Source organism: Beta vulgaris, chromosome 7 (assembly GCF_026745355.1).
Source record: "Beta vulgaris subsp. vulgaris cultivar EL10 chromosome 7, EL10.2, whole genome shotgun sequence".
NCBI lineage: Eukaryota > Viridiplantae > Streptophyta > Magnoliopsida > Caryophyllales > Amaranthaceae > Beta > Beta vulgaris.
Window position 1 is genome coordinate 37,790,035 of NC_079208.1, and position 60,948 is coordinate 37,850,982.

Genomic DNA, 60,948 nt, shown 5'->3' on the forward strand with positions numbered 1-60,948 from the left:
CTCCTTGTGCTTCTTTGCTTCATCTACTTTCTCGTGCTCAATTTCAGTTTTTGAGCTATCCTCACCTTCATTTTCATGCACTACATCATTCGGAACTGGAGGTGGCGAATCAGTTTCCCCGGTAGATGCTCTAAGTGTTTGGTATTGTTCTTCAACTCCTTGATGCTCTCATCATAACTCTGTTTCATAGAAACCATCATCTTCATTAGATCAGACAAAGAGGGTTCTTATGAGCTAGCACTCTGATAAGGTTGTTGTTGATAGCTTTGGTTTAAAGGACTATTGAAACCATGAGGGGGATTTCGAGGAGCCCCTTGATAGTATTGTTGCAAGCAGGGTTTGATGTGGTGGTGGGTAGGAGGTTTGTGGTATAGATTGAGGGTTCTGAATATTGTTGCTTTTGTAGGAAAAATTGGGGTGATCCCTCCAACCTGGGTTATATGTGTTAAAGTATGGGTTGTGTGGAGGTCTCTGCTGAAAAGCATTTGTATGATCCATCTGATTCGGGTTAAGTTAATTGTAGCAACAATCATGACCAAAGTGGCCTTGAACACCACACACTTCATAGTAAGAAGAGGTAATAGGAGCCATGAAAGACATCGCATTAATACTCGTGGGAAGAGTACTAGGCAACATATATTTTAGTGCATCCATCTTCATGCTCAACTGGGCTACTTGTGAAGACAATAGAGCATATGCATCAGCATCCAACTTTTTTCTTTATAATAGTCTTGGAAGAACTATGATCATTTGCTACTAAGTTGGCCAAAAAATCTTACCCTTCATCCACCTCCTTATCTGGAAAACACCTCCTACAGATGAATTCATTATACTCTTGATATGGGTTTGTAGACAATTGTAGAATGCTTAGGTGATGAACCACTTGTTAACATTACAGTGTGGGCATTCTGTCTGTATGTCCTTGAACCTATTCCATGCTTCCTTTAATGTCTCAGCAGGTTGTTGTTGGAAGGTATCAAGCTTGTGTCTGATTTATGCAGTCTTAGTAGAAGGATAATACTCTTTCAGGAATGCTTCATGAATAGCACTCCATTTAGTTGATGTAACATCATTAAACAATTTTTTAGCTTTGTCTTTCAAACAAAACTCAAATACTATAACCTTCAACTAATCAGGACTGACCCCTTGATGCTTAACAGTACGACAGAGTTGTTGAAATCGTTCTAAATGATTTGCAGGGTCTTGAAATGGATGCATGCCAAATTAGTTATATTGGATCATATGAATAAGGGAAGGCTTGATCACAAAGTTGGTCGCTTGTATGCCAGGCGTAGTAGGGCCTGTGGGAACATTGCCAGGACAAGGTACCCCATAATAATTCAATGACATAGGAGGCATGATTGATTTTGATGGTTCTTCTATGGATTTTCTCTTATTAGCATACTGCTTCTTCTTCTTGAGTTGCCAGAGGGTTTTCTCTAGATCAAGATCAGTTGGAACTAGAGTATCTCTTCTTTTAGACATGGGAATTAAAGAAATAAAGAAAAAATGTGTAGTGAGATTACCTCAATTGGAACTTGAACTTCCAATGAGACATAAGAAATAGTTCAAATAATCAATCAAAAAGCTATAGAAACTAGTCGTCTCCCGGCAGCGGCGCCAAAAAATTGATGGGTTTTAAAATATATACCGCAAGTGCATGGTGTCTTTTAGCAGAAACTGGCAAATACGGGTCGATCCACAAGGAAAGGAGTTCTATAGATTTGTGCTCAGTTATTTAACTACTTCGAGAGAGGAAGTTGATTGAATAATTAATAACTAAACTATAATAACTAGAAAACAAAAGGATGGAAGTTTATTAAATAATTTAAAACCTAAGGCAATCAATCGACCTGCCATGTTATACCAATTTAGTCACTACATATAGTTCATTAAATTCAGATGTTATGCCCAACTTATTATTGATATAAACTCTGGCTCTCTGACTTTAAGGGTTGGAAATTTTCTTATGTACTAGAAATATTATTAATTATGTAAAATATGCTCTTTGACTTTAAATGTTGGTGATGATACTGCTACTTTTAAGCTAATCAATGCTATTAAGTCTCTAATGCTTGAGCACACATGTTGCAAGATTGATATACTAGATGAGCATCTGATAGGTGATTTTCATCAATTTCTATCAGATGATTTATTGGACACAACTCTTGATTTGGATGACCTTAACACTGATGAGGTAGCAGATTGTAAGGTACTGGAGACTATTTGCTCTACTTTCAAACCACATGTAAGGAAGTTAGAACTTAAGCCTTTACCTTCTCACCTAAAATATGCATTTCTTGATGATAATGAGGAATGCCCTGTGATTGTCAGTACTAAACTCATAGATAGCCGTCTTTCACAACTTCTTACAGGGCTTCGCATGCGCAAAAAGGCTATTGAGTATAGTATTGATGATCTAAAGGGTATTAGTCCTAATTTTTGTATGCATAGAATCCATTTAGAAGAGAATCACCACCCTTACATACAACCCCAAAGACGTTTGACTCCTAATATGCAAGAGGTAGTGAAGAAGGAAATAATGAAACTACTTGACGCAGAGCCGCCGATAGCACAGCCGAGGCAGCGACGGGTTCTCTGCCCCTGCGGTGTGGGGTAGAGCGACAGATGTTTTGAAAGAGAAGGTCACGGCGAGACGAGCCGTTTATCATTACGATAGGTGTCAAGTGGAAGTGCAGTGATGTATGCAGCTGAGGCATCCTAACAGACCGATAGACTTGAACCTTGTTCCTACATGGCCCGATCAATTCGATCGGCATCATCAAAGTGGGTGAGCCCGGTTCAAGTTGTTCCTAAAATGGGGGGATTACTGTTGTTAAGAATGATAGGGATGAACTAATTCCTACTCGTATTGTATTGACTATCACATATTAAACACAACCAGTTTGAAAGATCACTTCCCTCTCCCTTTTATTGATCAGATGTTAGAAAGATTTGCAAAACATAGCTTATTAGTTATTTGGATGGATACTCAGGTTTCTTTCAGATTCTCATTCACGCTGAAGATCAGGAGAAGTTGATGTTCACTTGTCCCTACGACACTTTTGCATACCGTATGATGCCATTTGGCTTGTGCAACACCCCTGCTACATTTCAAAGATGTATGATGGCTATTTTTCTGATTTCATTGATAAGATCATGGAGCTATTTATGCATAATCTCTCTAAAAATTTGAAACACTACTCTGAGGTTAATTTAGTTCTTAATTGGGAAAAGTGCCACTCCTTGGTGAATGAAGGAGTGGTACTTGGACACCTCATTTCTTAACGTCGAATCCAGGTGGACAGATCAAAGATTGAGGGGATTGAGAAACTTCCTCCTTTGTGAATGTCAAGGGAGTGAGGAGTTTTCTGGGTCATGCGGGGTTCTATCACAGATTTATAGAAGACTTTTCAAAAATTGCAAAACCCCTAACTCAATAGTTGCTCAAGGATGCCACTTTTCATTTTACTGATGCTTGTGTGGAGTCTTTTGATAGGTTTAAGGAAGCATTGATCACTGCCCCTATCATACAACCTCCAGATTGGAGTCTTCCTTTCAAGATCATGTGTGATGCTAGTGATTATGCAGTTGGTGTTGTAATTGGCCAAAAGAAGAACAAGGTCCTCCATGCTATCTACTATGCCAGCAAGACATTAGATGAATCCCAGGTCAATTATGCTACTATTGAGAAAGAGTTATTGGCCATTGTTTATGCTCTTGATAAGTTTTGGACCTACCTCATAGGTTCAAAAGTGATTGTCCACACCAACCATGTTGCACTGAAATATCTATTGGCTAAGAAGGAAGTCAAGGCACGATTTATTTGATGGATACTCTTATTACAAGAGTTTGATTTGGAGATCCGTGACGAGAAGGGTGCTGAGAATGTAGTTGCAGATCATCTTTCCATATTGAGATTTAAGTCAAGTGTTGATGGTTTCATAGACAGTTCTTTTCCTGATGATCATCTTTTTGATGTGTCTACTCAATCCCCATGGTATGCGGATTTTGCTAACTATTGTGTAGGTGGTTCTCATCCTCCTTATTTGACTTATCAACAGCGCAAGAATTTTTATCTTGATGCCAACCATTACTATTGGGAAGACCCCTTCCTATACAAGAAGTTCTCAGGTGGCTTGTTCTGAAGATGTGTTGTTATTTGGGAGATAGTTGGGATTCTACAGCATTGTCATAGCATGCCTTGTAGTGGGCATCTTGGCTCACAAGCCACAGCTTATAGAGTTATCCAGAGTGGTTTCCACTGGCCTACTATTTTCAAAGATACTTGTGCCTTTTGTCTTTCCTGCAATGAGTGTCAACGAACGGGAAATATTTCAAAGAGACTGGAGATGTCACGATGGGAATTTTGGAGATTGAGCCCTTTGATGTGTGGGGCATTGATTTCATGGGACTCTTCCCTTATTCTTGTGGGAACAAGTATATATTGGTAGTTGTGAATTATGTGACTAATTGGTTTGAAGTTGTAGCTTCACAAACTAATGATTCTAAGCTGGTCATGAAGCTCTTCAAGATGATTATTTTTCCTCGATTCGAAGTCTCGGGAGTCTTAATTAGTGATGGGGGGTCTTAAATTTCATCAAAGAACCTTCAAAGCTTTACTGAAGAAATATGGAGTCACTCATAAGGTTGGCTTGGCTTATCATCTTGAGATTAGTGGTCAAGTTGAAGTCTTCAATCGTCAAATCAAGTGCATCTTAGATAAGGTAGTCAACAGGTCAAGGAAATATTGGTCCCAAAAGTTGGACGATACTTTGTGGGCATTGCGAACTGCTTTTAACACACCTCTAGGAATCACCCCATATGGGTTGGTCTATGGCAAAGCTTGTCATTTACTAGTTGAAATAGAGTATCTCTCGGCTTGGGAAGTTAAAGAAATTAACCTGGTTTTAGAGGCTTCAGGTGAGGCAAGACTTTTTCAGTTGAATGAGTTAGATGAGCTTCGATTGGAAGCATATGAGAACCACATGCTTTACAAGGAGCAGACAAAGAGATTTCATAAGAAGATGATTGCAAAGCACGAGCTTCATGTTGGTGACAAAGTTCTACTATATAATTCTAGAATAAGGCTTTTTCCTAGAAAGCTTAAGTCAAAGTGGTATGGACCTTTTGTTGTCACTGATGTGAAGGCACATGGAGCCATTCAAGTGGCTAATGCAGTGGGGACGAAGTTTAAAGTGAATGGTCAGCGTTTGAAACTCTACCATGAGGGGGCTTTCATAGGCCAAGTGGAGGTTATTTATTTTGATGCTCCCCCACTTTGAAATCTAAGGTACTACAGTTGTGTGGGGCCCTTCTAAACCAGCACTTTGTAGGAGGCAACCCATCTTTACTTTTCTTTTTCTTTATTAGTTTAAATTACTTTTTTTAGAGAGGCAAGAAAGAGAGTACTGATCTTTGGATGAGCTAAGTGTATGCAAGGGATTAATATCACAACATTGGACGATTTTGACGGTAAAATAACTGAAAATGAAGCCGACAGGTCAACCGGGCCAGGCCGCCTGACCGGGCACGCAAGCAAATTTGAGGCTTTTATTGCCCGGTCAACTTGATGAAAATACTTCAGTTGTGCATGTTTTGAATCGCCCGACGAGGCTGCTGGACTCGACTCACCAGGTGCCCTGTGCTGTGCTGCGGAAAAATCAAGGAAGAAATTTCCGCACAATCCCAATTCAGGGCCCCTCTTATTTTCGACGAGGCCTTGTTCCTCTTTTCATTTCTTTCTTTCTCCTCCACTCTTTATCCTCTCCAAATCCCTATTTGTCTCCCTCCTCAAAATCTCCATAGCCAAACTCCATCCTACCTTGTTACATTCACAAATTCCATCTTCTCCTTCAATTTTCTTCATCTCCCATCACTTTCCTTCATCTTTCTCACACCAAATTCACAAATTCTCTATCTTTTCTTCATCCCACTTCAATCCACTCTCTCACAAATTTATTTCTTTTCACCATATCAAGGCCAAACAAGAGGAGGCAAAGCACGAGAAGGGAATTAAGCAACCAAATTCCACCTGATCAAAATTACCCATATGTAATTTTTAAATCTTTAGAGCAAAACAAAAATTTCAAAAATTGAAATTTCGGAATATAATCCCCACTCGTTTTGTTAATACAAATTCTTTGCATGCTTTGGGATATATGGTGAAACTAATACTTTGATTGAGGAATTGGGATAGGGAGCCATGTTTAGCATGCTCTTCTAGATATGCACGCATCTTATACTTGAATTTTTGAGTTGACTAGAAGGAGGAAACAAAAATCAAGTACTTCATTTTCACCTTACGAATGAGGATCGAGAACTCACTTTAGGCCGATTAGATGCTATTTTTGGCCCTCCTTATTATTACTGATGACCATCACCCCCCCTCCCCATATTCGCATTAATACCTTGTCGGCAGCATTCACCGGAGAGGAGGACGTTAACACCCAGCATATGTCTGCAGACCATCTCCATTTTCCCATTCTTCGCTACTTGCAGCGATTTTTTAGATTTAAACTTTTTCGGAAAGCTAAGCCCCACTCCAGATAGTTGGAGGATTTGGTTTTGTTTTAAGAGATGAGACAGGGAATGTTCTGTTAAGTGGTGCTAGTTCTATTGCTAATAATCTTTCCATCTTGGTAGTAGAAGCGTGGGGTTTAAGGGAAGGTATCAGGGGTGCTCTTTTTTTGGGAGTTAAAAATTTGATTATTGAAGGGGATAATCTTTCGGTTATTCAAGCTATAAAAAGAATTTGGAAGATTCCTTGGTCTATCTATTCTTTGATTCATGATGCTGAGTTAGATTTACAAAAGTTTGATTCCGTCTTCATTCAGCACATTTTTAGAGAAGCTAATTTTGCTGCAGACTGGATGGCTCACTATGGCCATTCCACTACTAATCTGTGTTATCATTTTTCGTCTTTGGATACTTCTTTTTCTCAAATCATCCGTAAGGATGCTTTAGGGTGGCCCGTTTATTGGGTTCCACCCTAGTTTTCTTTCTTGCTAAAAAAAAAAATTAGATAGTTGGAGGTTTTAAGTGGGTTAATTTATTTGGTGTGGGACCTACAAAGATTAATGATTGAGCATTTTACTTTATTTAGATAAAGTAACGGTGCAACTATTAAAAAGAACGACCAAAAAAGAAAAGTGCGTAGATTAAAAAGAAACGGTTGTAATGGATGTAAAAGGGAAAGGATGGTTATAACTTATACTCCTTTCGTCCCAAAATATAGTTCATGTTTCTTTCTACACGATTTACAATACTTATCTTTGACATATGATATCTTTTATTTCGTATTGATAAAAAAAAAAAAAAGTTGATACTATGAATGTACACGTTAAGGCGAATCTAACAAAAGCTCACATGAATACTTTTTTTTGTGTACATTAGTGAAAATATTTGGTCAAAGTTTTTTAAAGTTTGATTTCTAAAATAGAAACAGGAGCTATATTTTGGGACAGAGATAGTAAGTAAATAGTACTAAATATGATGTTAAACCAAAAGGTTGATTTTTTATTATATAAGGAAAGGTAGGTTGATGTATAAAGCAAATAAATTGATAATTAATTTTAAATAATAAACTTACTTATTTTTTATTACTAGATTCAAGTACACAATGCATTTTTCAAGTTACAAAACACATGTACCATAGTCATAATATATATAAATCTTGCTTCCATCACTAGCTCCCTGTAGCAATATATAGACATATAGATATAGTTTACATTTGGGGACTTATTTTTTTGCAAGACTTTGTATTTGAAGGAATGAAAGATAATAATTGTGCCTTTTGGCTAAAGTCTTTGTAGAGAGAACCCCATAACTATTCTAAAAGAAAGTTATACATATTACATGAAATTTTAAAACCGTAAACAAAGCCTTTTAAAATATTTTATATGGACCTTAAACTTTTCAAGAGTTAGTCATCAAGTACAAAACAACAAATATATAATAGAAGTATAGAGGTTAATTGTGAAAAAACTTTAATAATATAGAGATTAAATCCGAGTTAAGCATACGTTTTCTCCCTAATGTTTGGGCTTTTTTAACGTTTGCCCATTAACGTCTAAAATATAAGCATTCCCCTCCTAATATTTGCTTGACTCAACCATAGTTAAAAATGTATTGCTTGACAACTAATTACATCATTTAAAAAATAATAATTTTAATTGTTAATTATTCAAGGAAGGGTTTTCCGTTTTTTTCACCCAAAATGACTAGCATCTTCCTCTTCCCATTTTCACACAAACTTTTACCATTAAGAACTTTTACCAAGCAGTGAGAGCAAGAGAGCACACAAACACACCATTTGCTGCTACAAAGTATGAACGACATCCTATGAAAATCCACAAATGGTGGTCAAACGAAGACCACGACAAGTCCAAAACCACCAAAGGGAGCCAAACATCCATAAGAACGCAGTATATCAACACAACAACCACAAGCAAATACGCCAATGCACAATAGAAGAGTCGGCATGTACGCCTATTATGAAAATGGATATTAGAGACAAGTAGTGGTAAATTCAATTACACACCTAATTTTTTGAATATCCATTTGAGTGTATGCAAATAACTTTTTTTGTTTTTGTTGCAGTATGCGAGTAATACTACTATCACAACAACACAAAGTAGAAGAACAAACAATCCTTTTGATCTCAATTTGTTACAGAGTATGTCGCAAACTTATCTAGAAAAAAATACAAAATTACTACACATAATAACGTGAATTTAATTGCTTTTCGAAAATAAACCCTTGATAATCAATAACTACTTATGATATTTTCTTTATAATTTTGCAGGGCTTTCAATGGTGGATTATGGTTTTTTTGGCATTGTGGATAGAAAGATTAAAAGAGCATAATGGTGGCTTTTGGATTTTGATGGATTGATTGTTGTTATGTGGAGTAGTTATTTTAATGAATGGTAATGAATTTTTATTTTATTTTTGGATGAGAACAACAGTTCGTATGTAAAGAACTTTTTGTGTGTGTGTTTGATTAAGGGATGGAAGTGATTTTATTTTGGATGAAATAATAATGCTCATAAGTACAATTATATTTTATTCACAAACGTTAGGGGACAAACGTATGTTTAACTCTCCACGTGCAAAAATATGCAAACCATTCAGATAAAACAACAAATTTAAAAAAAGATAACTAGTTTTTTGACTTGTGCATAATAATGCACGGGAAGTTTTTTTTTTAATAAGATTGTCATAGGGTATAAATTAACTTATACAAAAACTAAATCATAAATTATGATATCGTAGATAAACAATAACTCTTATTGTGCAAGTGTTAATATTGTAAGAGTACGAGTTAGCTCTTGTAGTTAATGTCGTGGTGATACCATTTTTTTTTTTAAAAGAAAATGGTGATTCAAAAAGTTATCACCCTACCTACGTACTGCTTGTACCACGATTGGCACTCAGTTGTACAACCGTTTTAGCTCCTACTTCTTGTTGTCCCACTCGTACTCCCTCTATTGTTGTCTTACACCGCTACTACTACCTTGCACTAGACCACCACTACAATATACACTTCGTGAAGGCTGAGAAACAATTAATCTGTTAATATACACTTTGATACGAAGAATGGTAACAAACAATTTCTAAAAAAGCAATTCAGATTAATATAGAAGTAATATAGTCATAATTTATTTCAAAATTTTGTTTTCTATACGTTGTTTTTACTAATATGTATTAATAATAATACTGTTAAAATTAATGCATTGGAGACAGTGAAAGCAAGATGTTGCATTAATTGTAAAGCTGACCAAGTATTATTTACATAGAAATATCTTAGTACTAAACATGTAAATCCAACTATTATTATGACAGAGAAAATTGTTGGTTATATCAAAACATGTATATATGCATATGTACCATAAGTATGTTCATTCTATTTTAGCTAGAAATTTGATTAATTTATGTTCAATATTTTTTCTCACTTGTTGTGCTTATCGAGCTAATTGAAAAAGCTAATTATGAAATTCGTACAGTCAATTTTTTACGTGTAAATGCTTTTATCTCTACTATATATAAAAAGATCAAACTTTTAATGTGTGTAGATATTCTTATAAAAGATTCCTATAAGGTTTCTTAAGTTAAAATATTTATTATTGTGCCTTTTTTTTAACATCACTAGATATGTCGAAATTGATATTTCTTTTAAATATGAGTTTCTTGAACTTTTGTAGAGAATAAGGGTTATTCGTCTCAACTTTATGATGAGATTTAAATATCATGGTAACTTTTTATCGATGAAAAAAATAGAAAATACATTTTCAGTTAGTACATAATGCTAATTGCTAAAAAAATAAGTACGTTTGAATTATGCTATCTATCTATAGCTAAAAATACATCATAAAATCATAATTTTAATTACTATTCTCAATTTACACTAATGGATAATTATATTCTGGAAGGACAAAAAATCAAGCTATATATATATATATAGGCTGAAAATCCGACTAAAATTACTTTGCGAAATCGGATTTTGCGTTATTAACTTTGATTACAATAGCATAAAGTTTGAATCATCTAACTAAAGAGGTGGTGAAAATCCTTCTAGTTTATTAGTGATTCCGATAATATTAATCTAATAAGTATTCAAATTCATTTCAGTCTAATAGTACCTCATTTCCTATTTAATCTAACACTTTTCTTTTTAGCCATGTACTTTTGAATCTACACATTCGTTGCTTTTTCAATTTTTATTGAAACTTGTCCCATTTACTTTGTTCTCTTTCTTCATCTATGTGACCCCTTTTCTAATTTATAAACCACCTTATATTTATCTCTCCACCATTTTTAATTTTTCTCTCTCACTTTTAGACTTCATCTATGATTCTCCCAAAAGTAAAGTGATTAATTAAATGGGAACAAAGATCGCGAAATAGGTGTTGTTAAAACAAGTACTCAACTTTCTTTAAACCCAAATAAATTTTTGCCTTATTGAATACACTTCATTTCATAATATTTTGTTATAAAATTAATCTTTTTGTGAGTAACATACTAAAAGATGGACCTTCGTTTAATTTTTCTTTTCATTTGAATTTGAAGTATAGATTATGCTAGCATTAGTTAGGTTTTAATTATAAATTTTGTTCATCTTGAGTAAAATTATAAGTAGCGTTCCAATTTATATTACACCCGTGACCATAATAAAAATAGTAAAAACAACTTTATTATGCCTTAATGTTCACTAAATATAGATGACTAAAACTACAAATCTAAAATATTATGTTGTTATTGAGAGGGTAAACATAGTACTTTTTAGTTTTTTTAATCATTATATATATATATATATATATATATATATATATATATATATATATATATATATGTGTGTATGTATATATATATATGTATATGTATATATATATATGTATATGTATATATATATGTATATGTATTATATATATATGTATATGTATATATATATATGTATATGTATATATATATATATATATGTATATATATATATATATATGTATATATATATATATATATATATATATATGTATATATATGTATAATATATACATACATATATGTATATATGTATATATATATATATGTATATATATATATATATATATATGTATATATATTATATATATATATGTATATATATATATATATGTAATATATATATATATGTATATATATATGTATATATGTATATATATATGTATATATGTATATATATATGTATATATGTATATATATATGTATATATGTATATATATATGTATATATGTATATATATATATATATATATGTATATATATATATATATATATATATATGGGTTGGGTTCTAATGAGAACCCTCTTATGGTGAGAACCGTGAGAACCACTTAAAATGAGCAAAAAAAAGTAACAAATGAGCATAAACATAAAATGAGTAGAAAACATTAAATTATCAAAAACGTAAAATGAACAAAATGTAAAAGAAGAAAATGTAAAATGAGCATAAAAAAGCTCAATGAGAAAAAAAGTGAAATGAACAAAACGTAAAATGAGCAAAAACGTTTGATAAATGAGCATAAAATTGTAAAATGTGCAAAATCATAAAATAAGTGAAACAAAAAAATAAACAAAAATATTATGAAATGATTAAAATCATCGTAAAATGAGGAAAAATGAATGGTTCTCACGGTTCTCACCATTTCGGTGGTTCTCATATGAACTTAAACCTATATATATATCAATAAAGCTTAAAAATCCGGTCAAAATTATAAGGACATTTAATAATTGATTTCAGATTTATGAAGCAAGAGGAATCAATGGGATGGATTCACCTAATTTATACCTCAGTATATTTAATATAATATATTAATCTTGATAATTCAAAGGAAAATGACATGTCTACAAAATTGTGGAGGCTTAACATGTGGCTAAAAGTTGATTGCTTTATAGTATTATATAGAACTAGTCTTGTATGCACGCAATACGTGCAAAAATAAGCAAAATGTCAAATGCGTAATAATATATACGAATTTTTTTTCATAAAGTTCATTATATATATATATATATATATATATATATATTATTATATATATTATTATATATATATATATATAATATATATATATATATATATATATATTATATATATATATATATATTTGAAAATCAATAAATCAAGGATGATGTAAATATTTTGTTAATTGAGGGTATAATGGTAAAACATGATAAATTTTTATTTTATAATTACCTAAAAGTATAAAAGGGTTTACCATTTTTAGTATCCCCTCCTCTTTTATTATATAACTAGTTTATAGGCCCGGACTATGCCCGGGTACTTTCTTTTCATCTATTAATAATTTAATTTTCAAATAATTACACCATATACCACTTGGTGTAGTGGTAAATGTATCTTAATCCTTATTAAGAGGTCATGAGGCCGGTCGATTCAAGATATATCATTAAATATATTTTTTCCAAAAAATATGATGACCAATTTACTGTTGGTTCATTGCACACGCGATAAAATTCTAGTGCAAGAGGAAAGGTTCCACATGGCACATAAAAGCACACCTGAAATAGATTATATATATACGCAATCGAAGAATTTGTGCTATGATTAACCATTTCACTGACCTTCTTTATGAGAGTTTCCCTCTGACCTTTAAACTCCATCTCCTGATTCGTATTCTCGAACAACAACAATAAGATTCGATTAGCTAGCATCAAGAATAATTTGTAAAACTACCCCATTAGTTATGAAGTAGAGGACTCTCACATTTATAGTGAATTTTGAAAGGGAAGATGGAGCAAGGGGATGACTGCAAAAAAGAAATCAAATAAGAAAATAAACATTATGGCTGGAAGTAGGAATTTACTGACACATTACTAAATTACAACAAATATCTAGAATTTTGTGGAAATATAAATCACGAAAAGATGTTGGATGAGATATGGTGAGTTTTTGGAAATCCATACATGAGGTGAGGAGTTCGAGACCAAGTTTTAGCATGTATATTTTTTAAAATAATGATCACCTGATTTATTGTTGATTAATAGACACGTGGCAAAATTCTAATGGCAAAAGAAGGGTGTCACGTGGCTCATAGATGCGGTTATGCACGCCTTTAAATATATTTGTATAGATAGATATATAGATAACATGACGAAGATTTAGGAGAAAGTATAGTCCGATACCCGGTATGGGACAACTTTTCCCATATCAGTTACTTGATATGATTAGATGTAGCTCAGATACGATTTAATAGCTAACTGATATGATTTGATGTAGCCGAAATATGATTTAAGATTTCAATTAATAAGCCCCCCAAACATAAAATATGAAAAAAAAAATTATAATTTTTTTATATTACTTTTGTCATAAAAATTACATAAATACTATGGTATTGGCACATACCCGGTATCGGGATATCATTGCTCGAAGATTTAGACGCGGGAAAAAGGACTTCCGCGGGTGACTGATGAGCAATTGTCATTACAGTTCCTTGGTCCTGCGGGCCATACATGAAATTTACTTCTTCTGCCATTTCTCCATTTCTTGTCCCGGCTAAAATATGTAAATAAATGTATGAAGATGAAAGCATGTCACGTGGACATGTGGATGTAACTTGTGATTATGACATGAGATTCTAAGTGATAGACAATCAATTTACAATTTGATTATCTCGCACAATAGTTTTTTTTTTTAATACTTACTCCGTTTTTCAGTAAATGTTATTTTGAGTAAATTGACGTAATTATTCAACTAAGGGCATGTTCTTTTTGCCATAAAACTACTGAAACTGAATTGAATTGAACTTAATTGAACTGGATTGAATTGAACTGAATAGAATTGAACTAAAATGAATAGGGATGTGTGAGAGTAAAAGTATTTTCCAGAGTTGAACTGAACTGAATTGAACTAAATTAAACTGAAATAAATTGAACTGAACTGAACTGAACTTAATTGAACTGAATTGTACTGAACTGAACTAAATGTTAGATGTGATCGATGAGAGAACCGGATATCCCACTCCAAGGCACGGAAACTACGCTTTCCTATTAGTTTAATGTCGCCCCTCTAGGATCACCAGGTCACCAAGAAATAACTAATGAGATACAATGGAGAGAACAATCCACTTAGATGATCTTCTAAGTGAATCAACAAGAACTTGTGATTTGTGTTTGTGAAGAAAACTCAAGAGAAGTTTGCAAGGTTTCTCTTAAGCAAAGCAAGAAAATTAGAGAGTATAGAAAATTCTGATTTTCTTCTAACTCTTCACTCATAGGAATCACAAAGGTTATATAGGAAATATACCCTTCATAGATTAAAGTGGTTACTTTCATCCCCATCTTAATCACTAATCAAATATCTTTAATCCACTGATTTAAGGTCCCTAAAAGTCATTAAAATGAAAACGTAAACATTACAACGGCCAAAAAAACCGTCAAGGCATCTTTTCGCGTTCCAAGGCAGAAGACAGGTCGCGACTCGCGAAGAAGCTCGCGAGTCGCGAGGCCCTGGTCGCGACTCGTCGCGACTCGCGACGGCCCCCTGGTCGCGACCCGCGACCAGCTTCTGTTGTCCTCTTGTTTCCAACGTGATTTTGCCACCTTGTGTACTCTAATATTTTGCATACTAGACCTCCTCCTCTTCTAGTATAAAACCATATGAGTATCAAACCCATTACCCTATAAATGTTCCAACAATCCTCCTCCCATTTATAGGGTAATGTTAAACAGTTTTCAACTTGCTATAAATCGCAAACACTCATGTTCATGCATCATGGAAATATCTAACGATTGAATTTCCATTTAGTAAAAGTAACTTTTACAATAATTTAGATCATAATGATAGACAAAGCTTTGAATCATATAACCATTACAAATTATTGAATTACTAATACAACAAACATAAACTAGGTTCTTAAACCTCCGACACCTATGAAGCCTTGGTGTCCATATCCATTCATAAGCTTCCAAGTCAAGCCTTAGACTGTTGTGAAGCGGCCAAACTTCTAGCTTATATAGGTAATCTTTCCGAACATGCTCCTACAATTGAGCACTTATCAAAGATTTATTAAGAATAAATTCAACCTCTTTACATTGTAGCAACAAGCACTAACCTCGATGTATTAAACAAGTGCTCCCAACCTCTTAGAGAAGTACTATCCTCTTGAATTTGATAATCTAACGTTGTATTAGACATCAAATAGAGTTTTCCTTCACCATAGGTTGATCAATAGGCTTAAGACCCATCCCTTTGTTCATTTTTTTCTAGTTCCCTTGACAAGGTTTTGTAAACGTATCCGCCAAGTTCAAACTAGACCGAACAAAATTAATAGTTATACAACTATTCCTTATCATTTCCCGCACATAGCTATGTCTAACTCCAATGTGCCTTGACTTGCCATTGTAGACTTATATGCTTTAGCTATGGTTGATGCACTATCACAATGGATAGCAAGAGGTGACATGGTTTCACCCATAAGTCCACCTCACTCAACACATTCCTTAGCCATTCCGCTTCTTGGCAACAAGAAGCCAAAGCAATGAATTCCGATGCCATAGTGGAATCCGTTATACATGTTTGCTTCTTGGATGCCCATGAAATGGCACCTCCTCAAGAAGAAACACCCAACCACTAGTGGATGAATAATCTTCCTTATTCGAAATCCAACTAGCATCCGAGTAACCTTCTAAGATAGAAGGTTCTCTTTTGTATGTTATGACATAATCCAAGGTCTTATTCAAGTACCTTAACACTCTTCTCAATGCTTGCCAATGCAACATACTAGGATTACTAGTATACCTACTGAGCTTGCCAATAGCAAAGCTATATCCGGCCGAGTGCTAGTCATAGCATACATCAAGCTTCCAATTAAGCTTGCATACTCCAATTGTGAAATTGGAGTACCACTACTCGGAACCAAGTGAATACTAGGATCCATAGGAGTACAAAATGAGTCGAATTTGACTCATTATACCTCTTGACCACTTTCTCATATAATGAGATTGTGATAAAGAAAACGACCCTTTCCCTCTTATTATTCTAATACCTAGAATAACATCCGCTTCACCCAAATCTTTCATGGAGAAGCTAGAGAAGGAAAGACTTTGGTTTTTCCACTTGTTCCAAATCAGTCCCAAAAATAAGCATATCATCAACATATAAGCAAATTATAACTCCTTTACCGTTATTATCAAATTTGCTATATACACACTTATCGGACTGATTTATTTTGAACCCACTAGACAACAAACCTTCAAATTTTTGATGCCATTGCTTAGGTGCTTGTTTAAGACCATACAAAGATCTAACTAATTTGCAAACTTTAGTTTCTTGACCTTTGACCACAAACCCTTCAGGTTGATTCATGTACACTTCTCCTCCAATTCACCATTAAGAAAAGCAGTTTTTACATCCATTTGGTGAATTACTAGACCATGAATCGCAGCTAATGCTATCAATAGTCTAATAGTAGCTATTCTAGCTACTGGAGCATAAGTTTCAAAGTAATCGATACCATATTTTTGCCTAAAACCTTGGACCACTAACCGGGCCTTATGTTTTAGTATGGTTCCATCGATTTTCTTTTTCCTTACAAAAATCCATTTACAACCTAGGGGTTTGCAACCGGGAGGTAAATTAGCTAAAATCCAAGTGTGATTACCCATTATAGAATCCATTTCATCATTCACTGCCTCTTTCCAGAAAGCAGAATCATGAGACTTCATAGCCTCATCAAAGGTCCTAGGATCCTCCTCCATATTGTAACAATATGAAATTTGAGTCGAAATTGACTCCCTTGACCCTTCAACTAAATATAGTTGAAAATCCGGTCCAAAAGATTTCTCTTTTCTAATTCTTTTACTTTTCCTAATTTCCGGTGTTGTAGTATCATGATCATTAGAATGTCATCACAACATTGGAACTAGTACTAGGTATCATGTCCTTTGGTCTTGGAATCGATGAAATCTAGTCTCATCAAATATTGCATCCCTTGACTCTATCACGGATGAATAGAGACAAAGTCATTGGGCTCAATGACATAAAACCTATAGGCTTTGCTATGTACCGCATAGCCTATAAAAATGCAATCAATTCCTTTTTCACCTAAAGTTTTCCTTTTAGGTTCCGTCAATTTGACAATTCCCTACAACCCCTACCTTAAGGTAATTGAGATTAGGCTTTTTATTACACCAAAGTTCATAAGGGGTAGTCTTATTCCTTTTATTAGGAACTCGATTTAAAATTAACCTGCAGTTAAAATTACATCACCCCAAAAACCGTCATTAAGACCCGAATTAGAAAGCATAGTGTTAACCATTTCTTTTAGGACCCTATTTTTCCTTTCCCTATACCATTACTTTGAGGTGAGTATGGAGAGGTTGTTTCATGAATTACACCAATGGAACTAAAATAACTATGATTATTGTATTCACCACCCCTATCCGTCTGAAGTCTTTTAATCTTTTGATTAATTTGGAGTTCCACTTCGTTTTAAAGGTCTTAAACTTTTCTAGTGCTTCATCTTTAGTAAATAATAAATATATGTAACAAACCTTGAAAAATCATCAATAAAAGTTACAAATATTTTTTATTTCCAAAGAAGGTGAACTATGAAAGTCACACAAGTCACTATGCACCAATTCTAGCAATACCGTTTGTCTAGTCACACTAGGATAAGGATTTTTTGTAATTTTATTTAGCACGCAAGTATTACACTTCTCTAACTTTAAATCGAAAGGAGGTATCAACCCATTTTAGACATGTCATATAATCTACGATTTTACATGACATAAACGATTGTGCCATAGAGAAGAACATCAAGCATGTAAATAGAACTAGTATAATTTTATTATCAATACTAAATTTAAACATTCCATTACAAAAGAAACCTTGTCCAACAAAAATACCACCCTTGGAAATACAAACTTTATCCGACTCAAAAAAATTTAAAACCTACTATATTAAAAGACCTCCCGACACAAGATTCTTCCTAACTTCCGGTACAAACAACATCCCGGAGAGTTAAAGTCTTTCCCGAGGTTAACAATTCTACTTGGCCTTTCCTTAGCCTTTACCGTAGAATCATTCCCCATATACAAGATTGGACCATTCCAAATCTTTCAAAGACTTGAAGAAATCCTTGTTATTGCACACATGTCTAGAGGCTCCCGAATCTATCCACCAAGAATCATCAACCTGCACACACATAATTTCAGAAATCATAGCAACAAAATGCATTTCTTCAATTACATTACATGTGCAATTTTACCTTGGTTTTGAACAACACTAGGTTGTTCATTCTTTGTCTTCTTCTTGTTCTTAGAAGGAAAATCCCTCTTGAGATGAGGACCATTGCATATCCAACAAGTGAGGGTCTTTCTCTTCTTGTTTGCAACATTGATTTTGTTATAGCTGTTGTTGTTGGATTTCTTGGTCTTATTAGAGCCACTAACCTCTACCAAATTCACAGTAGACTTAGGAATACTAGGAGTAGTATCCTTAACCCCATCTTGAGCCTGGATCCCCTCTTCAATACGAAGATGAGTTCCTAATTGCTCCGTGGACATGTCTTCATTTCTATGTTTCCATAGATGTTTTGTATCTTTCCAAGAATTTGGTAATTTTCGATGATTGAGGCAACCGCAATTGCCTCATCCATCACCATACCATGTGATCTTATTTGGTTCAAAATGTGATGAACCGCATGGAATTGCTCCACAATAGGCCGATCATTAGTCATTTTAAATAAGTTAAAATTACTAACAAGAAATTTTTTACTTGAAGCATCTTCCGAAATGTACTTGGCTTCAAGAGCATCCCAAAGTTCCTTTACACTTTCCACGTTTTGGTAGAGATCGAACAAAGGATCGGTAAGAGAATTGAGACTGTGACCCCGGCAAATGTAGTCATCATTCTCCCACTTTGTCCTCTTCCTTGTAGTCTCCACAGACTCTTCCTCTCCATCTTTCGGGAATGGTGGCATGGATGTTGAAAGAGCATACACCACATTCAAAGTGGTCAACAAGAAGTGCATCTTCTTTTGCCATCTTCGATAACCCACCCCCTCAAACTTATCCAACTTTTGGAAGTTCATAGTCATGTCCTTGAGTGATTGAGCCATATCCAACAAGGAGTACAAAGGATCCTTGTAGTCTTCACAAACTCTTCCTCTCCATCTTTCGGGAATGGTGGCATGGGTGTTGAAAGGGCATACACCACATTCAAAGTGGTCAACAAGAAGTGCATCTTCTTTTGCCATCTTCGATAACCCACCCCCTCAAACTTATCCAACTTTTGGAAGTTCATAGTCATGTCCTTGAGTGATTGAGCCATATCCGAAAAGAAAAGAAAAGTAAACTAATAGTTTGTTAGATGTGAACAACGAGAGAACTGGATATCCCACTCCAAGGCACGGAAACTACGCTTTCCTATTAGTTTAATTTCGCCCCTCTAGGATCACCGGGTTACCACGAAATAACTAATGAGATACAATGGAGAGAACAACCCACTTAGATGATCTTCTAAGTGAATCAACAAGAACTTGTGTTTTGTGTTTGTGAAGAACACTCAAGAGAAGTTTGCAAGGTTTCTCTTAAGCAAAGCAAGAAAATTAGAGAGTATAGAAAATTCTGATTTTCTTTTAACTCTTCACTTATAGGAATCACAAAGGTTATATAGGAAATATACGCTTCATAGATTAGAGTGGTTACTTTCATAACCCCCATCTTAATCACTAATCAAAGACCTTTAATCCACTGATTTAAGGTCCCTAAAAGTCATTAAAATGAAAACGTACACATTACAACGGCCAAAAAAACCGTCAAGGAATCTTTAGCCGTTCCAAGGCAGAAGACAGGTTGCGACTCGCGAAGAAGCTCGCGACCCGCGACGCCTGTCGCGACCCGCGACCAGCTTCTGTTTTTCCCTTGTTTCCAACGTGATTTTGCCACCTTGTGTACTCTAATCTTTTGCATACTAGACCTCCTCCTCTTCTAGTATAAAGCCATATGAGTATCAAACCATTACCCTATAAATGTTCTAATACTAAATTGAACTGAACTGAAAATAAGTTGGGGAGAACATGCCTTAACTTTGATTCTATTTTCTTGCTATAAAAAAACATATTACAATAGAATTTTATATGTTCAAAATATCAACTTTTATAACTTTTACTTGTGCGCAAAGATACTAATGATCAAAGAAGAGCATTGCGTTACGTGAAAAAGTAAATGGTGATGCTTATTTAGAAATGGACGAAATAATATAGTAATAGCTTCGAACATTTAATTATAGAATTATTTTGTTTAGGTGGACTTTTTTTTTGAAATTTTGAGGGGGATATATTATAATCCCAGTCTTTGTTTTTTTGTTTCTATAAATTGGGACATTTTGTCATCAAGAGGTAATTTTTTAAATAGTATATTTGACACTTTTTGTTTACATAATAGGTTGGTTCACCATCTATCCCTTACTTTTGCTCTTTTTCTTTCTATCTTTTTTTACCTTTTCCTTACTTTTACTCCCATTCTCTTTACCTTTTGCACTCTTTTCTTAGTCCATGTGCAAAAGTAAATATTCCAGTATAAAAAGAAAAAAAAAACTAAGTGTAAATTACACATTTAAGGATATGATTTTTCTTCAACTAAAATCTATAAATTCAAAATGAACAAATTTTAATAGGATTTTCGTTATCTAGTCTAAAAAAATAATAGGGGGTATCCAGGGCATAATTTAATTTATAGTTTGGCATAATTATGGATAAGTTCATCTCACTCTTCCTCGAGTTCCGGATAAATTCCATGGACCCCATTATTTTTGTTGCACCATTTGACTACGTTGCAAGAGTCAGATTCATTGATGACTTAATGATGCAAAGTCGTTGGTCAGTCATGGAGATTTTAACCGCTCGACGAATAGCAAATACTTCCAATGAGTTAATCTTAATAGGGGATTGGGGAAGAGAATAAACATATGAATTTTCCACCTTCGTCTCTAAGAACACCCCCAATTGCATATTGAGTGTAAGATAGATTCATCGAGGCGTCGACATTCGACTTAAGCACTTGTGATGAAGGGGGTATCCAGGGCGCAATTTTTGGGGTTAATTTAGCAGCATCAGATAAGGGTGATACACCCCAAAAAAGACAGAGGAGATTGCGAATGACTTCACTTGAGGAGTATGGGTATGGGTGTCCCCAGCCGGAAATCCATTAACTTATTCTTGCCAATACCAAATCCTATAGTTTTGGTGGAGATGACTGTTTATGTTCAAAAATTTGAGAGTTACATTCTCTCCAAATTGTCCACACTATTATAAAAAGCATTGTACCCCATACTTTGCCAATGAAGTGACTTTTAAGCGACAAAGCCTTAGAAGCTTCTCGCAGTGATGGAGGGAATACCCGTTTAACATTCTATAACTGCATCCACCAACTTGACAGATGCTTAGATAAAGGAGCGTGACTGAAAAGGTGGTTGTTGCTTCCGATTGAATTTTCGCAAAGAACACAAATGGATTCCTCAAATAGAATAATACCCAAATAGGCCAGCTTTTCTTTGGTATTCACTTTACCCAGTATTGCAAACCAAGTGAAGATCTCAACACGGTGAGGGACTAAACATCTCCATAATCCCTTTATAACAATATTTTACTTGCTAAATGAGTACTTAGCCAACTCTATTGAAAAGGGTTTAACCGAAAACTCTCCCGATTTGTGTGGAGTCCAAACCAGGGTATCCGGACTGTTAAAAGAGAGGAACTTCATCAAGATGTTGTTTTAGTAAAATCGCATCCGAAAATCATTATTAAAAATGGGAGGAAAAGCTGGGAGGACAATCTGATGCGGTCCTCTTGCGAATCACATCAGATTGAATAAATTGATGCGGTTTGCTGCTGACCCAATCTTCCCTTAATAAAACGTAACCCTAAGTAGCATCCTCACTCAACATTCCCCTCTCTCTCTCACGATCCCCCATCTTCTCTCTCCTCACCTCCCCGTCTTCTCTCTCCTCACCTCACTATCTCACGAGCCTGCATCTTCTCTCTCATCACCCTTCCATCGACATACACCACACACGACAATCACCACCAGCCATCATTTCACGAACCAACCACCAAGACCAAACACCAACCACGACATTCACGGTCACTCAACGTTTCATTTTTTCAGAATTCGTCGTCGTCGCCTTCATTCGCGATCATATTTTGTCGCTGTTGTATAAGATTTAGGGTCTGTTTAAACTTCACCTTGCTCTTCGCCGTCAAAACTCGCGACCCAGTTCCAATTCGTTGCGATTTCAAAGAAAAAAGCATGCAGATGAGGATTTCGATTGGCTCGAAGCCGAAGTCGGTGCAGTTCAATTTTGAAAAAAAAGCATGTATATGAGGATTTAATTTTTTTTTTTTTATTTTTTCATGCAGGTGATGGATTATTTGATGCATCTCAATATGAATTTTTTGACAATTGAAGAAGTTATTTTTTTCATCTTTTAATTTCTGGATTTTTGTAATACTTGAATATTCAAATTTCTTTTTAATTTCTTTAGTTTTTGTTTTGTTAAGTCGGTGTTGCTTTTTCTAATTATTTTGGGAATTTATTAAATTTGTATTTTTATTGTTTTTTTTGTAATTATAATGTAATTTAGCTGTTATTTTTTGTTAATTTTGTTTTGGTGATTTTGTAAATGTGTATAATAACTGTTAATGCAATTTGTATCAAATTGGGAATATATTTGGAGATTTTTTATTAATTTACTGTGAATGTGTGTGGATGTTTTTGTTTTGTCTGTTACATTTTATATTACATGAATGGCTATAACATGTAATATTCTTCATATAAGATTTGTTACCTTTTACGTCTCATATAAAAGGCGGACATTTTTTTTTATTTCAGGACCAAAAATCACTGATGTGATTTTGCAAGAAAGCCACATCAGTTAATATAATTAACTGATGCGGTTTTCTTGCAAAATCCCATCAGTAAATTGTTTACTAATGCGGTTTTGGACCGCATCAGTAAATATTTTGGATCTGCTGCGAGCCCATCCGATGCGGACCAAAATCGAATCAGTAAGGTCGATTTTGACCATATCAGATGGGCTTTTTCCACTAGTGTATAACTGCATCCACCAACTCGACATATGGTTAGATAAAGGAGCATGAATGAAAAGGTGGTTGTTGCTTTCGATTAAATTTTCGCAAAGAACACAAATGGATTCCTCAACTAGAATAATATCCAAAGAGGCCAGCTCTTCTTTGGTATTCACTTTACCTAGTAATGCAAACCAAGTGAAGATCTCAATACAGTGAGAGACTAAACATATCCATAATCCCTTTATAGCAATATTTTGCTTGCGAAATGAGTACTTAGCCAACTCTATGGAAAAGGGTTTAACCGAAAATTCTCCCGATTTGTGTGGAGTCCGAACCAGGGTGTCCAGACTGTTAAGAGATAGAGGAACTTCATCAAGAATTTGATAGAGAAAATCAAACTCTACTAAATCTTGTCGACGTAGGGATCTAAGGCAATCAAGACTCCAAATTTTCTTAATATCATCCCACAAGTCCATGGAAGAAATTACAACATTTGGAGAGTCGATTATAGCGAATAGCCTAGGACATGCGAATTTGAGGGGTTTTGTTTACCTAACTATAGGTCCTTCTCCTGTTTTTTTCCTCAAGCAAGATACCATATCCTTTTGGCAGTAGGGTTTTGAAAAACAATGTTACATTTTTTTCCACGACCTGTTTTTGAGAAAGGATATCTAGGTCAAGAAATGTGAATGAGGAGGAGTAACCATATTTCTCTCTGATTAGTGTTTTCCATAAAGCACGAGACTCTGAAAAAAAATATTCATACCCACATGAAGAGAAGGGCTAGGTTTCGGTGGAGGAGGTTACCCCAATTCAGCCGACTGTGAATTTTTGTAGCTTTAGAAGGGCCATGAGATTGAGTGAAGGGATCTTTTTTCCCTGCATCCACTCTAGAAAAAAACTCGTTGAATTTGGTTGCTTTTTAACATGATGCCTTGGAAATAGGGAAGAGGGACATGTAATACAAGGGAAGACGTGGTATAGATGATTTGTTGAGAATTGAGCAACCCCCGATTGATAAGAGTCTACCTTTCCAGGTGGATAATTTTCTTTGCATTCTATCAAGAACAGGATCCCACATTTTGAGCCTTGACGAGGCTCCATCATTCAGCAATCCCAAATAAGTAATCGGTAGGGTCCAATCTTGAAAATGAGGGAGATGGTTGTTTGTTGGATCCAGGATTTCTCCACATTGATCCTAATCATGGAGCTTTTGTGGAAGTTTGCTTTTAAACTCGAAGCCAATTGAAAGAAAATGAGGGTCTTTCGTTTATGATCATCAAGTTGTCAAAATTTGGAGGGCAAAACATTATGATGTCGTCTGCAATTTGGAAGTCGGTAATTAATGGAACCTCCCATTAAGGTGGAATCACCTTGTCGTAGACCCCTTTAAAGTTTGAAGGGGAGAGAAGGAGATTCATTGATAAGTATGGATGCCAAAAAACTTGATATGCACGATCTAATCCAATTTCACCATTGTAGCAGGAAACCCATTTGTTCAATAGTTCATACCGAAAATCTCCAAGAAACACAATCAAATGCCTTGTGGACGTCCAGTTTCAAGATTGTTGCCTTGACTTTCCTTTTTTTTTTGCATGAATCAATGAGCTCCTCGGTGATCAAAGCTCCATCGAAGATCTTTTTCTCATTGATGAAGGAGGATTGGGTCAACCAAATGATTGACTCCATGACCGCTTGGAGACGGTGATCTAGTAGTTTTCCAATAATTTTATGCAAACAACCTAGCGTACTAATGGTTTTATAGTCTTTGAATTCATGTGAAGACTCCACTTCTGGAATTAGTACTATGAAGGCATTATTGCATCCTTTGGGAAGTTGAGAAGTCGTCCAAAATTCTTCAACAATATTGAAGATGTGAGATTTTATTATGTCCCAAGCACCTTTGAGGAATTTAAAGTTGAAACCATCAACCCCGACACTTTGTTACCGTCACCTGAGTTCACTACTTCCTCAATTTCTTTGTGGGAAAAAGGAGAGATAAGAAATTTTGCTTGGTCTGATGAGAGTGATTTGAAGTTGAGATTATCAAATGTTGGGCGAAAAAGGAAATCTTCAATGAATGCTTTTCGGAAAAAAAAAAAATCGGATGCCTCCTTTTTATTTCCTCCGGATCTTCAATTAAGGATCCATTGATTGTCTGTGATTCAATGTTATCTTTCCTTCGCATAATTGAGGCAATTGTGTGAAAGAATCTGGTGTTTTTATTTCCCTCTTTTAGCCACTTCACCCTTGAGTTTTGAGCCCAATAAGATTATTTCCTTTTCAACCATTTCCATATGTCAAGTTGCGCATCGTCCTTTCTTGTAATTTACTTGCTTCTAGGGCTCTATTATTTATTGTAGAGTCAAGGCCACAATTTTTTTCTTCTCGTACTGATATGTGGGAGTCAATGAAATCGAATTCTCTCCTATTCCCATCCTTGGGACTGATATTGACATGTTTTGACTTCTCACTGATTTTCTTGTTTGTGGAGGCTGCCTAGGCTTGTGAGATTTTCTTAAGACAATTTGGACGCATTAGCCAACAATTCATGAACTTGAATGGCTTCGGGCCCCAATTCTTCGCAAGGGAACTATTTAGCAGTGGGCAATGATTAAAGATTAATGATTTCAGGATAATGACTTTGATTGATGGGAAGGCATTAATCCACTCCATATGAAGAATAAGGCTATCCAATTTTCTCTTCGATTGACCCCTCAACCAACTAAACCCCCCATTAAGAGTTGGGACTTCTACTACACTAAGTTCCTGCAAAAATGTAATACTCCGTATTTTGGGAGTTATTTCGTATTAATTAAGAAAATATAAAAAAATTGATAAAAGGTATTTTAGTTTATTTACAAAATAATAGCAATAAATTATACTTAATTCGAGTTGGTTTAGGAAATTTTCGGAGTTTTTAAAAAGGTTAAACTGATTTTTTATTTGACCTAGGGTTACTACCTTTTTATGAAGGGAGTATAAAAGGAAAAGGAGAAGGAAAAATCAGAAAACAAAAGAAAAACCCCTAAATTTCTTCTCCCTCTCCCTCAGCCGTTTTTTTTCTCTCTCCTCTCCCTCTCCCTCTCCCTCTCCCTCAGCCGATTTTTGACCTCCTCTCTCTCTCTCAGATTTCTCTCTCTCTCTCAGATTTCTCTCTCTCTCTCGGGTTCTCTCTCACGCTGATTCTTCCTCTCGCCTCCTCCCTCCCGTCGCCTGTGGTTGTGCGAGTTTAGACGAGCGCTTTGTGCGAGTTGTCGAGAGTTGTGGTGCGAAGAGTTCCGACGAGGGTTGCGAGAGAGTTGTTCGACGGTCGTGCAAAGTGTGTGCGTGGTTCGAGCGTGCGAAAAAGAGTGCTCGAGGGTGTTGTGCGAAGTCGTGCGAGCGGTTCCGAGTCGTGTGAGTGTGGTGGCGCGACAGATCTGAGTCGCGCGAGTGTGGTTGGGCGACGAAACTAAGGGGGGTGCGAAGGCGTTCGTCAAGGCTGTCCGTGGGAGCGACGAGGGTCGAGGCTGGTGTGGGTGTCCGTGCGCGACGAGCGAAGGAGGCTCGAGTGGTGTCGCGACGGTTTCGATTTTGTGCGCGGAAGTGGTGCGCGTGTGTGGTGTGGTGTTTCGGTCACCGGAGTTCTTTTGCCGGCGAGTTTTAGCGATATAATTTATGTACTTAACACAATATCAGTTTTATTAGTTTATTTTATATTTACTGTTTTTCGTAATTACGTATGTTGTATTTAGTAATTAGTAAGTAAAGTTATTTATCAATTTATTAGACTGTTTAACTAGTTAAATTATTATTCTATTTTTAAGTTAAAAATCTGGTTAAGGTTTGTAATGGAATAAGATGGGAGTAGAGAAAGTGTGTTACTGTTATTAGTTAAAGTTATTATCTTATTATGCATGACCTGATTTGTGGACATATACCTTTTGGACATATGACCTAACTTTTGGACATGAAACCTAACTCTTGGACATATGACTTAACTTCTGGACATGAGACCTAATTCTTGGACATAAGACTGGACTTCTGGACATAAGACGTGGTTGGACTTCTGACCTATCTGGTTTGGTAAAATAGTGGACTAATGACATTAACTAAGTTTGGTTGCTCACTAACTTTGACTCTTAAAAGACGTTAAATCCACTAGAATAGAAAAGTAACGAAAGTTCTTGAATAAGGTATTAGCTATCGTTTAATTCGAATCATTAGATTCTTATGGTCTTAGTACGTAGTAGTTGTTAGTGTTATCAACGACGTAGCACTAAAGCTTTGTATTAACGGTTGAGGTCCCAATTTCATAAGCGGCTCGTTCAATTAAGACAGCGAAAATTCTCCGCTACAAGGTACGTACGCGTACCAGTTTAATTTCAAGTTTTAGTATCATGATTAGGTTGCAGTTCATTTCATTGGAACCTAGTAGCATGATAAGGAACATTTGATTGTGATTGTTTGGTTAGACGTTTGTAACGTGAAATCAATATGTTGCATTGAGATGCGAAGTTCTATCGTAGTTAAATATAAGCATTATTAATCTAATCCATAGTGTAACGTGAGTGAGATAAGATTTGAGCATTGTAATTAAGAGAGCATGTAAATAACTCTTTGAGGTTATAAAAAGAATAGATAGTAGTAAAAGAAGATTATGGCAATAACTTGCAGTTGGACTCCCTACAAGTAAAGAACAATGGGGGGAGTGTGGGACTTTTCCTACACTCCTACGCAGGCCTACTGTGACGGCAGTAGTGTCCTTATATTTTGATAACACAAGTAGGCGGAAGGTTCCGTTCGATCTTGGGGGTATGCATACTAAGGTGATGGGTGTGAGACGGAATAAAACTGTATTTGCATTTCATCAAATAGACCAAGTTGTCTATTAAAGATTCAGTAGCTCGTATGATTCTAGTAAGATGACGGTGCCCGTTCGATGCCATATAAAGAAAGACTAAAGGATGTGACATAACGTAGTATCAAATATCAGACTGTTCATGTGTGCATCATTTATGTTCATATATTTTCAATGGTTCATTATGTACTCAGCATAGCTGATTCTGTGTTTATTATGTGTTTGTTGACCTATGATGAACCATTGACGCTTCAATGGGGAGCAGACTAGTTGTGCTGGTGCTGCTGCATGATATCAAGCATACGGGGGGCTAGTCTGTAGTTTTGAAGTTAAACATTTGGATTAAGCATTACTGATTTTATAGACGTTATTAAATGGTTTGAGTTTGAATAAAAGGGGTCATCTATGATTCTCGAGTTGTATTTACATTTTTATTTCCGCTGCAACTTGGTTTTGAGACAATGATTTGAGTTACCGTATTTCTATTTATGCCTTGCGTTCCATCGCGGTGGTAACACTCCCAAAGTTGATGCGACGTAGCATTAGACGTGTATGAATTTTGGGGGTGTTACAAAACTGGTATCAGAGCCAGAAGCTCCTATTTTCAAAGACGTTTTAAAACAATTTCAAAACGGGTAGTAGGATAGGAGCATATAGATCATGTCATGTGCATTAAGTCATAGGAATATTTCATTGCAATTTCTTGTCTTGAACTCGTATGTCTGTTTGTGTAATTGAAATTGTGAAAGATTCTTGAAATCTTCAAATGTGACTAGATAAGAGAGTGAAAGGATAGGTCTAAATTGATGTTAGATTCAAAATTTAGTATTAAAACTATTTTATTGATCGAAATGATTTTGATCTCACTTGTGAATTTCAAATTTAAAATGAGCATTTTAACTCCTAAACATGTATATCTATAATATATGTTTTAAACCCTATTATATACAAAAGCTTAGACTATTCTTTTTATTTTCGCAGATGGTTCACGACATAGGTTGTACAGATTATTTGATGAAACAAGTAGGGGAGGACTGGGATGTTTGGTTTTTTAAGATGAAGTCTGCCATGGATTATAGAATTATGCAAGGGAGAGTGGTTACGGTCTGAGTGCTCTAGGATACACTTATGCTTCGATATGTTCCAGACATAGAGCCTTATAGATTCGTTCATCGTAGGTATAGATATGTGGACACGAAGGGGAATTTCAATAGGAATAAGCATACCTACGGATACCAAACCTTCCTTCTGAAAAACACTTCCTACTGACCTCAAATACTGCGAGAATGAGTGGAGGATTCGTGAAACGAGAGTCAAAACCCTTCTACTTCATTTGGGGAAAGTTCGGGCAATAGGACCGTAGATGGAGTTCTGAGAACCCAGGGTCATACCTGAACCACCATCGCACCTTGGCAAAGAGGCCAAGATACCAACCATTTAGGACGAGTTAATACTGATGACTTTCAAAATCTTAGGACGTACCTACGTCTCGGATGATAAGAGAAACAATAGGACCTTTATTTGAGTGTTGACGGGTTCAGTGCACCAGGGTTAGATGGGGAAGATGATGATGACAGCCACCCCCACTAGAGATATACCAGTTGAGGAAGAAACCTGCTGAGAACGAAGACCCTGTTGAGGAAGAAAATCCTGTTCAGGAAGGATCCCATTGAGGAAGAGGATCCCATTGAGGAAGAGGGTCCCATTGAGGAGCAAGACCCCAGGAAGACAAGGACCCTACTGATGATATACTCATTGAGGACGACGACCTGATGCAGAAGAGATTGACATTGATGAGGGGATAGAGGATTCTGAATCAGAGGATGAAGCTCGCCGCCTTAGTCCATAGTTCCTTTGGTCATATATTTAGGATTAGGAATTTTACTTTATTTTTGTCGTCTTTATTCATTTGTTTATTTCAGTTAATAAGGCTTGCATCCGATTAGGGAGTAGCATTACTTGGTTATTTATATATATATGGTATTTCTTTACAAACATTACATTTCCATTTTCAATAATAGTACATAGTGTTATCTTTTATTGTTGATTGTGGCATCTTATTTAGATGATTGTATGCAAGTCAGTACAGACTTAGTAAGTTCGCAATAATGTTATATAATGTGTATCGTTAATGAGTTAAAAATTATGTGTAAGTCACTGAAATAGCTATTATGTTAATTTCAGCGCAGAATGGTTCGATCGGAGGCACCCTGAAACCTCTCTCAATATCGACAATCGATACGTGACTTGGTACAAATCACTCCAACTAGCCCAAGGTCACAACCGTGATGGGATCTATCTGAAAAGTGGCCCGTAGAAACCCACCTTATAACGGAAAAGGGGACCAAATTAGAGAACTGGGTTGGGGAATTCGACAAACTTTTCTTCACCCTATCCTGCCCTGATGAGAGAAAACCGTGCCCTTAGCTAGCTACTATCTGCAGGGGAATGCTCATTTCTGGTGGACCCAAGCTAAGGACAACCTTCCTGAGTCAACCTGGTTTGGGTGGGAGACTTCAAAAAGGCCCTGAGAGACAATATTACCCTCATATCTTAAGAAACAAAAGCTCAGGAATTTATGATGCTAGAGCAGGGACCATGTCTGTGGAGGAGTATTACCGGAATTCATTGAACTAATGATTTGCCCCGGAGATTGCCCCTACTGAGGAGGCTAAAGCCTCACGTTTCATCTGGACTTACCCTTGACCTGCAGGTAGACTGGGGGAGATACATTACCTCTCTGACACGTGTTTGGCAAAGCTGCCCACCTTTATGCATCAGGAAGAGGAGGAAGGGGTAAGCTTGGGAGAAACGTAAGATAACCAAACCCGAGGGCCAGAAGTTGAGAAAAAGCAAATGGGAACCAGAACATCAAAACCCTCAAAGGAATTTTGGTAAGGGACCCAATAACAACTCTAATCCCAACAACAACAACCGCAATAACAACACCAATAACCGCAGACCTGAGCGTGTGTATAGGTGTAGAAAGTGCCCTAACAACCATCCTGGTAAGACTGTGAGGTAACAAGGTTGAATGTCGAGAATGCGGAAATGGGACATAGAGCTATGAATGCTATTCGAAAGAACAAAGCTAAACCCCAATGGCCAAAGAAGGGAATTATGGGGACAAGCCCCGAAATGGAACGGAAAGGGAATGGAAACGGGGAAGATTACAAGGGAATTCTAACTATTCCAAGCCGCGACCAACACCAGCAACAGATCTCTAATGGAACAATGCAACAATTCCCAAGATAAGGGCAAAGGGAAGCTGTACATGATGACGGCTAGAGAAGAAGAGGCTCGTAGAGATGTTGTCACGGGTACATTTTCTATCAACTCCACTCCTGTTAAAGTATTATTTGATTCTGGAGCATCATTGTCATTTATTGCCCATGCAACTGTTAGAACTTTAGCATTGGTCGAGTCTGAGTCGATTTCTATGCCTATAGTCATTCCATCTGGGGAGACTGTTAACTCTTAAAAGATTTCTAAAAGTGCCATTAAAGATAGGTGAGGGTTTCTTTCCTTATGATCTGATAGAGTTTAACTTATCGAACCTAGACATTATTCTGGGGATGGATTGGCTTGGGAAGTACATGGCTAAGATAGATTGCGATGCGCAGAAAGTGGAACTAAGGGACCCTTCGGGAAAAGAGTGTCATATAGGAGAATACCTCGAGAACCCGGATTAAGTATCAATGCTTACAACTTAAGAACTATGTAGACAAGGGTTGGCCCCTATTTATGTGTTCAGTGAGAAGAGTTGAGGATGATCCGTTAGGCCTGAAGATGTGCCCATAGTCCAGAGTTCCAGGATGTTTCCTGAAGAAATACCTGGTATGCCTCCAAGGAGAGATGTAGAGTTCACCGTTGACCTAGTACCTGGGACTGGACCCATTTCGAAAGCCCCATATCGAATGGCTCCAGCAGAAATGAATGAGTTAAAGAACCAGTTAGAGGAATGTCACCATGGGGAGCACCCGTCTTGTTTGTGAAAAAGAAGGATGGTAGTATGAGGTTGTGTATAGACTATCGAGAGTTGAACAATGTCACTGTGAAAAACAAGTACCATTACCTAGGATTGATGACTGTGTCGACCAACTTCAGGGTGCGGGATGTTCTCCAAAATGACTTAAGGTCTGGTTACCATCAGTTGAGGATTTTGATCATTATACCTAAGACTGCCTTTCGGACCAGATATGGTCACTATGAGTTTACGGTCATGCCTTTTGGGTTAACCAATGCACCTGCAGTTTTCATGGACCTTATGAATAGAATTTTCCGACCCTACCTCGAAAATTCGTCTGTGTTCATAGACGATATACTGATCTATTCTAAAAATAAGGAGGAACATGAGGTCATTTGAGAGTCATTTTACAGGCACTCAGGGACAACCAACTCTATGCGAAGTTTTCGAAGTGTGAATTTTGGTTGGAAAGGGTGTCATTTTTGGGTCATTTTGTTTCCAAGGAGGGCGTATCAGTAGACCTGCAAGATCAAAGCCGTGAGTGAATGGCCTACCCCAAAGAATGTCACGATATAAGAAGTTTCTTGGGTTTAGCCGGTTACTATAGGAGATTTGTGAAAGACTTCTCCAAAATAGCAAAGCCTATGACCAACTTAGATGAAGAAGGATTGTAGGTTTAACTGGAATGAGGACAGTGAGAAGGCCTTTCAAACGCTCAAAGAGAGTTAACATCACCCCTGTCCTAACCTTGCCTAACGGAATGAGGATATGAGTGTATAGTGATGCGTCCAAAAATGGTTGGGTTGTGTTCAGATGCAAAACGGGAAGGTCATCGCTTATGCGTCCCGACAGTTGAAGCCAAATGAAGTCAATTACCCAACACACGGCCTCAAATTGGCCGCCATAGTATTTGCACTCAAAATCTGGAGACACTACCTTTACGGGGTGACCTGTCGAATCTTCACTGATCACAAAAGCCTTAAATACATCTTCACCCAGAAAGACCTTAACATGAGGCAGCGCAGATGGTTAGAGCTCATCAAGGACTATGACTTAGACATCCAGTACCATGAGGGTAAAGCCAACGTCGTTGTTGTGCGTTAAGTCGCAAGTCTAGCCATAGCCTGAATACATTAGTCGTTGCCGACAAACTTTGTGAGGAATTTTCTAGACTCCAGATAGAAGTTGTTCATGAAAGGGAGGTAGAAAGATGCTGAGGCCCTAACCATGAACCCAATTTCTAGACGAGATAAGAGAGTCAACCTGGGAGTGAAGCTTGAGCGGTCAAAGCAAAGCTTAAGGAGGGCAAAGCAGAGGGGTTTGCATCCATGAGGATGGAAGCATACGATATAAGGGTAGGTGTCGTGCCACAAAAGTGTGAAGAGCTGAAACAGAGATAATGATAGGGTCATAACACGACTTATTCCGTCCACCAGGGGGAGATAAGTTGTATAAGGACCTCAAGAAGATTTTTGGTGGCCTGGATGAAGAGAGCAGTAGCTGAGTTTGTTTCCAAATGCCTAACGTGCCAGAAAGTCAAAAGTGAACACAAGAGACCTCAAGGAAAGATTCAACCTTAGACATTCCGACATGGAAATGGGATCGATATCCATGACTTCGTTGTCGCCTTACCTAGGAGTCGGGAGGCAATAATACCATATGGGTGATTGTGGACCGGCTAACCAAGACAGCAAGGTTTATACCTATGAAAGATACGTGGAGTATGGAAGCCTTAGCCAAGGCTTATGTGAAAAATGTCATTCGATTGCATGGAGTACCCACGAGTATAGTATCCGATAGAGACTCTCGATTCCTTTCGAATTTCTGGAAAAGGTCCGGGAAGCATTTGGTAGTGAACTATTGATGAGTACAACCTTTCACCCAGCTACCGATGGTCAAACCGAAAGAACTATTCAGACCTTAGAGGACATGTTGCGAGCATGTGCCTTAGAATACCAAGGATCATGGGAGACCATTTGACCTCATAGAATTCTCATACAACAGCTACCATGCTAGTATTAAGATGGCCCATTTGAAGCATTTATGGGAGAAAGTGTCGTAGCCCTTTTGTTGAACGACATTAGTGAGACTTGGTGTTAGGACCTAGATGATTCAGGAGACATGGATCAAGTGGAGTCATTCAGAAAAGATTAAGGCTGCACAGGACAGGCAAAAATCCTATGCGGACCAGAAGCGAAGGGATGAAAATTACGAAGTCTGGGGAAAAAGTATTGCTTAAGGTGTCCCCAATGAAAGGAGTGATGCGATTCGGGAAAAAGGGAAGCTAAGCCCTAAGTTCATAGGACCCTATGAGATACTGGCGAGTAGGAAAGTTGCTTATCGCCTGGATTTCCCAACGACTTAAAAGGGTCCATAACGTGTTTCACGTATCCCAACTCCAGAGATACGTACCTGATGCGTCACATGTCCTTGAAACGGAAAACGTTGAAATAGACGAAACCTTGTCCTATGAGGAGAAACCTGTCCAGATCCTAGACCGCAATGTGCGGAGTACGAGGATAAGGACGTCAGAATTGTCAAAGTGTTGTGGAAAATCAAACTACCGAGGAAGCCACATGGAGGCGAAGATGCAATGCGTCTGAAGTACCCTGAGCTTTTCAAGAGGTACGTGAGTTACGGGGACGTAACTTTTCTTTTAGGGGGAAGAATGCGATAGAATTTCGCGCTTCACCCTAAAGTATGTAATTATTTATTTATGTGTATATTATTGCTATCTCTTATCTGTTGTGCGAACGTTAGAAAACGCTTGTGAAATTTGGACTTAGAAGTGCAAAAGATCGTCGTTAAGACGGGCTACCTCAAAGTTTCGGGACGAAACTTCTTTTAAGGGGGAAGCCTGTAATACTCCGTATTTTGGAGTTATTTCGTATTAATTAAAAAATATAAAAAATTAATAAAAGGTATTTTAGTTTATTTACAAAATAATAGGAATAAATTATTGTTAATTCGAGTTGGTTTAGGAAATTTTTGGAGTTTTTAAAAAGATTAAACTAATTTTTTGCTTGACCTAGGGTTACTACCTAGGGAGTATAAAAGGAAAATGAGAAGGAAAAATCAAAAAACAAAAGAAAACCCTAAATTTCTTCTCCCTCTCCCTCAGCCTTTTTTTTCTCTCTCTCCTCTCCCTCTCCCTCAGCCAATTTTCGACCTCCTCTCTCTCTCTCTCAGATTTCTCTCTCTCTCGGATTCTCTCTCTAGCTCTCGCTGATTCTTCCTCTCGCCTCCTCCCTCTCGTCGCCTGTGGTTGTGCGAGTTTAGACGAGGGCTTTGTTTGAGTTGTCGAGAGTTGTGGTGCGAAGAGTTCCGACGAGGGTTGCGAGAGAGTTGTTCGAGGGTCGTGCGAAGTGTGTGTGTGGTTCGAGTGTGCGAAAAAGAGTGCTCGAGGGTGTTGTGCGAAGTCGTGCGAGCGGTTCCGAGTCGTGCGAGTGTGGTGGCGCGACAGATCTGAGTCGCGCGAGTGTGGTTGGGCGACGAAACGAAGGGGGGTGCGAAGGCGTTCGTCGAGGCTGTCTGTGCGAGCGACGAGGGTCGCAGCTGGTGTGGGTGTCCGTGCGCGACGAGCGAAGGAAGCTCGAGTGGTTGCGCGACGGTTTCGGTTTTGTGCGCGGAAGTGGTGCGCGGGTGTGGTGTGGTGTTTCGGTCGCCGGAGTTCTTTTGCCGACGAGTTTTAGCGGTATAATTTATGTACTTAACACCATATCAGTTTTATTAGTTTATTTTATATTTACTGTTTTTCGTAATTACGTAAGTTGTATTGAGTAATTAGTAATTAGTAAGTAAAGTTGTTTATCAATTTATTAGACTGTTTAACTAGTTAAACTATTATTCTGTTTTTAAGTTAAAAATCTGGTTAAGGTTTGTAATGGAATAAGATGGGAGTAGAGAAAGTGTGTTACTATTATTAGTTAAAGTTATTATCTTATTATGCATGACCTGATTTGTGGGACATATACCTTTTGGACATATGACCTAACTTTTGGACATGAAACCTAACTCTTGGACATATGACTTAACTTTTGGACATGAGACCTAATTCTTGGACGTAAGACTGGACTTCTGGACATAAGACGTGGTTGGACTTATGACCTATTTGGTTTGGTAAAATAGTGGACTAATGACATTAACTAAGTTTGGTTGCTCACTAACTTTGACTCTTAAAAGACGTTAAATCCACTAGAATAGAAAAATAACGAAAGTTCTTGAATAAGGTATTAGCTATCATTTAATTCGAATCATTAGATCGTTATGGTCTTAGTACGTAGTAGTTGTTAGTGTTATCAACGACGTAGCACTAAAGCTTTGTATTAACGGTTTAGGTCCCAATTTCATAAGCGGCTCGTTCAATTAAGACAGCGAAAATTCTCCGCTACAAGGTATGCGTACCAGTTTAATTTCAAGTTTTAGTATCATGATTAGGTTGCAATTCATTTTATTGGAACCTAGTAGCATGATAGGGAACATTTGATTGTGATTGTTTGGTTAGACGTTTGTAACGTGAAATCAATATGTTGCATTGAGATGCGAAGTTCTATCGTAGTTAAATATAAGCATTATTAATCTAATCCATAGTGTAACGTGAGTGTTACAAGAGATAAGATTTGAGCATTGTAATTAAGAGAGCATGTAAATAACTCTTTGAGGTTATAAAAAGAATAGATAGTAGTAAAAGAAGATTATGGCAATAACTTGCAGTTGGACTCCCTACAAGTAAAGAACAATGGGGGGAGTGTGGGACTTGTCCTACACTCCTACGCAGGCCTATTGTGACGGCAGTAGTGTCCTTATATTTTGATAACACAAGTAGGCGGAAGGTTCCGTTCGATCTTGGGGGTATGCATACTAAGGTGATGGGTGTGAGACGGAATAAAACCGTATTTGCATTTCACCTAATAGACCAAGTTGTCTATTAAAGATTCAGTAGCCCGTATGATTCTAGTAAGATGACGGTGCCCGTTCGATGCCATATAAAGAAAGACTAAAGGATGTGTATCAAATATCAGACTGTTCATGTGTGCATCATTTATGTTCATATATTTTCAATGGTTCATTATGTACTCAGCATAGCTGATTCTGTGTGTTATTATGTGTTTGTTGACCTATGATGAACCATTGACGCTTCAATGGGGAGCAGACTAGTTGTGCTGGTGCTGCTGCATGATATCAAGCATACGGGCGGTTAGTCTGTAGTTTTGAAGTTAAACATTTGGATTAAGCATTACTGGATTTTATAGACGTTATTAAATGGTTTGAGTTTGAATAAAAGGGGTCATCTATGATTCTCGAGTTGTATTTACATTTTTAATTCCGCTGCAACTTGGTTTTGAGACATTGATTTGAGTTACCGTATTTCTATTTATGCCTTGCGTTCCATCGCGGCGGTAACACTCCCAAAGTCGATGCGACGTAGCATTAGACGTGTATGGATTTTGGGGGTATTACAAAAAAATTAAAATATTCTAAACCATTAGTGCAAATTGACAGGCTTCCACACTCACTCTCATATAAAGTTTCATTGGAATCCCTGGTGATAAGAACAAGTAGCGAATAATGAGAGTAACAAATAGAGATAAGATCAGCCTAAACAAGCGATATTTCATCAGATGAACAAGGATTGGAAGATGTTAATGATTAGGCAATTGAATTTGAATGTAAGATTATGTGGTTTAAGACAATCCAATGCATATGAATGTAGGATGATTCCAGTATGAAGAATGATTTTAGCCAGATAGATATAAGACCACCTAAGAGACCAATGGAGGGGCTTGTAATGGCTTCGACATCACCATTATTCCATAAGGAATTTATGTTTAGCTTTGATTGTTGGATGAAGACCATGAGGGAGTGAGAGATGATGGATTTGGCCCCTAGACCTCATATATTCCAAGACAGGAGCTTCATAGGATCATGTTTGAGATGAGTTTGGATGACAAGAGAATTAGGGTTGGTTGATGACCCATTTCACCTTTTGAGAGGCTAGGAGATTGACTATTACTATAGTCTTACTATCTTCACGATGAGCTATAGAATTTTCTTCTTTTTAGCAAATGAGAACCAAAGATTTACATAGATATAGAACAACCACACTGATCATAAGAATTCATATTTTTATTCGTTCTTAATCACGCTTTAATCCATTTATTTACACTTCATTAGATAGGTATGTGTCTAAAAACTATAAATCTAAATCAGCAGCTCATTTTATGGGTCATGGAGCTCGCGAGGATTATTAAAATTTTACATAAAGCATTGTTAATTATTCAGTCTGTTTTTTTGGTTTGTTATATTAGGTATATGTTATGTTTATATTTCTTTTGGTGGAATGAGGTTTTTGGAGACAAATTCAGTATCCTCCTCTATATGAGAAAATGTTTTAAAAAATTTAAGATTTCGTTTGGTTGTAATGATTAGCAAAAAGAATAAAATTTGTATCCATTATTCAACTTTAAAAATAAAAAGTTACAAACATAAATTTTTTTATTACACCCAATATTTCAAACTTTTGCATCCAGCTCATCTATTTGAGTAATCGTTCACAGGAGATGGTGGAGTTATTTTGGCCCTTGCGGATTGACCAGGCCAACTGCTAAGGAAATGAAAGAATATGGAGGATGAAGTACTCCCTCTAATTTTTATTAGTTTATTTATTTTGAGTCATGACACTATTTATATATATGATTTTGACTATCTCTTCTAATTTATTATTACAAATAGACCTCCAAATAATTCTTACCTTTATGTCTTGGTCTTCCTGAAGTTTCTTCTCATAGATTACATGGATCATTAAGTAAATTTATTATTACATAAATCAGACAAAACTTCAATCATATAAACTAGAAAATTATAATGTCTATATTATTGGATTCGGCTCGAAATATACTTTAAAATAAGACCTATATTTATATACTTATCTTATGATTATATAGAGGTGTACAAAAACAAATTTATTCTTTGGCAAATACTCCCTCTGTTTTTTTTTTTATCTTTCTCACTTGGAATCTTGGCACTATTCATACTTGGAGAGAATCTTCTCAATTTTTTTCAATTTATAAGAGAAAATATAGTCATGTGGGGTCTTGTTTGATTCGTCTCAATTAGTACATTATTAATATTCAATCGTTATAATTTTTACTAATATATAATGAAAGATATTTAAGCTCAAAGAAGTGCATTGGGAGATGTGCACAGGAAAGTGAGAATGATAAAAAAAAAAAGAGGGAGTAGTTGATAAGTCGACTAGACGACTAGAAGTACAAACATAATACATGGTCTTTTCAGTATTTTAAAGGATGAAAATTCAGCAAATGAGAGAGCAAAAAATTGTTAAAGCCATCGAAAAGATGAATCTAGAAAAAAAAAACTCAATGACTTAATGGTATTACTTTATTAGCTCTAGAAATTTCTATTTTCTGACAGAGAAAAAATAATATTTACTATATCTAAAATAATCTTTTTCGTTTTTTTTTTTAAATTAGATAAGTTTGGTTATTAATGGATCCTTCCTCCACTTTCAAGAATAAAGCTAGCTAACATTTATCAAATAATGCGACTTCCTATATGTAATTAAGGAAAATTTGTCAATAAATATCATACTTAAGACACTATTTTGAAATAAATACGTAAGTTGTCTGAAATTTTATATAAATACCAAGTTGACTAATTTTTCTTGGAATCACTACCACTTAACAAAAATTTTCAAAAACTATTCGTTTTGCTCAGTTAGTGGTATACGATTTTGCCCTCCCCCCTTCCTCCACTTTCAAGAATAAAGCTAGCTAACAACCATGCTTGCCACCGTTATCGCCGCCACCACCACCACCCAACCACCCAAAAATCGACCCACCCATAACCAACTACAAAACCATCATCACCTCCACGTACCTACTCAAAAATCATCCTACCCCACCACACTAGCCAACTACGAAACCACCTCCACCCACCAAAAAAATACACCCACCCCACAATACTACCAACAACAAACCATCACCACCTCGTAATGGTGGTTAGGAGAGACAAGGGGTTGCAAGGGTAGTGAGGTTCGTGAGGTTTCGTGGTGGTGGTGGTCGTAGGGGAGACTGATGGAATGTAAAGAAGGTAATTTCACATGTCATTAACGGAGCAAAACTAACGGTTTTGCGAAAATAGAATAAGTGGTAGTGATTCCAAAAGAAATGATAGAAAGCTGGTATTTATATAAAATTTCAAAAAAGTTCCCAAAGTGTGGTATTTATTAACAAATTTTCCTATAATTAATTGTGCAAGTCAAGTTGAGCCTAACATAATCGACAAGAAGAGTTAATAACTAAAGATTGATTTATGCATAAATAAAGAGATTAATTACAGATAATATGAAATCATGTACCTCTACATCTAACCTGTTCGACAAATGTAAAATTTGGCTATAGTAAATCAAATTCTTCACTACTTTACTACTTCATCCATTCCATTTTGATCTACATAATATCCTTTTTGGTTTGTTTTTTTTTAATCTATACGTTGTTACTTTTTCTGTTCCCGATAAAATGTCTCATCTACTTTATTCCCTTTTCCTACCCATGTCATCCACTTTTTAATATTTTAACCGACTTTTTAAATTATCTCTCACTTTTAGTGTCTCTATCCACCTTTTCAATTTCTCTTTCATACTTTTGTACTTTCTCATTAGTTCTCCTCTAATGTGAAACAAGTAAAATAAAAGGAAATGGATGGAGTAGAATACTCCAAAATTATGAGACATCTCAAAATAGATTGCACATCCAATAAAATAATAAAGTGAAAATAAAAAATTACATATACGTTATTTGAAAGATATAATGCTCCAAACATTCACAGTCTTTAGATGATTACTTAATAATTATGAGATTTGTTTACATATTAGGAATAAAATTACATAATTGATCATGTTTAATGGTCTGATAATATACATCCACTATGAAAGAGATGAGTAAAATAAATTAAATATACGAGCAATTAATTCGTGAGCTGTTTGTATAAAGATAAGATATTTTAGGATCGGGCCAATAAAACCATTAAAATAGTTTTAACACATCAGCAATTACTCATGCATCGTACGGGCATAAAAACTAGTAAGTTTTTTTTATAACAAGTTTCAATTTCTCATAGAAAAGAAACGAAGATAATTTAAATTTTTAAAAAAGTTTTCATAAGTTTCCGAATGAATAAGTTATCTTTGGTCAAGTAGAAGTCTCGAAATGAACTTAAATAAGCTGTTCATTAACATCATCGAGTAGAAAGAAGATATTCGAACTTGACTCATTAAGTAAAGGCCTTTAGATTCTTATTCAGGCTTTCTATAACTCAACTTAATTTTGTTTATTTGAACTTATTAGACCTTATCTGAACTTATCAAACCTTATTTTATGAGACCGGTGTATTTTTGTTAAACTAAAATTATAAGTAATTGTGTAACAGCCCGAACTTCCGAGCTGCTAGCTAAACACATTTGAGATACACTAATTACAATTAACGCTTAATAACCTCGAATTATACCCACTTGCAGCGGAAACATAACCTATAAACGATCCTGGACCGGTGGGTCAGGGCCCACAACAATCATCCTCAATAACCAAATAACATATTACATAATACCTTGCTCGACTCCTACAGCAATATAATAATTTATTCACAAATAAGGATATATAATCCTAAATACAACCTCTGAACCATTACATCTAATTATAACCTTGATAACTAATTCTTCTTTTACTTCATTCCGAGCTTCCCACACACGAACCTGCAAGATCACTAACAATGAACTCTACCCCCACCAGGACAGGTTCCAAGAATAAAATCAAGAAAACTGAGTAAACACTGTCCAACCAGAACATCTTTTCAGTGGCTTAAGAACGTATTTATAGATTTAAACTTATCTTATAAATCAATTGTAATCAAGATTTTTACGAGACATTTGCAATCAAGATACATCGAAGTCATAAAGAAGTATATAACTGTAACACCCCCAAAGTCCATACATGTCTAATGCTACGTCGCATCGACTTTGGGAGTGTTACCGCCGCGATGGAACGCAAGGCATAATTAGAAATACGGTAGCTCAAATTCATTGTCTCAAAACCAAATTGCAGCGGAATAGAAAAAGTAAATACAACTCGGGAATCATAGATGACCCTTTTTTATTCAAACTCAAACCATTCAACAACGTTCTATAAAATTCAGTGATACTCAAACCAAATGTTTAACTTCAAAACTACAGACTAGCCCCCGTATGCTTGATATCATGCAGCAGCACCAGCTCACCTAGTCTGCTCCCCATTGAAGTGTCAATGGTTCCTCACAGGTCAACAAACACATAATAACACACAGAATCAGTTATGCTGAGTACGTAATGAACCATTGAAAACATATGAACATAAATGATGCACACATTACAAACTGCTATATGAAACTACGTTATCTCACATCCTTTAATCTTTCATTATTTGACATCGAACGGGCACCGTCATCTTACTAGAATCATACGAGCTACTGAATCCTTAATAGACAACTTGGTCTATTAGATGAAATGCAAATACGATTTTGTTCCGTCTCACACCCATCACCTTAGTATGCATACCCCAAGATCGAACGGAACCTTCCGCCTACTTGAGTTATCAAAATATAAGGACACTACTGTCGTCACAGTAGGCCTGCGTAGGAGTGTAGGACAAGTCCCACACTCCCCCCATTGTTCTATACTTGTAGGGAATCCAACTACAAGTTATTGCCATAATCTTCTTTTACTACTAACTATTCTTTTTATAACCTCAAAGAGTCATTTACATGCTCTCTTAATTACAAAACTCAATCTTATCTCTGGTAACACTCTCGTTACTCTATAGATCAGATTAATAATGCTCATGTTACACTACGATAGAACTTCGCATCTCAATGCAACATGTTTCAATGCAACATACTGATTTCATGTTATAAACGTCTAACCAAACAATCTCAATCAAATGTTCCCTATCATGGTACTAGGTTCCAACAAAATGAACTGCAACCTAATCATGATACTAAACTTGAAAGTAAACTGGTACGCGTACGTACCTTGTAACGGAGAATTTTCGCTGACTTAATTGAACGAGCCGCTTATGAAATTGGGACCTAAACCGTTAATACAAAGCTTTAGTGTTACGTCCTTGATAACACTAACAACAACTACGTACTAAGACCATAACGATCTAACGATTCGAATTAAACGATAGTTAAAACCTTATTCCAGGACTTTTGTTACAATTCTAATCTAGTGGATTTAACGTCTTTTAGAAGTCAAAGTTAGTGAGTACTAAACTTAGTTAGTGTTATTAGTCCACTATTTTACCAAACCAAAAGGGTCATAAGTCCAACATGTTTTTTGTCCAGAAGTTAAGTCATATGTCCAAAAAGTAAGTCATATGTCCAAAAGGTAAGTTCCATGTCCAAAAGTAAGTCATATGTCCCAAAAGTTAGGTTTCATGAAACAGGTCACTCATAAAACGATAATAACTTTAACTAATAATAGAGCACACTTTTCCTACTTTCATCTTATTCCAATTACAAACCTAACCAGAATTTTAACTTAAAAACAGAATAATAACTTAACTAGTTAAACAACCTAATAAATTATTACACAACTTTACTTATTAATTACTAAAATACAACTTAGTAATTATGAAAAACAGTAAATATAAAAATAAACTAATAAACTGATATAACAGGTCAAGTACATAATAGGTTTATACCACTGACTTGCCGGCGTCAAACTCCGGCAATGAAACTCCGGTGGCCTTCGCTCGCCACACAGCAGCGACACACCACTTCGCTCGCTCGCACAACAACGCACACACAAGACACCATGCGACCCTCGTCGCAGCACGGTCTCGCACAACACCCTCGAACGTCCTTCGCACAATCCTCGCACGACCCTCGAACCTCTTCGCGCAACACTCGCACGAACCACGACACTCTTCGCACAAAAACTCTCGAACCACTCGAGAACTCGCACCCCTCGAGAACTTGTATACACGGACCACGCACACAGCCCTCGAACCACTTACCCAAAACCTCGACGGAACTCCGTCTCGCACCACCACCACTCACGCACAAAACGCGGCGGGAGGGAGGAGGCGAGAGGAATAGCAGCGAAAGATTGAGGGAGAATCCGAGGGAGAGAGAGAAAAAAATCTGAGAGAGAAGGAGAGAGAGAGAAATCGGCTGTGGAGAGAGAGAGAAAGGAAAAGTCGGCTGGGAAAGGGAGAAGAAGGGTTTAGGGTTTTCTGATTTCCCTCTCCTTTTCCTTTTTATACTCCCCTTCAACCCTAGGTTAAGTAAAAAAATCCGTTTAACCTTTTTAAAACTCCGAAGATTTCCCAAACCTACTCGTATTATCAATAATTTACTCCTATTATTTTGTAAATAATCTAAAATACCTTTTTATTAATTCTTTATATTTTCTTAATTAATACTAAATAACTCCCAAAAAATACGGAGTATTACAGGCTTCCCCCCTTAAAAGAAGTTTCGTCCCGAAACTTTGAGGTAGCCCGTCTTAACGACGATCTTTTGCACTTCTAAGTCCCAAATTTCACAAGCGTTTTTCTAACGTTCGCACAACAGATAAGCAGAATAAGCAGTAATTACACATATCTAACATAATTAACATACTTTAGGGTGAAAGCGCGAAATTCTATCGCATTCTTCCCCCCTTAAAAGAAAAGTTACGTCCCCGTAACTCATGTACCTCTTGGAAAAGCTCAGGGTACTTCAGACGCATTGCATCTTCGGCTTCCCATGTGGCTTCCTCGGTAGTTTGATTTCTCCACAACAATTTAACAATTTTGACGTACTTATTCCTCGTACTCCGCACTTTGCGGTCTAGGATCTGGACAGGTTTCTCCTCATAGGACAAAGATTCGTCTATCTCGACGTTTTCATGTTCAAGGACATGTGACGCATCAGGTACGTATCTTCGGAGTTGGGATACGTGAAACACGTTATGGACCATTTCTAAGTCGTTTGGCAAATCCAGGCGATAAGCAACTTTCCCTACCCTCGCCAGTATCTCATAGGGTCCTATGAACTTAGGGCTTAGCTTCCCCTTTTTCTTGAATCGCATCACTCCTTTCATTGGGGACACTACCTTAAGCAATACTTTTTCCCCAACTTCGTAGTTTTCATCCCTTCGTTTCTGGTCCGCATAGGATTTCTGCCTGTCCTGTGCAGCCTTAATCTTTTCTTGAATGACTCGCACTTTATCCACTGTCTCCTGAATCATCTCAGGTCCTAACACCACAGTCTCACTGATGTCGTTCCAACACAAAGAGCTACGACACTTTCTCCCATACAATGCTTCAAATGGTGCCATCTTAATACTAGCATGGTAGCTGTTGTTGTATGAGAATTCTATGAGGTCCAAATGGTCTTCCCATGATCCTTGGTATTCTAAGGCACATGCTCGCAACATGTCCTCTAAGGTCTGAATAGTTCTTTCGGTTTGACCATCGGTAGCTAGGTGGAAGGCTGTACTCATCAATAGCTCACTACCAAATGCTTCCTGGACCTTTTTCCAGAAATTCGACAGGAATCGAGAATCTCGATCTGATACTATACTTGTGGATACTCCATGTAATCGAATGACATTTTTCACATAAGCCTTGGCTAAGGCTTCCATACTCCACGTATCCTTCATAGGTATGAACCTTGCTGTCTTGGTTAATCTGTCCACTATCACCCAAATGGTATTATTGCCTCCCCGACTCCTAGGTAAGGCGACAACGAAGTCCATGGATATCGAATCCCATTTCCATGTCGGAATGTCTAAGGGTTGAATCTTTCCTTGAGGTCTCTTGTGTTCACTTTTGACTTTCTGGCACGTTAGGCATTTGGAAACAAACTCAGCTACTGCTCTCTTCATACCAGGCCACCAAAACATCTTCTTGAGGTCCTTATACAACTTATCTTCCCCTGGGTGGACGGAATACGTCGTGTTATGACCCTCACTCATTATCTTCTGTTTCAGCTCTTCACACTTTTGTGGCACGCACCACCTACCCTTATATCGTATGCTTCCATCCTCATGGATCGCAAACCCCTCTGCTTTGCCCTCCTTAAGCTTTGCTTTGACTCGCTCAAGCTTCACATCCCGAGGTTGACTCACTCTTATCTCATATAGGAAGTTGGGTTCGATGGTTAGGGCACTCAGCAATCTTTCTACCTCCCCTTCATGAACAACTTCTATCTGAAGTCTAGAAAATTCCTCACACAGTTTTTCGGCAACGACTAACGTATTCAGGCTATGGCTAGACTTGCGACTTAACGCATCAGCAACAACGTTGGCTTTACCCTCATGGTACTAGATGTCTAAGTCATAGTCCTTGATGAGCTCTAACCATCTGCGTTGTCTCATGTTCTGGTCTTTCTGGGTCAGTGAAGATACGACAGGTTACCCCGTAGAGGTAGTGTCTCCAGATTTTGAGGGCAAATACTATGGCGGCCAATTCTAGGTCATGTGTTGGGTAATTGACTTCGTATGGTTTTAACTGTCGAGACGCATAAGCTATGACCTTCCCGTTTTGCATCAGAACACAACCCAACCCATTTTTGGACGCATCACTATACACATCATATCCCTCGCTCCGTTAGGCAAGGTTAGGACAGGGGCTGATGTTAACCTCTCATTGAGCATTTGATAGGCCTTCTCACTGTCCTCGTTCCAGGTAAACCTACAATCCTTCTTCATCAAGTTGGTCATAGGCTTTGCTATTTTGGAGAAGTCTTTCACAAATCTCCTATAGTAGCCGGCTAAACCCAAGAAACTTCTTATATCCATGACATTCTTTGCGGTAGGCCATTCACTCACGGCTTTGATCTTCGCAGGATCTACTGATACACCCTCCTTAGAGATAAAATGACCCAAAAATGACACCTTTTCCAACCACAAGTCACATTTCGAAAACTTTGCATAGAGTTGGTTGTCCCTGAGTGCCTGTAAAATGACTCTCAAGTGATCCTCATGTTCCTCCTTGTTCTTAGAATAGATCAGGATATCGTCTATGAATACCACGACGAATTTGTCGAGGTAGGGTCGGAAAATTTTATTCATAAGGTCCATGAAAACTGCAGATGCATTGGATAACCCAAAAGGCATTACCGTAAACTCATAGTGGCCATATCTGGTCCGAAAGGCAGTCTTAGGTATATCATGATCAACAATCCTCAACTGATGGTAACTAGACCTTAAGTCTATTTTTGAGAACATCCCCGCACCCTGAAGTTGGTCGAACAAGTCATCGATCCTAGGTAATGGGTACTTGTTTTTCACAGTGACATTGTTCAACTCCCGGTAGTCTATATATAATCTTAAGCTACCATCCTTCTTTTTCACAAACAAGACGGGTGCTCCCCATGGCGACATGCTAGGTCTAATATACCCTTTGTCTAGTAGTTCTTCTAACTGGTTCTTCAACTCATTCATTTCTGCCGGAGCCATTCGATATGGGGCTTTCGAAATGGGTCCAGTCCCAGGTACTAGGTCAATGGTGAACTCTACGTCTCTCCTTGGAGGCATACCAGGTATTTCCTCAGGAAAGACATCCTGGAACTCTCGAACTATGGGCACATCTTCAGGCCTCAACGTATCATCCTCAACTCTTCTCACTGAACACATAAATAGGGGCCAACCCTTGTCTACATAGTTCTTAAGTTGTAAAGCATTGATCACTCTAATCTCGGGTTCTCGAGGTATTCTCCTATATGACACTCTTTTTCCCGAAGGGTCCCTTAATTCCACTTTCTACGCATCGCAATCTATCTTAGCCATGTACTTCCCAAGCCAATCCATCCCCAGAATGATATCTAGGTTCGATAAGTTAAACTCTATCAGATCAGAGGGAATGTAACCCTCACCTATCTTTAATGGCACTTTTAGAAATCTTTTAGAACAGTTAACAATCTCCCCAGATGGAATGACTATAGGCATAGAAATCGACTCAGACTCGACCAATGCTAAAGTTCTAACAGTTGCATGGGCAATAAATGACAAGGATGCTCCAGAATCAAATGATACTTTAACAGGAGTGGAGTTGATAGAAAATGTACCCGTGACAACATCTCTACGAGGATGGTTGTTGGTCGCGGGCTTGGAATAGTTAGAATTCCCATTGTAATACTTCCCCCGTTTCCATTCCCGTTTCCATTCCCATTTCGGGGCTTGTCCCCATAGTTCCCCTTCTTTTGGCCATTGGGGTTCAGTTTGTTCTTCGAATAGCATTCGTAGGCTCTATGTCCCATCTTCCCGCATTCTCGACATTCAACCTTATTACCCTCACAGTCTTTACCAGGATGGTTGTTAGGGCACTTTCTACACCGATATACACGCTCAGGTCTGCGGTTGGTGTTGTTATTGCGGTTGTTGTTGTTGGGATTAGGGTTATTATTGGGTCCCTTACCAAAATTCCTTTGAGGGTTTTGATTGTTCTGGTTCCCATTATGCTTTTTCTCGAACTTCTGGCCCTCAGGGTTTGGGTTATCCTTACGTTTCTCGCCAAGCTTACCCCCTTCCTCCCTCTTCCTGATAGCATAAAGGTGGGCAGCTTTGCCAAACACATGGTCTAGAGAGGTGAATGTATCTCCCCCCAGTCTACCCTGCAGGTCAAGGGTAAGTCCTTAACTTGAAACGTGAGGCTTTAGCCTCCTCAGTAGGGGCAATCTCCGGGGCAAACCTCATTAGTTCAATGAATTTTCGGTAATACTCCTCCACAGACATGGTCCCTTGTTCCAGCATCATAAACTCCTGGGCTTTCTGTTTCTTAAGATATGGAGGGTAGTATTTGTCTCTTAGGGCCTTTTTGAAGGTCTCCCACCCGAAACCAGGTTGAGTCAGAAGGTTGTCCTTAGCTTGGGTCCACCAGAAATGGGCATCCCTCTGCAGATAGTAGCTAGCTAAGGGCACGGTTTTCTCATCAGGGCAGGATATGGTGAAGAAAAGTTTATCGAATTCCCCAACCCAGTTCTCCAACTCTTCAGGTCCCCCTTTTCCATTTAGTACAGGTGGGTTTCTACGGGCCACTTTTTCAGATAGATCCCCATCCCGGTTGTGACCTTGGGGTAAGTTGGCAGTGATTTGTACCAGGTCACGTATCGATTGCTCGATATTGTGAGAGGTTTCAGGGGTGCCTCCCGATCGAACCATTTTGCGCTGAAATTAACATAGTAGCTATTTCAGTGACTTACACATAATTTTTGTTTTAACTCATTCAACGAATACACATTTCACATATAAACATATATTGCGAACACTTTTAAGTCTGTACTGACTTGCATTACAATCATTCAAAATAAGATGCCACAATTAACAATAGAAGATAACACTATGTACTATTATTGAAAATGGGAATGTAATGTTTGTAAAGACATACCATATATATATATATATATATATATATATATATATATAATTATATATATATATATATATATATATATAAATCAAGTAATGCTACTCCCTAATCGGCATGCAAGCCTTATTATCACTAACATGAACAAATGAATAAAAACGACCAGAATAAAACAAAAGTCCTAATCCTACATATATGATCAAAAGAACTATGAACTAAGGCGGCGAGCTTCATCCTCTGATTCAGAATCCTCTATCCCCTCATTAATATCGATCTCTTCTGCATCAGGCTCGTCGTCCTCAAAGAGTATATCCTCCAGTAGGGGTCCTTGGTCTTCCTCGGGGTCTTCTTCCTCGATGGGATCCTCCTCCTCAATGGGATCCTCCTCCTCAATAGGATCCTCTTCCTGAACAGGATTCTCTTCCTCAACAGGGTCTTCATTCTCAGCAGGGTCTTCTTCCTCAACTGGTATATCCTCTAGTGGGGGTGGCTCGTCATCATCATCCCCCCCATCTAACCCTGGTGCAGGCTGAACCCCGTCCAACACTATAATGAAGGTCCTATTGTTTCTCTCATCGTCCGAGACATAAGTGACTGTCCTAAGATTTTGAAAGTCATCGCCTATTAACTCGTCCTCAAATGGTTGGTATCTTGGCCTCTTTGCCACAGGTGCCGATGGTGGTTCAGGTATGACCCCTGGATTCTCAGAACTCCCATCTACGGTCCTATTGCCCGAACTTTCCCCTTGAGATGAAGTAGAAGGGTGTTGACCTCTCGTTTCACGAACCCTCCACTCATTCTCGCAGTATTTAAGGTCAGTGAGGAAGTGTTTTTCAGAAGGAAGGTTTTGGTATCCGTAGGTATGCTTATTCCCATTGAAATACCCCTCTATAGTCCACATATCTCCATACCTACGATGAACGAATGTATATGGCTCTGTGTCTGGAACATATTGAAGCATGAAGTGTATCCTAGAGCCCTTAGATCGTAACCACTGCTCCCCTTGCATAATTCTATAATCCATAGCAAACTTCATCTTAAAGAACCAAACATCCCAGTCCTCCCCTACTTGTTTCATCAAATAGTCTCTACAACTATGTCGTGAACCATCTGCGAAAATAACAAAAAAAAAAAAGTCTAAGTTTTTGTATATAATAGGGTTCAAAACATAAGTTATAGATATACATGTTTAGGAGGTAAAATACTCATTTTAACTTTGAAATCCACAAGTGAGATCAAAATCATTTCGATCAATAAAATAGTTTTATACTAAAATAAGTTTTGAGTCTAACATCAATTTAGACTTATCCTTGTACACTCTCTTAATCTAGTCACATTTGAAGATTTCGAGAATCTTTCACATTTTCAATTACACAAAGAGCACATATAAGTTCAAGATACGAACAGAATTGCAATGAAATCATTCCTATGACTTAATGCACATGACATGATCTATATGCTCCTATCCCATACTACCCGTTTTGAAATCGTTTTAAAACGTCTTTGAAAATAGGAGCTTCTGGCTCTGAATCCAGTTTTGTAACACCCCCAAAGTCCATACACGTCTAATGCTACGTCGCATCGACTTTGGGAGTGTTACCGCCGCGATGGAACGCAAGGCATAATTAGAAATACGGTAACTCAAATTCATTGTCTCAAAACCAAATTGCAGTGGAATAGAAAAAGTAAATACAACTCGGGAATTATAGATGACCCCTTTTTATTCAAACTCAAACCATTCAACAACGTTCTATAAAATTCAGTGATACTCAAACCAAATGTTTAACTTCAAAACTACAGACTAGCCCTCGTATGCTTGATATCATGCAGCAGCACCAGCTCACCTAGTCAGCTGAAACAGAAGATAATGAGTGAGGGTCATAACACGACGTATTCCGTCCACCCAGGGGGAGATAAGTTGTATAAGGACCTCAAGAAGATGTTTTGGTGGCCTGGTATGAAGAGAGCAGTAGCTGAGTTTGTTTCCAAATGCCTAACGTGCCAGAAAGTCAAAAGTGAACACAAGAGACCTCAAGGAAAGATTCAACCCTTAGACATTCCGACATGGAAATGGGATTCGATATCCATGGACTTCGTTGTCGCCTTACCTAGGAGTCGGGGAGGCAATAATATCATTTGGGTGATAGTGGACAGACTAACCAAGACAACAAGGTTCATACCTATGAAGATACGTGGAGTATGGAAGCCTTAGCCAAGGCTTATGTGAAAAATGTCATTCGATTGCATGGAGTACCCACAAGTATAGTATCAGATCGAGATTCTCGATTCCTGTCGAATTTCTGGAAAAAGGTCCAGGAAGCATTTGGTAGTGAGCTATTAATGAGTACAGCCTTCCACCCGGCCACCGATGGTCAAACCGAAAGAACTATTCAGACCTTAGAGGACATGTTGCCAGCATGTGCCTTTGAATACCAAGGATCATGGGAAGACCATCTGGACCTCATAGAATTCTCATACAACAACAGCTACCATGCTAGTATCAAGATGGCACCATTTGAAGCATTGTATGGGAGAAAGTGTCGTATCCCTTTGTGTTGGAACGACATCAGTGAGCTGTGGTGTTAGGACCTGAGATGATTCAGGAGACAGTGGATCAAGTGCGAGTCATTCAAGAAAAGATTAAGGCTGCACAGGACAGGCAGAAATCCTATGCGGACCAGAAACGAAGGGATGAAAACTACGAAGTTAGGGAAAAAGTATTGCTTAAGGTGTCCCCAATGAAAGGAGTGATGCGATTTGGGAAAAAGGGGAAGCTAAGCCCTAAGTTCATAGGACCCTATGAGATACTGGCGAGGGTAGGGAAAGTTGCTTATCGCCTGGATTTGCCAAACGACTTAGAAAGGGTCCATAATGTGTTTCACGTATCCCAACTCCGGAGATACGTACCTGATGCGTCACATGTCCTTGAACCTGAAAACGTCAAGATAGACGAAACTTTGTCCTATGAGGAGAAACCTGTCCAGATCCTAGACCGCAAAGTGCGGAGTACGAGGAATAAGGACGTCAAAATTGTCAAAGTGTTGTGGAGAAATCAAACTACCGAGGAAGCCACATGGGAAGCCGAAGATGCAATGCGTCTGAAGTAACCTGAGCTTTTCCAAGAGGTACGTGAGTTACGGGGACGTAAATTTTCTTTTAAGGGGGGAAGAATGCGATAGTTGTAACACCCCCAAAGTCCATACACGTCTAATGCTACGTCGCATCGACTTTGGGAGTGTTACCGTCGCGATGGAACGCAAGGCATAATTAGAAATACGGTAACTCAAATTCATTGTCTCAAAACCAAATTGCAGTGGAATAGAAAAAGTAAATACAACTCGGGAATCATAGATGACCCCTTTTTATTCAAACTCAAACCATTCAACAACGTTCTATAAAATTCAGTGATACTCAAACCAAATGTTTAACTTCAAAACTACATACTAGCCCCCGTATGCTTGATATCATGCAGCAGCACCATCTCACCTAGTCTGCTCCTCATTGAAGTGTCAATGGTTCATCACAGGTCAACAAACATATAATAACATACAGAATCAGCTATGCTGAGTATGTAATGAACCATTGAAAACATTTGAACATAAATGATGCACACATTACAAACTGCTATATGAAACTATGTTATCTCACATCCTTTAATCTTTCATTATTTGGCATCGAACGGGCACCGTCATCTTACTAGAATCATACGGGCTACTAAATCCTAAATAGACAACTTGGTCTATTAGATGAAATGCAAATACGGTTTTGTTCCGTCTCACACCCATCACCTTAGTATGCATACCCCCAAGATCGAACGGAACTTTCCGCCTACTTGAGTTATCAAATATAAGGACACTACTGTCGTCACAGTAGGCCTGCGTAGGAGTGTAGGACAAGTCTCACACTCCCCCCATTGTTCTATACTTGTAGGGAATCCAACTACAAGTTATTGCCATAATCTTCTTTTACTACTAACTATTCTTTTATAACCTCAAAGAGTCATTTACATGCTCTCTTAATTACAAAACTCAATCTTATCTCTGGTAACACTCTCGTTACTCTATAGATCAGATTCATAATGCTCATGTTACACTACGATAGAACTTCGCATCTCAATGCAACATGTTTCAATGTAACATACTGATTTCACGTTATAAATGTCTAACCAAACAATCTCAATCAAATGTTCCCTATCATGGTACTAGGTTCCAATTAAATGAAGTGCAACCTAATCATGATACTAAACTTAAAAGTAAACTGGTACGCGTACGTACCTTGTAACGGAGAATTTTCGCTGACTTAATTAAACGACCCGCTTATGAAATTGGGACCTAAACCGTTAATACAAAGCTTTAGTGTTACGTCCTTGATAACACTAACAACAACTACGTACTAAGACCATAACGATCTAACGATTCGAATTAAACGATAGTTAAAACCTTATTCCCGAACTTTCGTTACAATTCTAATCTAGTGGATTTAACGTCTTTTAGAAGTCAAAGTTAGTGAGTACTAAACTTAGTTAGTGTTATTAGTCCACTATTTTCCCAAACCAAAAGGGTCATAAGTCCAACATGTCTTATGTCCAGAAGTTAAGTCATATGTCCAAAAAGTAAGTCATATGTCCAAAAGGTAAGTTCCATGTCCAAAAGGTAAGTTCCATGTCCAAAAGTAAGTCATATGTCCCAAAAGTTAGGTTTCATGAAACAGGTCACTCATAAAACGATAATAACTTTAACTAATAATAGAGCACACTTTTCCTACTTTCATCTTATTCCAATTACAAACCTAACTAGAATTTTAACTTAAAAACAGAATAATAACTTAACTAGTTAAACAACCTAATAAATTATTACACAACTTTACTTATTAATTACTATTTACTAATTACTAAAATACAACTTAGTAATTATGAAAAACAGTAAATATAAAAATAAACTAATAAACTGATATAATAGGTCAAGTACATAATAGGTTTATACCAATGACTCGCCGGCGTCAAACTCTGGCAATGAAACTCCGGTGGCCTTCGCTCGCCACACAGCCACACTCCAGACCCTCTTCGGTTCGCAGGCGCACACAGCAGCGACGCACCACTTCGCTCGCTCGCATAACACCGCACACACACGACACCACGCGACCCTCGTCGCAGCACGGTCTCGCACAACACTCTCGAACATCCTTCGCACAACCCTCGCACGACCCTCGAACCTCTTCGCGCAACACTCGCACGAACCACGACACTCTTCGCACAAAAACTCTCGAACCACTCGAGAACTCGCACCCCTCGAGAACTTGTATACACGGACCACGCACACAGCCCTCGAACCACTAACCCAAAACTTTGACGGAACTCCGTCTCGCACCACCACCACTCACGCACAAAATGCGACGGGAGGGAGGAGGCGAGAGGAATAGCAGCGAAAGATTGAGGGAGAATCCGAGGGAGAGAGAGATCCGAGATAGAGAGAGAGAAAAATCTGAGAGAGAAGGAGAGAGAGAGAAAAATCTGAGAGAGAAGGAGAGAGAGAGAAATCGGTTGAGGAGAGAGAGAGAAAGGAAAAGTCGGCTGGGAAAGGGAGAAGAAGGGTTTAGGGTTTTCTGATTTCCCTCTCCTTTTCCTTTTTATACTCCCCTTCAACCCTAGGTTAAGTAAAAGAATCCGTTTAACCTTTTTAAAACTCCGAAGATTCCCAAACCTACTCGTATTATCAATAATTTACTCCTATTATTTTGTTAATTATCTAAAATACCTTTTTATTAATTCTTTATATTTTCTTAATTAATACTAAATAACTCCCAAAAATACGGAGTATTACAATAACAAATATTTGAACATAGTTTGTAATGCTACTTCCATAGAACTAATACAATCTTTCGAAGTTAACTCTAACATACTTTATGTCAATAAATCCCTCCCACTTCTATGGATCATACACCAAAAATATTTAATCCATCTGATCTAAAAACCTTTAATCCATATGCATATCATAGTTAACTCCTGCATAAATCCCTAACAAGCTCCTTAGTAATCACTTCCAAAATCGGCGCATGAACTCTATAACTTGGGTGAGTAAAATATTATTTCAGAAATCAAAGTTTGAAATATCTTTTCACGAAACCATTCGAATACTCAAATACATATTCTATTTTTCTTTCAATATCATACTGGAGAAGAGAACACGAATAGAGTTGCCTTACAGGCGAATTCTCTAAGCTTTTTACAAGGGACGTCTCCCTCTTCCATTTTGTACTGCTTGCAAGACTTTTAGGTCATGAACCCACATAACGGAGCAATACCCGCTCCAGAGCAATACCTGCTCTAACACATAATGAGCAATACTCGCTCTACGAATGTTGTTCGTCACTGCTTTAGCAGCTTCTTCCCCTCATAATAACATAATCATAATTTCATATTTTCGAAAATTTAGATCATAAGTCTCAAATTTTCATAACATAATCACTTTCGGGTATTAAGTATACCCAAATTAAATTACTTGCATAATATAATCGAGTTTCTATTAACTTGGTATAAATCAGCCCTTTATAAAAATTCTTCGGCTAAATCCCTTTCAAACACGGACTTTAAAGAAACTATATTTCAATCCCATAAAAGATTCTCCAAAACAAAACATTGTTTACCAAAAGATCATAACCCAATTTAGAGTTTCTATTCTATATAACCTTTATATCTAAAACACAAATGCTCTTTACAAAGAATAACCTTTCCATTTAATCCTATTTAGCAACCCATCAAACTTATAACCATCTCCAACATATATTTCCTATCTTACAAAATCCATTTTCAAGGATTCGGAATTTTTTAAAAACTACATCTGAATAATATGATATATCCTTTAGTCTGAAGTTCTCTTCCTCCCCAAAACACATTCAGAAAACTTACTTATAACTTTACAATTTCATATTAAATCTAATATCCCAAATGATTTATTGTTGGCTCCAATAATACCGTAAATTCCCAGTGTATACCAAAATAGTTTCTTCCAGAGAATATCTAAAGGTGCTTTTAGAGAATATAATTTAATCATAATCTGGATGTCTTTTCCTCACAAACATATAACACAATAATTAATTTATGAACTTAGAGAAACCGAAGGATAAAATCCTCAAAATTTATATCGGAAACTCCTTCCTTTTGAAGACTCATATTACAGTCATAATGATTCACATCACAAGCATCTATCTATTATTTACATCCACAATATAAATTCATAACTTGTCTAGTGGATATAACGATTATACTTGATAATTATGTCTAAACACTCCCACTTATGAACTCATTTATATACAACCGAAATTTGCAAATAGAAACCTATTATACAATCACCCAACATCCCATTTAATACTCTTAAGTCTCATAAATAATTAAGTTTAGTACAACGAATGGTAGTACTTAGATAGTGTAAGTTTACATCAGGTCGTTCAAAATCATAATTCATAAACTTATCATACTTTGCAGTAGAAGGTTTAATATAATAATATCAGCTTTGAACAATACACTAATTGCTTATCAAATACTCTATTTATAAATACAGTAAGCTTATGAAACATCTCAATTATTGTAGCTTAAAACTTCCGAAAAGAACATTATAAATTAACGCTGAAAACTAATGTTTTTCAGAGAACTCTCATGATCATACAAAAATACCAATTTCCAATCAAAAGTGGATGGACAATGTGTACCTCTACGCATCTTTGCATAACACTCGACTCCATAACAATCTTCGAGAGTCTGATATCTCCTTATTCATAATCAATCTCCAATAATCACCACACAACAATAATAACAATAATTAACATTCATCTCTATTATAATTCAGATTAATTAATTTACCTGTTCATACCTTCTAAACTCTTTTATAAAGGAACTATAACTCTTCAATACAAACTATTTCACCTTCCAATTCATATTTTTCTATCTCATATGATAATTCTACTTCAAGATAATCCAATTAGCTTCTCCTTAGTGTTACCATCATATTTCTTAACATCACATACCTTTCCTAAAATTCAGATTTAGAATCAAGGTCTTATTTCAACTCAACAACTTCCTTAGAAATACAAGCAGATTTCGTAAATTGTTTCTTAAAACTAACATAGGTATGGAGGTTACATAAACTGATATGATTCTTTAAAACAATAATGAGTTTGTGAAACTTATTCATGATTTCAATAAACTCTTATATAACACTTATTAGCCTTAACAAAAGTTTCAATCTAATAATTGAGCAAAAGTTTCAATCTTTAATAACAACAACCCAAATAATACCAATTTAAATCTCATAATCTGATTTTTTCCAACTCAATAACAAATTCAACTATACTTATAAAAATCAAAACTATTATAAATATATAAATCAGATTACTATTGATGAATAAGAGTTAAAACTAAATTTCAAAATTTATACCTTGCCAAAGGAATTCAAAACCGATTAAAAGCCTAACAACAACAGCAATACCGACGCCCAGCAGCAGGACGACACCAGAGTGCCGACCGAACCCCGCCGGTGTCGGAACACCAATCGAACATCAACAACAGCAACATAAAAGCAGAGGAGAGAGAAAAACAACAGAGGAGCAGCAATAATCAACAACATAATAGAGGAGAGAGAAAATCCGCAACAACAGTAGTGGCAGCAGTAGCGCGACGACGACGGCAACAAGTCCGACAGTCATTCGTCGGTGGGTATCGGGCAGGGCCCGCGAGAGAAAGAGAGAGATTGGAGATTTTTTTGTGGTTTTTGAGTGAAGAATGAAGCTAGGGTTTTTATTTGCCAAAGAATGTATGAGAAGTTGACAGCAAATGTGATTTGTGGCTACTTCTTATTAAGCCACGAAATAACAAATGGGTTTTCTTTTTATTTTTCTTTTTTAAACTTAAAATCATTTACTAAATACCTCAATTTGATAAAATCCACACCATCATAATTGTATTTAAAATAATAATTCTTAATAATCTTTGTTTAATATAAAGTTTAATTAAACTAATAAACATAATTACTTAATTTAAACATGCTTAAAAATATGGGTTGTTACAAATTGTACTTATTAGATCTTGTGTGAACTTATTTAAACTTATCTCAACTTATTTTTCTAATATAGACTGAAAGTAAGGTGAACAGAACACAAGAAATGATAAATATCTAAGTCGTAGGTTGATGCATCTAACAAACTTTGTGTACATAACAAATAGTGCATGTGTATATAACAAATGGTGTTTGTGTTTTTTTCCCTTTATTTCACTACTTTACATACAACACAAACACTATTTGGTTACACACAAACACAATTTGTTATATACACAAACATACCCCTACAAACCATTCATGCGAATTGATTATTATGCCTCTATGGTTCGAACTATTGTGATGCTAGAGGAATCATACCGCAAGACATAGAGGGGGAGGTCATAAGCATCTATGCCGTAAAATCACTTTTCGGCAGAATGAAAAAGACATATATGGTAGAATCGTAAGCATAGAATACGACCCTAATCAAAATGTGGTTAGATCCTCTAGAGTTCTAAAATAACTCTACAAGGTAGAGTTTGAGAAATATCAACCATTAAGTAAAAGGGAATGGCTCATATATTATGTTTCCGTAATTCCCCTATTTTTCTCATCAAAATTCACCCCCTAATTTCTCATTCCTACCAATATGAGCCATTGATATTAAAATGTATGGTTCAGATCAACTCTACCTTGTAGAGTTCTATTACAACTCTAGAGGATCCGACTCCAATCAAAATCGGGGATGAATCGAAAAAGAATATATATTTTATCTCCTATTTTTTTATCAAAGGATCCGAAAAAAACGGGTTCGGATCTCCAAAAATGAATTGAATTGATTATTTTAATGGATAGATCCGGTCTCAGTATCCATTTTGATAGTCCTTTTGTGGCTTCGATGGCAGCTAGGTCGAAGCATTATTGCTTTAAGAGAAGCTCCTATTGAAGTTTACCATAAGTCTCTAGGCACCTATTACGAGATTTATGCGCATTGTTATAAACACAAATTTTCTTAGATATATATATTGGTTAAATGTTTAACTAAACTTGTTCTAGAATTGTTTTAGAAAAATATGCTTATTTTGCTCCCCTAACAGAGTGTGAATTTCCGTTGATGTATAGTGACTTAGTGAGCAGGTGTGGTGAGTAGTAAGACGCTGTCTTTTTGGACTTATTTTCAGTCCAGTTTAGTTTAGTTTATCTTTGCAATTCAGTTTCTCTCTATTTAATTCGGTTCAGTTAATTTCAGTTTAGTTTAGTAAATTTTAATTTAATTCAATAAATTTCAGTTCAATTAAATTAACTTCAATTCAATTTTTTTCGATTCAAAAGAAAGGGATCTAACTTAGTGAATACTTTTAGAGTCCTTTACCATTCTAGAGTATGTATACTAAAAAATATTTTTTTTATTAGTACTTTCCTTGTTGGTTTCTCATCAACTTCCTCATCTCAATTATTATCAATCTCATATTATCTACTGGCATTTCTCGTCCCCCTAAAAAACATAAGGAATTTATGAAAGCATGTCAGGTGGACATGTGGTGGTTGTTTCAATGTGATTATGATTCCTATAGGCTATAAAAGATTTTTAAAAATAAAAACCAAAGACTTTAACGTCTACTACTAATAAGTAATAATGTAACAAATCTTAGTTTAGAAAATAGTTGTTAGATTAGTCATATGGTATACTTTCGAAATAATAATTTTTTGTAATAATATTTTCAAAAACAAAAGTTGTACATCAATAATAAGCATAAAAATCAAATTATTGAAAATTACAACAAATAGAATAGATTATATTAAAAGTTGGAGATATATTAAGTTATATTCTAATTGAATAAACATTGACACCGTATATTAACTCACAAAATATGTTTGAATTACCTTGGGAGTTAGAGACGTGTTCATGTTTATTTAAAACATATGGCGTCCTATATATTGGAAATTTGTTTAGTTATTCTTGAATTATATTCTAAATTACATTAGGAGTTGGAGATTGTTGAGATATATTATGAATTTAATCTTTCCTCTTTGATTAATATCTCTACTGGGATCGATCGAATTTATATGAATTAAAAATTGATACCATATATATGTCCTATCTAACACATTACTTC

At 36.8% G+C, this 60,948-nt stretch overlaps 1 protein-coding gene, 1 long non-coding RNA gene and 1 other non-coding gene across 20 annotated transcripts; 2 read left to right on the forward strand and 1 right to left on the reverse strand.

Annotated features, from left to right (window-relative positions):
* Positions 1–886: 886 nt before the first annotated feature.
* On the forward strand, positions 887–996 carry LOC125492134 (small nucleolar RNA R71). Its single transcript, XR_007268579.1, has one exon. It is a non-coding gene; the product is annotated as a small nucleolar RNA R71 (small nucleolar RNA).
* Positions 997–35,497: 34,501 nt separating this feature from the next.
* Positions 35,498–37,742, forward strand: LOC130589429 (uncharacterized). The gene is made up of 3 exons (XR_008967095.1): positions 35,498–36,088; positions 36,732–36,788; positions 37,547–37,742. It is a non-coding gene; the product is annotated as an uncharacterized LOC130589429 (long non-coding RNA).
* A 4,153-nt stretch (positions 37,743–41,895) lies between these two features.
* LOC125499542 (uncharacterized) lies at positions 41,896–59,023 on the reverse strand. 18 transcript variants are annotated; one of them, XR_008970245.1, is made up of 5 exons: positions 58,232–59,007; positions 57,507–57,581; positions 54,077–54,133; positions 43,477–43,533; positions 41,896–42,166 (listed from the first exon to the last, which is right to left on the reverse strand). XR_008970245.1 is itself a non-coding variant. In XM_048648466.2 (4 exons), the coding sequence occupies exon 4, from the start codon at positions 50,878–50,880 to the stop codon at positions 50,011–50,013; it is 870 nt and encodes a 289-aa protein (XP_048504423.2). In that variant the 5' UTR covers positions 50,881–50,912; positions 54,077–54,133; positions 57,507–57,555; positions 58,232–59,023; the 3' UTR covers positions 49,902–50,010. The 18 variants fall into 18 exon arrangements, 6 of the variants coding, with proteins under 6 accessions (XP_048504423.2, XP_048504421.2, XP_048504420.2 ...); XR_008970244.1 differs by having other exon boundaries at positions 41,896–42,190; XR_008970246.1 differs by lacking the exon at positions 41,896–42,166 and adding an exon at positions 42,476–42,692.
* Positions 59,024–60,948: the final 1,925 nt, after the last annotated feature.